This window comes from Molossus molossus, unplaced genomic scaffold (assembly GCF_014108415.1).
Source record: "Molossus molossus isolate mMolMol1 unplaced genomic scaffold, mMolMol1.p scaffold_m16_p_12, whole genome shotgun sequence".
Classification (NCBI taxonomy): Eukaryota; Metazoa; Chordata; class Mammalia; order Chiroptera; family Molossidae; genus Molossus; species Molossus molossus.
In genome coordinates, this window is record NW_023425347.1 from 53,220,488 (window position 1) to 53,281,435 (window position 60,948).

Genomic DNA, 60,948 nt, shown 5'->3' on the forward strand with positions numbered 1-60,948 from the left:
GGGATCTTCAAGCAGCGAGGTGCAAGGTTAGACAGGGTTTCTATTCTGATGCTGAATTCTGAGTGTGACCCTTGGAGACCAGTCTCTGAGTCACAAGCAATGATGGAAGTCGTGTTGTGTCCTGGGACTAGCTGGCCAGCTGGGATCTGCAGAAATAAAAATATGGTATAAAAGAATAAGTAAAAGCAAAAGTTGTTGTTTTGTGTGTTTGTTTTTAAAATACATTAAAATGGATAAACTTTTCTCAAGCGTGTTTTAAGGAAAAGGAGCAAAAAACAGTGTAAGATTATGAAAAGAAACTGTAAATATAGGAAAGTAAAAGAATCATAAGAAACAGTACATGCAAATGTATGCCAACATTTGAAAATTTAGAAAAATGTTGGTGATTTCCTATCAAAAAGAAATGATTGAAATTGGCCCCTAGGAATGGGTAGTTTGAGTAGAGCAATTTCCTAGAAGGCAGTGACATGGACCACATCTAGATGAGTTATCAAGTAATTTTTTTATTATTATTGAAGTCAGTATATTAGGCAGAATTCCAAAATGTCTCCCCAAGATTTCTGCCCCCTAGTTATTCAAACATTAATCGAGACACTGCTGGGGAAAATCTTTGCAGATGGATTTAGGGTTACTAACCAGCTGACCTTAAAATATGGGGATTATTCTGAATTATTGATGTACCCAGTGTGATCACATAATCCCTTAAAAGCAGAAGAATGCAGAAGAGAGATGTGGCAAAAGAGAAAGTAAGAAAGTTGGGGTAGAAGTAGAGGCTGGAGACTTTATTTCAGAAGGGCAAAATTTTTGAACACTTGTTTATATTTCCAAGAGGGGGAAGGGAAAGGTGTGGACATGCTCCTGGGAGGGAGAGCACATGCTAGGTCCTTTGTTTTGAGGATTTTTAAAGGCAGGGGGTCATTAGTGATTGAAGCTGGTCCTGCAATCACCTGCCTGGTTTTGTTGCTTTTCTGGGCTTAGAGCTGAAATACAGCTGAGGCCTATGTTATCTCTAGGGAGGAAAGGTCAGAGGGTCTAAACCACATGACCAAAGATATGTCAGGGAGGAAAGGCCACCCTGAGGGTGAGGTCCAGCACCAGTTTTGCCCATTGCTAGGCACCTGGGCTTTCCACCCTGGTGAACTTCTGTATCTGGCTGCAAATTGCTCGGCCAGTTTGCTCAGCTATCTGTCTCAGTTTTCCCATTCCACTTGCCAAGGAATTCTCCCAGCTTCTTGCTATCCTGCCTCACTTCAATGCTTTGGTGTTCTTTGACCATCTGGTGGGGAGTGAAGTCACTATTCTTAAAACAGCCCATCCCATTTTCATGTCCTGCTAATGGTTTATCAGTCAGTCAGATGGTCAGAATTATCCAGTTAAGTGAATAATTTGAGGAGAATATAATAGGTGGCTACAAGAGATAATGTAATTCCCCAGAGCTAGTAACCACAATATGCCTACAGGGCTGAAGGGAAGGAGGGGTTGAAAGTATAGGAAAGAACACACTTTACCTTCAAGTTTCCTTTGACTGGTCTAATAATCAGATGGACATGAGACAGATTTGCAAGAGAACATAAGTAAATTTAATACATGTGTATGGGAACCCCGCATGCTTAAGAGAGTCAGAGATCCCCACATGCAGGAGAGAGGTTTAGAGAGGTTTAGAAAGGTTCAGAGATAGAAAGGGAGATTAAGGTATATTAGACAACCTGAATCAGGGATGAGGTAAGGTGCCCTGGTGGCTTCAAAGGGTCATTGCAGGATGATAAGAACACACATTTAGTATCTAGAATTTAGCCCTGCTCTATAGATAGGTCAAAGAAAGTTATCTGTGGTAATCTCTTATTATGGGTAAGGCCCCTGACTCTGGTTCTTTCAGGTAGTCAGGGAGGGGCAGAAATTTCTTTTAAGCCTGCAGCTAAAATTGCCTTTAGCTCAAAACAATTGGAATATCACAGAAACACATTTTGGGGTGGCTCATTCTGATTACCCACAGAGGGATGGTGCTGAAGAGAAGAGCGTGTCAGCCCATGGTAACACCCCAGAGAGGAAGCTGGGGTATTAATAATTACCCTGGAACCTAACTTTCCCTTTGTCTTCTTGTGCCTCCAGTGCCTCCCATTGGCTAAAATCAACCAGTTTTAAGACAAGAGAGGTGCCTGGGGCACAATGTATAAGGAGACACTGTCAGAGCCCTGCCATGCAGGGCGAGCCCTGAGAGAGGGAGTGTCTCCTTAAATACTGGGCCTTCAGTGCCTCTCTGGCCTCATTCTAATCCCAACCCTGGGTTAAGAGAGCCCACTGATGGAATTCATGGAGATCAACTTTCCAGGGCACAGAGCTGGGTTGGCGAGTAAACTTGAGGATCAATTGGAAGATATTCAGCACAAACTATTAGGAAGTTTTTCATTATAGTAATTTAAAAATCTGTGGCTTCCACTGAAACTACTTGATCTATTACACTTGATCCAGGAGCATTACTAAGTTAGATTTCTTTTAAGTATACTTTTCAAAAAGTTAAAAAACTTGATTCTCATAGAACTATAGAATGAACACATGTCAGAGTTTTTATTCAACCAATTAATTAATGAGTAAAGAGCAAGATGTTAAAATAGCTCAAAAGAAAATATGAAGACAGATTTATGTAAGTCAAGTCAGCCAAAATAATGTTAAGTGAATATGCTAATAAGTGCAAAGCTGGTTAATATCCAAAAGGGTAATAAATTTGAAACTTGAGGCATTTTCTAACAGAATAAAAATCTATTTATTTGCATTGCTATGGACAAGAGTCATTTGCATTACAGTTGGGTTCTACAAGTTAACCTACTCTAAATAGAAAGTCAATCAAAAGTATACACCCCTGTAGAATTCATTAAAGCATCAAGGATCCGTAGGACAATTCCTAGCACTCTGCTGAAAGGATATACAGGAGTCACCCTTCTTATTTCTACTATTAGATAATTTTTTTTATTGTGTATTGGTTTCAGGTGCACGGCTTAGCAGTTAGATAATTATATATTTTACATAGTATTCCCTCGATATTTCCAGCACCCCAACTAGCGCCATACATAGATATCATTACATTATTGACTATGTTTCCTATGCTTTACTTCCCTGTGACTAGTTTGTAACTACCAATTTGTGCTTCTTAGTCCCTTCACCTCTTTCACCCAGTGCCCCAACCCCCTCTCCCCTCTGGTAACTACTGGTACTCGCTCTGTATCTATGAGTCTGTTTCAATTCTGTTTGTTTGTTTATTTTGTTCTTTAGATTCCACATATAAGTGAAACCATATGGTATTTGTTTTCTCTGACTTATTTCACTAAGCCTAATACCTGTCTAGGTCCATCCATGCTGTCACAAATGGTAAGACTTCATTCCTTTTTATGGCCGAATAATATTCCATTTTATATATATATATATATATATATATCTCACAACTTTTTTTTTTCTTAAAAGAGAAAGTTTGTTTAGAAAGTTACAGAGGTAGTAGAGGTAAGCCAGCTCGGCTTTAGAGGCTCAGGAAACTAGTTACAGAAGCAAAAGAATGGCCCCTGGAGCTTGGAAGGAGGAAAGGCGAAGGTAAGGTGCCTGGAGGAAGAAGAGGGGGGAAGAAGAAGGGGAAAGGAAAGGGGCAGGCATGCTCCACATGGGGAGAGCACTATACCACAGCTTTTTCTATCCACTCATCTATTGATGGGCACTTGGGTTGCTTCTGTAGCTTGGCTGTTATAAATAATGCTGCAATGAACATAGGGTTCATATACTCTTTTGAATTAATGTTTTGGGTTTCTTCTGGTAAATCCCCAGAAGTAGAATCACTGGGTCATAAGGCAGGTCCATTTTTAATCTTCTGAGAAAACTCCATACTGTTTTCCATAGTGGCTGCACCAGTCTGCATTCCCACCAACAGTGCACTAGGGTTTCCGTTACATCCCCAGTAACAGTTGGCATTTGTGGATTTATTGAAAAATCCTAGAAGAAAACAGGCAATAAAATCTTGGACATTTCTCTTAGCAATATTTTTTTCTGATATAGCTCCTCAGGCAAGAGAAACAACAACAATAAAAAATAAACATGGAACTACATCAAACTAAAAAGTTTTTGCACAGCAAAGGAAACCATCATGAAACGAAGAGACAACCTACTAAATGGAGAAACATTTTCACCAATGATACACATCTGATAAAGGGTTAATATTTAAAAGTTATAAAGAACTCATACTACTCAACATCAAAAAACCCAAACAACCCTGGCCGGTTTGGGTCAGCGGTTAGAGCGTCAGCCTGTGGACCAGAGAGTCTCGGGTTTGGTTCCCACTAAGGGCACATACCTTGGTTGCGGTTTGTACCCGGCCCTGGTTGGGGTTGTGTGGGTGGCAGCTACTTGTTGTGTCTCTCTTGTATCGATGTTTCTCTCTCTCTTCCTCCCTCTCTCTCTCGCTCTGTCTGACAATAAATGCAAAAACAAAAAAAAGTCCTCGGGTGAGGATAGAAAAAATCCAATTTAAAAACAGGCAGGTTTTTAAATTTTTTTTTTTAATTTTTATTTATTAATTTGTTTTTGTTACAGATATTTCTAATTTTTCCCCCATTGACACCCTCCTTCCCTTCCCCTCCGCCCCATCCCCAGCTTTGTTGTCTATGTTCATTGGTCATGCATACACACATGTAAGTTCTGTGGTTTATCTCTTCCCTTATAAACCCCCTTCCTCTGAGCCTTGTCAGTCTGTACCCCACCTCTATGTCTCTGGGTTAATTTTGTTCAGCAGTTTGTTTAGTTCATTATATTCCACAAATAAGTGAGATCATGTGATAATTGTCTTTCTCTGCTTGGCTTGTTTCACTTAGTATAATACTCTTCAGGTCCTTCCATACCATCTCAAAGGATAAGAGATCTTTCTTTCTTACAGCTACATAGTATTCCATTGTGTACATGTACCACGGCTTTTCAATCCACTCATCTACTGATGGACACTTGGGTTGTTTCCAGATCTTAGTTATTGTAAATAGTGCTGCTATGAACATAGGGGTACATATATTCTTTCTAATTGGCGTTTCTGGTTTCTTAGGGTATATTCCTAGAAGTGGAATCACTGGGTCAAATAGAAGTTCAATTTTTAACTTTTTGAGGTAACACCATAGTAAATAAACTCAAAATGGATAAAAGACTTAAATGTAACTGGTGATTCCATAAAAATTCTAGAAGAAAATGTAGGCAACAAAATCTCAGACATCATATGCAGCAGATTTTTCACTTATACAACACCTAAGGCAACAGAAACAAAGGAAAAAATGAACACATGGGACTACATCAAACTAAAAAGCTTCTGCACAGCAAAAGAAACAACCATCAAAACGAAAAGGGATCCCACTATATGGGACACCATATCGCCAATGATGCATCAGATGGGTTAATTTTCAAAATATATAGACTGCTCATACAACTCAACAAAAGGAAGACAAAAAACCCAATTAAAAAATAGGTAGAGGACCTAAATAGACACCTCTCCAAAAAGGACATACAAATGGCCAAGAGACATAAGAAGAAATGCTCAACATCGCTGATCGTCAGAGAGATGCAAATTAAAACAACAATGAGGTATCACCTCACACCTGTCAGAATGGCTGCCATCAACAAAGCATCAAACAACAAGTGTTGGTGAGGGTGTGGAGAAAAGGGGACTCAAGTACACTGGTGGTGGGAATGCAGACTGGTGCAGCCACTATGGAAAACAGTATGAGGTTTTTAAATTTTTTTATTGAATTTATTGGGATGGCATTGATTAATAAAATTGTATAGGTTTCAGGTGTACATTTCTATAATATATCATCTATATATTGTATTGTGTGTTCACCACCCTAGGTCAGGTCTTCTTCCATCACCATTTATCTCCCCTTTTCCCTCTTCTACCTCCCCACACCCTCCTTTCCATCTGGTAATCACCAATCCATTGTCTGCGTCTTTTAGTTTTTTTTTTTCCTTTGCTTAATCCTTTCACTTTTTTCACCTAGCCGCCCCCCAAACCTCTCCCCTCTGACAGCTGTCAATCTGTTTTCTGTATGAGTCTGTTTCTATTTTATTTACAGAGGATCTGAATAGACACTTCTCCAAAAAGGACATACAGATTGGCCAATAGACATATGAAAAGATGCTCAATGTCACCAATTGTCAACGAAATGCAAATTAAAATCTCTGTCAGGATGACTATTGGGTAATTTTTTAAAAAACATTTCTCCTTTTCCTGGAAGCCATTCAGGTATTTCAAGACATCAGAAGTGTCTCATTTTTCTCTAGGAGTCAGGTGTCCAGGATTAAACATAGGTGTGGTATAAGCAGGAAGGTATTTTATTTCAGTGCCCAAAGGGAGAATCAAAACCAGTCATTATTAAAGCTGTGGGGATATTATTAAATGTAATCCTATTTACTGCCAATTTCACTCTAAAGAAAACCTTCATTATATATGTTCTCTGCCCAGAAAAGAGGCAGGGCACTGCCTTTATAGCTATAGCAATGGATGACAACAAGAAAGAGACAAAGAGCAAATCAGAGCAGTAGCCACAATGTAGATTCCAAAGTGGCATTTAGTTTGTCAACATGCCTAATTTATTTAATAATAGTGAATTTGATCCAAACCTAAGTGTAGACTTCTATGTAAACCAGAAACTAAATATGGGCTCTCTGCTTCAGATATGAACTACATGTGTTTAATGGCAATAATTGGTAACCAATGTCTCTAATGACAAGTCTATTTCATTCTTTGGCCTTACTGTTTTTCTCCCAACCTCCTTACTATCTTGCTCTTTTTCTTTTTTCTTTCATTGATTTGCTTAGGACCTCAGAGTTAAACAGGATCTTGAAAATTTTCTAGGCCGGAGCTGTTGAGTACAATGCTCTGCAATAATGGAAATATTACATATTTGTAATGCTCAATATAGTAATTGCTAACCACATGTGGCCATTAAACATTTAAAATGTTTCTAGGGTAGGGTTTCTTAGACTCAGCACTATTGACATTTTGGGCTGGATAATTTTTTATTGTTGTCAACATCGCTGAGAAAATCCATCCACCGTGCTGAGTAGGTACATGTACGGTCATTCTATTTAACTTCAGCCTCATCCTCTCAGGTCTCAGCAGTCTTCTTATTTAACTCCTGTTCACTTCCCTTTGCACATTCCATGGTGGCTGTTCCAAACTCTCCCACTGCTCAAATTCATGCCCTCACCTGCCCTCCAGGGAGGAAAGCAAAACCAGCCACAGCTAGAATACGAGATTACTTCCTCATGTAATCCTGGCTTTTACTTAACATTTCTAGTTCCCATGTGGGTGATAATACTGATCATCTCTGAATTTCTCCATGTTGTGAGAAATTCAAAGTGGGGTCACTTGTCTCTTTGGATCTAGTAAAGAAAATTCAGTGTAGTGAAAAGAAAATTAGATGGAGATGTGAGAGTCCAGGGTTCTACAATCAGTTCTATTAATAACAACATATATGGTTGATTTGGCAAAACTTTCAACCTGGCCAGCATCAGATTCCCCATCTGCATATCATAGAAAACTTCTAATGATTTTTTTTTTCTCAAGATTTTAGATAAACGTTCCAGGTGTAGACCTTTAAAGTTCTACCTTCTTCTTTACTGTTCAACTTCTAATAAAAAAAATGTTTGAGTACCAACTGTATGCCTTCATTGTGATAGTTACTGGTAACATAACAGGCTACAACAGACTTGGCTTATGACCTCATTCATTTTGATGAAGAAACTGACTACCTGTCCAATGCTCCATCCTGGGAAAACTCAGCTTTAAGGAAAACAACCAATCTAAGCAATAAGGTTGTATTAGTCTATTCTTAGGCTAACACAAAGGGTACCAGGAGGGTGAAATTGGGCATCCTCCTGGTTTATTTCTCTCATGTAGCTATGTGGACTTCTCGGCTTAGTAGAACCAGGGATTATATGAAAAAGATGTAATGCCCAGCCTCTGTGGCTCAGTGGATTAATTGACATCCCATGGACTGAGAGGTCCTGGTTCAATTCCAGATCAGGGCACATGCTCAGCTTTAGGGCTCCATCCCCAGTGGGGGGAGTGCTGGAGGCAGCCAACTGATGTTTCTCTCTCATCGATGTTTCTCCCTCTCCCTTTCTCTCTAAAAAAAAAAAATCAATAAAAACATGTTTAGAAAAAAAAAAGATTTAATAAGGAGCACAGTACAGTTATAGGCCAACCAAAGTTATAACTGAAGCAAGATGTCACTCCTAGACTTACTCCTTTGGTTGCTGGTTTGTGGGGATTCCAGAGGAGGGTTTAGGATGACCATGGCAGTAGGTTGAGCTCAGAGGACCAAGGGATGTTATTGTCTACCAGCATTTATAGAAATATTCTTATATTGTAACAATAGAGTGGTCTTACTGGTGTGTTGCTACTGAATATCAACCCTAAGTAGAATTGATGAGGCAATATGACACAGCTATGTTTATTTATCAACAACATTTATCAATTTTCCAGAGTCATCAGGAGAAGTCTGCAGAATCCCAACATTTCTTAAAGATGCCTATGTTGAATGTAAACCCTCCATGTTAATTTTAGTTTCCTCTTTTGACTCTACCTCAGTTTCCATCCAGGACCTCCCTGTCCTGAGCCATATAGTTCTGCCCAACTCAGAGTCCAAATAGGCCCATCTCCTCCTTGTACTGACATGTTATCTTAATGTGTGGAGTGCTTTAGGATCCTAGACTACCTCATTTAACCCAATGTATCGTCCTTCCTTGGAAATGACTCTAAAAATACTTATTTTCTTCTAAGTGTGGAGAAGACTATTAGGCTTTTATAATCCAAATTATGAAAAAAACCACCACAGTTTCTCTTTCCCCCTTCCTTCCCCTTTTAACATATGTGTGTTTTATGACAATGTTCTAGGTACCAAGAATTAAAAAAAAAAAGTCCTCCACTCATAGGGATATGGACCTTAAAACTAATGAAACTTAAGCTTCATGCCCCTCACTCATATGTACTTTTTTTAAGGCCCCAAGAGGGGACCTAGAAAATGTTCACCTGGTTTATATATTTTATACATTTTTTTTTTATCATCCTCACCCGAGGACATTTTTCCATTTTTTGTTCAGGTAGAGTTGGAGGGAGAGAGAGGAACAGAGAGAGAGAGAAACATCGACGTGAAAGGGACACATCGAGTGGTCGCCACTCGCACAACCAACCAGGGCCGGGGACAAACTGCAACCGAGGTACGTGCCCTTAGCGGGAACCGAACCCGGGTCTCTCCGGACCGCAGGCCGACGCTCTAACCGCTGAGCCAAACCGGCCAGGGCTATTTTATACATTTTTATAAAATTTGCAGATGTGAGCTATTTTACCTGAAGTTGGTTAAGAATGTTCTCTTTCCACTAAAATTTTCCCACCATCACACTCCCCCTCATATTGGATAACATTTGAGTGGCAGAAGGTATTCTGGAACTCCTTCTAAGGAGAAATTGAGTTTGGGATATATCTGATCTGGGTTTACTATGATGTATATAGATGGTATGCAGTCACATCTATATAAAGTTATTTAGTTGTTTTAATGTGTGAATGGCATTCAAGAACACTCCAACTGTCTGCTGTGCTTCTTTATCATGTGACACCAATTACGAAATAAAATGTGTCCTACAGTGCTCAATTCCAAAAATTTGTGGCTAGATGAAGAGAAGATCTGAAACGTACAGAATCTGAAGCTATATCTGAAACCTTCCTCCAATCATCAGACAAATACAATTATTAGCAGAGAACTGGGTCTCATCAACACTTAGTCCAAACAGAATTTGTCTCTCAACTAACATCACCCTGATAAATTCAGTAAAAAAGTTGTCTCTCATTTGCAAGTAATAATGTAGTGTATATTATTATAAATGCACTGTGCATTTTTCTGTTTTGATGGTAATCATGCAAAATAGGAGTTATCAGAATGTATATGTTTGTAGGGCACATTTGTAGCAGTACTACAGTGAATTTGGGTGTGAGGATGCATGTTGTAAAAATCCCATTTATTAATAATAAAAACAAACTGGTCAAACCATGCTAGAAGACTGAATTATTTCTCTATTACCTTTATCAAAAATATATAATAGCCCTAGCCGGTTTGACTCAGCGGTTAGAGTTTTGGCCCTTGGACCAAAGAGTCACAGATTTGATTCTCGGTTGAGGGCATAGTTTTGATCCCTGGACCCTAAGGTTGTGCAGGAGGTAATAAATCCATGTGTCTCTCTCGCATTGATGTTTCTTTCTCTCTGTCCCTCTCCTTCCCTTCCACTTTATCTAAAAAAAGAAAAATCAGTGGAAAAATATCCTCTGGTGAGGATTAGGGGGGAAAAACATACACACACACATAGTATAAACCCCCTAGCAATAGGAAAGGATACACCTAATTGGGGTTCCCTTATATCAGTCAGGGGCAAAGCAGACGTACAGGACTTAGTTCATTCTAGTTTGATGCCTGTGTTGGTGGCCAGAGCTGTTTCATGTCTGGGACACACACACACACACACACACACACACACACACACACACACACATTGAGCCTCCCTAAATCATTCCTTACAGCCCAACATACAGAAGTATGAGGCACTGCAGAGAAGCTTCATGCTGCCCTGGCCAGTTTGGCTCAGCGGTTAGAGCGTCGGCCTGCGGTCCAGAGAAGCTTCATGCTCCTTTAATCTTTCCTGCTTTTTCCTTCTCAGAATTTCAAAAGCATTGTTCAAATAGAAAACACAGATAACCTTTGTTCCTTGGCTATAATGTAATCAGTGATGCAACATAGCAGGGCATTGGGTGTGATCTAGCCTGGCAGTGAAACAGAAATTGGTTAATGAAAGTGACTACCCAAAAAGGCCTACATTAATTTCAGCATAAGAAGAGAGCAACAAGGGACAAGTGAGAAGTGTGGGGAAAAGAGAAAATATGAGTCATGTTAACAAATAGTGTACAGAATTCATTTTCCTCATGGAGAAACATAATGGCTAAAGCAATGTTTTGATAGAAAGAATTTAATTACAAAGAAAATTTTTCTGCTAGCAATTCCACTTAGCAAGATGTACAATATAAAAATGATATCATTCATTGATTCACTTAACAAAAACATGTAAACTGTCCTAGTGTCCCTGCTTCTCCCAGTTCTCAAGAAGCTCACTGTCTAGTGGAACAGACTGGCATGTAAACATGTAATTTCAGAGCCTCTATAAAGGGGATGCACAAAGGGTATAAAGGAGAAATGTCAATTCTGTGGACAGCAGTGTGAAGGAAGGTACTCAGAGTGGAGGTAATGTTTTGCCTAAATACTGAAGGAAAGTATGGGATTGAGACAAAAAGCATTACAGGTGGAGGGAATGAGACCAAACACACAGAAGTAAAGACACTGGAACCCACATTGTTCTTTAGGGGATGGGTGTAATTTGACTTAGCTGAAGCTTAGGAAGAGAAATATGAGGAGATGTGGGCAGGAGTCACATTACCTAAGCCCTGTGAGCCATGTTAAGAATTTCACCCCATGTGCCAGTTGCTTCTAAGGAACATCAGATGAACCAGGTGTTCCCATAACAAGTCAAAGGTTATAGATCAAAAGATGCATACAATGTAAGGACATTCTGACACGTTACATGTGGATGAACTTGAAAACATGCTAAATGAAATAAGGTAGATACAAAAGGACAGACTTTGTATGATTCCACTTATATGAGGTATCTAGAATAGTCAAATTCATAGAGACTGAAAGTAGAATAGTGGTTCCTAGAGGCTGGGGGCAGTTACTGTTTAGTGGTTATATAATTTCAATTTGAGATGATGAAATGTTTTGGAGATGGGTAATGGTAACAGTTCACCATAATGTCAGTGTAATTAATGCTACTGAACTGTACACTCAAAAAGTCTTAAAGTAATACATTTTATATTATGCACATTTTACAATAAAAACAGTTTGAAATGGTAACTTTGTTATATATATTTTTACAATTGAAAAATATAGAGATGAAAAGATATAGCCAAAATATTCAGAGAAATAATTCATAGTTCTTTTATTTCTTGACATTAAAATTAGATATGTCATTTATTTGCTCAAGCTGATAATAATGATTTGTTTGTTATATAATAGCTACCATTTCCTGAAAACCGGTTCTGTGCTAACCTTCCCTTCATCGAGATGAGGAGATGCAGGCTCAGAGAGCTCAAGTAACGGGCCCAAGAGCACACAGCTAGTGAGGAGGCATTTCTAGGAAATCTGGAATTGAAACCCAGCTCCCAACACCCTGTTCTTTCACCAGTCCACAAGCTGCTTTATTCTCTTGCTACATTTTTGGACATGTCAATATTTTTCCTTAAAAAATTCTTCCTTGATCTCAGAGCGTATTTTTTATATTTTCTGGGTTCAGAAAATGTCAAGCCTGAGGCAATGCAGAATGAAAAGTTGAATGTTTACTTTTGATCCACCTAACTTTTGAATGGCTTTGACCCTCTGCAAGAGAGACCAAAAGAGCCTCCAAAATGAGTCTAGACGCACACAATCCGTGAACTGCGCGGCCAGCCACCTGTTACCGAGTGGCGAGGGCACGCGTTATGTCGAGGCCGTTATCTGCAAAGGAGGCTTCAGCCCCGCGGGCCCAGCCTCCCCGAACCCAGGTGCGTGGCCGCGAGGAGACCCAGCGCGGCTTGCGCGCAGGCGCGGGGTGGCGGCGTCGCTCGGCGGCTGTGCTTTGCAGCCTGGCGTTCCGGTGTCTCCTCCGAGCGGCCCGCGGGCTGCCTCGCCCCCTCGCCCCGCACTCAGGTGGCCGCACGCCCTTCTCCCGGCCCTCTGCATCCCTTGCCCAGGCCTAGCGGCGCACAGCCCCTCCCCTCTGACCCCGCGGTGCACCCTGCCCGAGCAAAGTCCCGGGGGTGTGAACCCCGGCGCTCCAGCCCCTGGGCGGGGACGGCCGGCGGCCGTGCGGGGAGCCGGGGCGGAGAGCGCGCGGCCGGCCCAGTGCGCCGGTGCCGGCCCCGCGAGCGCCCCGCGAGCCGCCGCCGCAAGCCCCCCGCGCCGCTCGCCCGCCGCCGGGCCCGCCCGCCGCTCCCCTCACAGGCCGCCGCAGCCATGGCGGAAGTTCATAGACGTCAGCATGCCCGGGTTAAAGGAGAAGCCCCCGCGAAAGCCTCCACACACAGACATGAGGAGGAGCTGGGGATGGCGTCGGCCGAAACGCTGACCGTGTTCCTGAAGCTGCTGGCCGCAGGCTTTTACGGCGTGAGCTCCTTCCTCATCGTGGTGGTCAACAAGAGCGTGCTCACCAACTACAGGTAGGGCCGAGGCGGCGGGGCCGAGGCCGCGGACAGGAGCGGGCGGCGGAGGGACGCCGGCTCCCTGGACTTTGGCTGCCAAAGTTAAAGCTGAACAAAGTTGGCGGGGAGCTGGGGAGGGCGGGCGGCTGACACGCGGCCGGGGCGGCGGAGCCGGCTGCGCGCGCCGGCCGGGGCGGCGGTCCTGCTGCGGGCGCGGAGCTCCGGGCGGCCCGGCGCGTTCCGAGAGCGCCTGGCTGCCGTGCCCGCCGAGCAGCGCCCCGCAGCCCTGCCCTTCCGAGCGCTGCAGCGAAGTTGCTTCCTGACCTGTTGGTCCCTGTGCATGCCAGGCGGGGAGCAGAGCGGGGGATGCCCTCCCTCCGCAGCCCGGGCTGGGGGCCGGGGCTCCCAGGTTCCCCGAATTCGCTGACAGCCTCCGCCGACCTGCGCATCCTCAAGCCCCTGTAAAAGGAGCCAGATGCTGTCACTGGAACCCCGAGGCAGGAGCATTTCTCCCTTAAAGGCGTGAGACCCTTGAAGAAACCTATGTCTTCATTTCCTTCCAAAAATCCGTTGCAGGCAGCGGACTGAAATGGTAGAATCGGACAAGATGAGGCAAGTGGCCGCTCGAGGCTACAAAACCAGCGGTGTTGCCTGGCCACGCGCAGGGATTTTTCTCACCGATTTTCACGTGGACTGGGGGCTGACATTGGTGTGTTTTCTATCAAAAGGCACTGTAAGGTTGCGATATGCTAATTGAATTCACCGAGCTACGTTGGGGTTTTCTGACCCTGTTTTTTTTCTCTCTCTCTCTCCCTCTCTACCATTTTGTAGATTTCCCTCCTCACTATGTGTTGGACTTGGCCAGGTTAGTTGGAATCTTCAGCATTACGTGGTTTATGTCGTTAGAAGTTCTCAGTGTGTCCTTATATGTAGAACAGTGAATCTGTGTTCTCTGTTTACAGATGGTGGCTACCGTGGCACTTCTCTGGGTGGGAAAGGCGCTCAGAGTGGTCAAGTTTCCTGACCTTGACAGTAATGTACCTCGAAAGGTAAAATTAATTAATACTTTATTTTCCGAAAAGAACTCACCACACACACACACACACACACACTTTTTTAAAATCAGTGACTTGCATATTAAAAAATTGTCGCCCAATCCAGAGTGGGTATAATGAAGGTAAAGAATAAATGTCATAGCTATTATTTAAAAGTTCCACAATCTCTTTAAAATTAAGGGGGGAGGGAGCCCCTAGAAATCATGTGTTGTGTTTTAATTAATGAACACTTTTTGGAAATGCAACTGGTTTGCATTTCTACATCTAATCTAGCCAGTGTATTCTTCATTTATTATTCTTCGGGTGTATTTTCTTATTCTTCTGTCTGCATCTGCTTGACTCCACATGAAGATGAAATGCATTTTCTTTTTCTGCTGACATTAGAGCTGTGGGGTAATACATTATCATATTTTAAAGTAAACGATGTGTTTGTCCCACATGTTTGATCATAGTCATATTCAGCCCTGGCCTCCTCCCCCCATGCTTCCCTCTCTTTCTGCCATACTTGTGCTGTTTATTAAGGAATAATTTTGTTTGGGCACTATATGGGGGCCAAAATTGTGTATGAGAACTAATCTTATGTTCTAAAGGGAAATAATCTAATCATGTAAACACAACTGTTTCTGTTTGAAAGGCCCTGTTTTAGGTATCTTTATTATTGAGTTTTTTATCCCTTTTTAAATTTTCTAGACGTTTCCACTACCTCTACTATATTTTGGGAACCAAATCACGGGACTGTTCAGCACAAAGAAACTGAAGTATGGATAACTTTATTTTCCTAGTGAGGTTATATAATGTATTCTTAACATTGTATTTGAATGCCAAAAATTTAACACATTGTTATTGATTCTGAAATAAATGAAAGGACCAGAAAGCTTCTGTTACTAAATAATGTAGATTACACTAAAGGTTTTAGTTTAAGCTCTTTAAGTTTAAAGAGAAAGAGGATTTTTTTATTGTTTTTGGGTTTTTATCCCTCAGTTTGATGATAAAAGTCTTAAAATGTTATAAAATGTTGTGATAGGACATTTTCATTATTTTTCCAGATCTATAGTAGTGAGGGATATAGTAGCCAGGCCTTTGGGATTTAAATTCTTAATACAGCTTATAAATATTATATTTTTGACAAATTCCACAAGCAAAATCAAAGGTTGGATATGAGAACTTCTGTAGTTTTTTTAAAACATGTTAAAAGAACATTAACTGGAACCCTGATTTAAGTATGATTAGTATTTTACTCATGGCCGTATAACTGTAAAGGCATGTGATAGCTGTCTATGACAATACTGTCTTATTATCCTATAACCTAATTCTTGACTTCTGCACTTAAGGAGTATAGTATGTATTGGGTGTATGTGATGTTAAAATTATATGCACAAGGAAACCATTTAACAGAAACCCATGGCTTCAACACTTCCATGTGAGCTAAACCCCTGGCATACTTACTGGATGATTGTAAAACAGAATGGGGAGATCTCTGAGGATCAGAGACAAGCTGTTTTTCATTTCCTCTTTCTTTAGACCCAAGAACTTGACAGAATGACCATGATGATATCTCTGGAAAGTGTTCCATGAAAGTTAAATTTATCATGGGTGGGGCATCTTTTTCCATCTCATTACCCACTTGGAAAGAAATGCAGACCTTCTGCAAAGGCTGCTTAATAGAGTTTGTTCTTTTCCTTCCTTCCATCCATCCATCCACCCACCCACCCACCCACACTCTATCTTTGATTGCCAACTAAATATAAGGCACTTTGCAGTGAGATTAGCTATATTCATAACTAACTATATTATAAGAGGTTGTATGTTTGAGCACTACAAGCAAAATACTCTGGGAATTTAGAAGAAGACAAAATTACTTCCACAAAAGGACAATTAAGGAATGTCTCATGAAATAAAATTATCATAGGTGTTGTTTGCAGGGATGGAAGTGGAGGAGCGTCCAGTAAAGAAAGGAGAAAGAGGTCTTTTTCTCTTAAAGACTAACTTGGTTACTCCCCAGGGTATATACATAATAAGTAAAATTTAAGAAGTGGCTGTTAATAGTCTTTGATAATAGATGTATGATCTCGACTATTTTAGAGTTAGTTTAGTGTTTCTCTCTGCTAGTAGTTCTGTTAAAGTAACCTTTTCAGGCTTTCAAATAAAGATTATTTTTTAGAGAGAAATAGGGTTTAATTTAATTACAGATTAATCAGCATAGAAGTTTTAAAATACTAATTTGGAGAATCTTTTAAAACAGTTAAAAAAATACATTGCTAAACTTTATTTCACCTAATTATCTTTTATTTATTTTTCAGCTTGCCAATGTTTACAGTTCTGAGAAGGTTCTCCATCCTGTTTACAATGTTTGCTGAAGGAGTTTTACTTAAGTGAGCTAAATTTCTAATATATGTAGTCTTTAACAAACTTAAATAATTTTGAAAAGGTACCCAGCATAATAATTATTTAATAAAAGTATTAAAATTATTTGTCTTGCTTCTACTTAATCTTTTGGAAAGTTTAAGCAACTTTATCCCTTTGCTATAGGAAAGTTTATGGGAGCAGTAGTTGGGAAGGTTATAAATTGGAGTTAGAAACCTATCTGAACATGAGATATGCTTTCAGGAATTCCTATACCTACTGCTGCCACTGGGTGAAGCTGGGTCAGAAACATCAGTATAGTTTTTGGGTTGTTTTTTTTTAATTTTCACTTGAGGATATGTTTTTATTGATTTTTATAGAGGGGAAGGGAGAGAGAAACATCGATGGGAGAAAGAAACATTGATCAGTTGTCTCCCATCGTCGCCCTGATCAGGGATCAAACCTGCAACCCAGGTATGTGCCCTGACTGGTAACCAAACCATTTTGGTGTACAGGACAATGCTCCGACCAATTGAGCCACCCAGCCAGGGCAGTATAGGTTTTAAATAGTGTTCCTGTCTTGGCTACTTTTACTATAAATGTGTGTGACCTTTTTCTACTTAAAGAAATTCCGATTTGCTGAAATTCAAGGTCAATAATAACAAATGGTAAGAAAGAAATAAATGAGTATACTTATTTATATAACAAAATAAGTTTTTGCTCATCAGAGGAGTTCTTTTAAATATCCAGTTCCTTGAAAACATTTAAAATATGACTGTTTATAGCTTTTATCAAAGATAACATATTTTTTTGTGCCTTAACATATCTTTGTGAATAAAGCCATGTGTGTATATTAAAAAAAATTTTTTTTATAGGAAGACTTTTTCTTGGAGTATTAAGATGACTGTATTTGCAATGATTATTGGAGCTTTTGTAGCTGCCAGGTAAGACATGGACCTATATAAACCTAGAGCACATTACAGATTATTAATAATTAATGATCAATTGCCAATAAAGATAATATTTATAGGTTAAATAAGAATTATACCTTTGAAGAGCATCCAAAAGGTTTTTCAAATGTTCAATCTTTTGGGGTTTGTTAAGATCAAGGCCGGCAAAATCAGATTCTTGGGATTCTTAAAACTTAAATTCATGTTATTTAGGATTTATTATATACTGTCTTCTGATTGAGCACATACCACATGCCACACAATATGTTTGACATTTTTACATATTAGTTATGTATTCACAACTCTGAAAGATATGGGTATAGTTTTCTGTTTTATAGTTGAGGAAACTAAAACCTAAATTCAGTAACTTGTTCAAAGTCATAAGCTAGTAAACAGTAGAGCTGGCTGGAATTTGAATCTGTGCCTGGTGCTTTTATAAACCATGTGGCATGTTTTACTCTGCATACTGCTAAAGAAAATAGTGTCTCAGAAAAGGCAAGTGATAATGAATTATTTGCCTTGTGGAAAAATAAATAATAGAATTGCTTTATTTGGCCTCACTTAAGATATATCACAAATGCTGTAACTTAGTCTATTGAATTATTAAAGTTTTTTTCATCACTCTTAAGTTTTAGTTTTCAAATAGAGGGAGAAAGTGTATATTCAAAGACTCAGAAAATTAAAGTGATGGCTAGAAGCCTTCTACAACATTTTACTCAGCCCAGGATATGCATATGTGGGTTTGCTAATGCCACAAATTCTGCCTGACTTATTTTTTTCATTTGGGAGTTCCAGTGAACCTCTTGGATTGGCTCATCTACCTTCATCATATCCCTGTGGTATAGATGGGGGTGGGAGGAGCAATCTAAAAAATTCTATTCCACCCAAAATCTCCAAGTGAAACTTTATTGTTTAAAAGAGCGGGGCTTGGAATAATTGGTTACTAGAATTTTATTATATAGCTAACTGCTTTTCCCTCTAGATATTGCCTCCTTGGAAAAAAATCCTATGTGAGCATCCTGCCTTTCTTTTTGAAGCATTTCCTTGAAGCTGGTGGGATACAGCATTGAGCCAAACGATAGGGGTTCCTCAGGGCTAACATCTGGCCTGCAAAGTTTCTGAGGAGGATTGCAATCTGGACCAGCCTTGCCTAATTAGAAACTTTTACTTGGGAAAGAGATTGGGAGGAAGGGAGTCTGAAGTTAGGGGGTTGTCAGGCTGCTTGAAAGGGTGTGTGTGCATAGGCTAGTTCTGCCTAAATTGCAATTGGCATAGAGTTCCTCAGAAGTCTTGTTCCATGTAGTAGTAGTAGTAGTAGTAATAGTAGTTTAGATACAAACACGTGCTATCTTTGCAAAATCACAGTAGGTGGGACCACTATTTAGCTAGGATGCTAAAATATGAAGGCATACTTTTCTTAGAGTTTCATTTATTCTGTTGAATTTAAGACATTCTTATCTCTACTAAATACTAAAAAACTTCAGTTTCCCTAATGCCACTAATTATACCGCATAGGCACATTAAGCAATTATCTCAGTATTTGAGTTCCTACTGTGTGCTTTCGGACACTGTTGTAGCTTGATCTCAGTTAGAACTAACCATGATCCACACTTCAGAAATTCCACCTAGTGGCCCAGCCACCTGTGCAAAATAGTCGTACCTTTTGTGTGAACCTTTGGAAAATGACATGTTAACAACTCATTCTTTTCATTTTCTTACCTGTGAAATTGAGTTCTGGTGCCTTCTGGCTGCTTCAGATGTAGTAGAGAATTTTGTTGCTTGTTGTTGTCTGACTTTGAATTCAGAGCAGTGTGCTGTTTAACTGACATGATTGTTTATTGCTAGTGATTTTAAGTGTTAGTGCTTCTCATTTCTGAAGACTCTTTTAAGGATAAAATTGCAGTTTGTAACTAAAAGTCAAGAAATACTAGTAGTTGATAAAATGCCTAATGTTCATTTACCTAGAAAAGAATATATATGTTCTTACAAATATTCTGTTCAGACCTACTTAAAATCAAATGCATGTTCTTTAAATGTAAGTTGTTAAATTGTTGCTTATGTTTTGCAGCTCTGACTTGGCATTTGATCTAGAAGGATATGTTTTTATTCTAATAAATGATGTCCTGACAGCAGCAAATGGTGCATACGTAAAACAAAAATTAGATTCAAAGGTAGGTGGCAATCTAAAGTTTCTTTAAGAGATGTTTACTGATCTTGGGAATGAAAATGTCAATTCATTAGAGAAGAAGCAGGGAATAAAGAAAGATACGTAGGAGGGGTAGGAAAGAAACGGGATCTCCAAGGGTAGAGAAAAGTTCATGGTTATATTTTAGAGAACTTGGTGAGGGACCTGGACAAGAAAGAAATATCTGAAAGTGCTTGAGCAGATTTGAGGAGAAGTGTGTTGGAAGAGGCTGCAGAAGAAGAATGGACTTTGTGTATTTGTCCTACAAATAATGGGAAACTTTAGGGAGCGTTAGGATCTCTCTGTCTCAGGGACAACACCGAGTTCCCTGGCCTAGATCTCACACACATGAACGTTATATACCCAGCTCTTTTCTCTCAACTTGTAGCATGCACACAATGGCTTTAAAGGTATTTGCTGTTAGTTTGTCTACTATATACTTTGAATATAGGCACACCAAATTTTATTTTTAGATATATAGTCAGATCGTCAGAAAGCTGAGTATTTGAGCAACACTGCTTTACTATGTTATGGTATAAGATTACATTATTATAAGAAGAAGCTGTATGGAACTGAGCTTTACATATCATCGGTTGTTACTGAAGGAGTTGTCCTTTCTATCACGATGTATCCTATATGGGGACCCACATGAGATACTTACCATAGATGTCACCATAGTTTTTCCTGAATAGCTGGTGATTTTATCTGATTGTAACTGACTGTGGCTTTATCTTATTTTCCTATTTGTGTTTTCTCTTCAGTCAGATGACTTTATCTGCTTAGTTTTAGTCAGATGACCTTATTGCCTAGTTTGTACAGTGTTTCTGAAACTATTTAGGCTCTTTTTTGGCGATTAGATCATAAATACCAATGCCTTTCTTACTCTGTAGAGGTATTAGTATTGAGTTTGTATCGTGTTGGTGAGGGGTTCTGCCTTCTCCAGAAAGAACCATAAAATGCATGGCCATCCTGATAGCTCTCATTTTCAGAGAATGTTTATTTCTAATATCCTTGAAGAACTAGGGACAATGTAGATGTGTTTCCAACAAATTTTCTTTTTTTTTTTATCCTCAACCGAGGACATTTTTGCATTTATCTTCAGATAGAGCAGAGAGAAGAGAGGGAGGAAGAGAAAGAGAGAGAAACATCAATGCGAGAGACACATTGAATGGTTGCCACCCACACAACCCCAATCAGGGCCAGAAACAAACTGCACTTAGTGGGAGCCAATCTCGGGACTCTCTGGTCCGCGGGCCGACGCTCTAACCACTGAGCAAAACGGGCCTGGGCCCAACAAATTTTCTTTAAACATGCCTTTTATGTCTTGTTCTCCATATTCTTTTTTTTTTTTTTTATCCTCACCCGAGGACATTTTTCCATTTTTTGTACAGATAGAGTGGGAGAGAGAGAGAGAGAGAGAGAGAGAGAGAAACATCAACGTGAAAGAGACATCGAGTGGCTGCCACCCACACGACCAACCAGGGCCGGGGACAAACTGCAACCCAGGTACATGCCCTTAGCGGGAACTGAACCCGGGTCTCTCCGGACCGCAGGCCGACGCTCTAACCTCTGAGCCAAACCGGCCAGGGCGTGTTCTCCATATTCTTACCATGACAATTCAATATGATCATTGCATTTTAATGGAAACTACTATTAAAAACTTTTTATCTTTTTGAAATAGCTAAATAAAAGGGACCATTTAGAGATTTAGTTTTATTGTGTATTTTGTTTTTTTTCCTTCAGCCCATTTGTGGAAAACAGATGGGAATAATAATATTTCATTTGTCCGGCAGCCTCAGCTCTCACAGACAGTACTATCTAATAGAGTTTTCTGTGACGATGGACATTTTCTGTATTTCTGCTGTCCATTAATGGTAGCCACTAGCCACCTGTGGCTGTTGAACACTGATAAGTCCCTAGTACAACTGAGGAACTGAATCGGTAGTTAATGTAATTATAGTTAAATTGAAATAGCTGCATATGGCTAGTGGCTACCACATTGTACAGCAGTCTGTAGTATATCCTAGAACCTAGAAAAAAAGCAAAGAGGGTTTCTGAGTATTTCATTCCAAGGAGAGCCCTTTAGTTCCTCAGAAAGGACTTGTGACCTATTTGTAAGAAACCTTTTAAGCATATTGTTCTGCTTTTCATAGTTCATGTGTTAGGAGCAACAAACTAGAAGATGGAATTCTATTTAGAAGCAGAGAAGCTCACCAGCAGTATAAAAGACCAGCTAAAAACAAGAGAAACAAGCAGGAAAACGATAAAAATCTGACGGAAGTACTGAAAAATGATTCAGGGGCTATTAAACAGCCTTAAGGGCAACACCATATAAGAACAAAATATAGCCCTGGCTGGTGTGGCTCAGTTGGTTGGAGCCTAGTGGAAAGGTTGCAGGTTTCATTCCTGGTTAGGGCACATACCCAGAGTTTGGGTTTGATCCCCGTTTGATCCCCATTCAGGCCATGTGCAGGAGGCAACCATCGATGTTTCTCACATTGATGTTTCTCTCTCTCTACCTTCCTCTCTCCAAGGTCTATAAAGAAAAAACACACAATATGATAATGCATGTTTATGATGAAGGCCTAAATTAAATTTTAGTCTACTCTCTTTAAGAAGGCAGGGGAAAAATATTTAAAGCAGTTAAAATGTGAAAAGAAAAACAGAACAGTTTGGCATTTAAGTTTTTGGCATTTGTCTGTTGTCTGGATGGGTGTGCATGTGTGTGTATGTGTGTGTTTCCTGTGGTGTGTAAGCATCCTCTTTAAAGGATGGATAACATTCATGTCTCTGGTTGACTGAATACCTATTGTTGAAGGTGGTTTTGTCGTATGGCTTTTTTTCTTGTTGCCTTAGAAACAATGTGTACCTTTTTACCACTGATGCTTGTGGTGGTAGCCATCAGTTTTTTGGTTTATCTAAGAAGCAGTTTAGCCACATTTAGAAGCTTTTAATAAAACAGGAGTTTTATTACCTGTAATCCCAGGACTGCTTATTATGGTCCTTTGAGTATGAGTCATATGGCATAAAAACTTAGTACTGCATTTGAGACATGAATGCAGCTATTGAATTTAAAACATTAACTTTAAAGAAATCACAAATAATACATATTTATAATAAAAGTAGTAGAAAACATAGATAAGAGGAAAAAATATATAAATCTTCCTTGATTCTACCATCAAGTGAAAAGCACTGTTTTGGTGGATATCATTTAGTATGTGTGTGTGTGTACACACTTAACTATGTGTAAAATTTTTATTTATTTTTATTTTTTATTTTTGTAATCCTCACCCGAGGACATTTTTTCATTTTTTGTTCAGATAGAGCGGGAGGGAGAGAGAGGAAGAGAGAGGAAGAGAGAGAGAAACATCAACATGAAAGGTACACATCGAGTGGCTGCCACCTGCATGACCCAACCAGGGCCGGGGACAAACTGCAACCGAGGTGCATGCCCTTAGTGGGAACCGAACCCGGGTCTCTCTGGACCGCAGGCCGACACTCTAACCGCTGAGCCAAACTGGCCAGGGCTGTGTAAAATTTTTAAAGAGCAATGTTATATAATATTTTCTAAACTACATTTTTCATCTAGTACTGTTTCATGAACATGTTTCAGTATTATTAAACATTTGTAGTGGCTGCATAATGTTTCATTGTATGGTTGGTTGTATCATAGTCTAATCAACCAGTTTTCTATTGGTGGATCTTTGTTTCCAGTTTTTCAAAGCTTCTTTTGAGAAGACAGTTGGACTTTTTACATAATTCAGTGATCTTTCAGTCACAGAAGTTAGGCAAATATTATGTCCCTATCCTCACTTCTTCACCCCTCCCCCTGCCCGACCCCCCAAACTCAGGCCTACTTTTATAGGTGATTCTGCTTCCCGGTGAATGTCCCAGAAGTGTGTGAGTCAGAGGTAGACCCAGAGTTCTCATAAGCTCTCTGTGTTTGAAGATGTGTGTGGTCCTTCACTGCTCCCCGGCAGCAGAGGTTACTAGTCATGCTATGTTTTAGGAATTATAGATATAGTAATTTTAATTTTTAATACATTTCACATATACATTTTCAGAAATACTTCACTGGGAAGTTATGTCTGTGTGTCTAGATCCTTTTGATTCAATTCTGGAAAGGGGGAGACTGGTCAAGATGACGGCGTAGGTAAACGCGGTATCGCCTCCTCCCACAACCACATCAAAGTTACAACTAAAATACTGAACAACTATCATTCAAAACCACCTGAAATCAAGCCTAATGGAAGTCCTACAACTACAGAATTAAAGAAGCAGCCACATCGAGACTGACAGGAGGGGCGGAGGCAGAGGGGCTGGTCCCACACCCACGTGGGGCAGATAAAAATCAGGAGGACACTTTGGCTGGGAAGGTCCTCCCTGAGGACTGAGGGGTCCCCGCCCCACACCAGGTGCCCCGCTCAGGGTCCCAGTGCCAGGAAGAGAAGTCCCCATAACTTCTGGCTGGAAAACCAGTGGGAACTGAGGCTCAGGGAGGCTGAGGCAGCTGGAACCCCAGGCAGCTCCTCTTAAAGGGCCCATGTTCAGAATTATCGAACTCACTCCCTCTAAGCTTGGAGGGGAGGCAGCTCGAGGGGCACCAGAGACATACAGGGAAGAACTGAGCTGTTTGGCATTGGAGCGAGGGCTGGAGAGGACGCTTTCTCCGGGACAAACATGCTGTCAGAGGCCTTGTTCCTTTGGTGAGCCCTTCCCCGGGGCAGCAGACAGCCTTATCTGGGGCTCCAACAACCTGGCTCACACTGGTTGCCCTGCCCTGGTGATTCCCTGAGGTCCCGCCCCACCCAACTTTCAGACCCACCCAAGCTGTTGCCAGTTGCTTAACTATAGAATTGGCCTGCCTTGGATTGTGCTTCAGGTTTTCCTAAATTCTTTCAAATAAGCAGCATCTGGTCTCAGCTAGTCCCATACCTCTCATTAAGTAATACACAGAAACAAACAGGGAAGCAGTCAAAATGAGACAAACAGGTCCCAAATGAGAGAACAGAACAAAACTCCAGGAAAATAAGCGAAATGGAGATAAGCAACCTAACAGATGCTGAGTTCTAAATACTGCTTATAAGGATGCTCAATGAACTTAGTGAGAACCTCAGTGAACTTAGGGCCTCAAGAGCATAAAAAGGACCAGTCAGAAATGATGGATGCACAGTCAGAAATGAAGAAGGCGCTAACTGAAATAAAGAATAGTTTACACAGATTCAGTAGTGGAGGAGGTAAAGCCAAGAATCAGACCATTGATTTGGAATATAAGGAAGCAAAAAACACCCAATCAGAACAGCAAAAAGAAAAAAAGAATAAAAAAAAAATGAGGATAGTGTAAGGAGCCTCTGGGACAACTTCAAGTGTGCCAACATTCATATCTTGGGGGTGCCAGAAGGAGAAGAGAGAGAACAAGAAATCGAAAACCTATTTGAAACAATAATGGCAGAAAACTTTTCTAACTTGGTGAAGAAAACAGACATACAAGTCCAGGAAGCACAGAGAGTCCCAAACAAGATGAACCCCAATGGGCCCACACCAAGACACATCATCATCAAAATGCAAAATGTTCAAGACAAAGAGAGAATCTTAAAAGCAGCAAGAGAAAAGCAGTTAGTTACCTACAAGGGAGTTCCCATAAGACTGTCAGCTGATTTCTCAAAAGAAACTTTGCAGGCCAGAAGGGAGTGGCAAGAAATATTCAGAGTGTTGAAAAGCAAGAACCTACAACCAAGGTTATTCTATCCTGCAAAGCTGTCATTTAGAATTGATGGCCATATAAAGAGTTTCCCAGACAAGAAAAAGTTAAAGGAGTTCATCACCACTAAACCATTATTATATGAAATGATGAAGGGTCTTTTTGAAGAAAAGATAAAATTTATGAACAAACAAAATGGCAATGAATACATATCTATCGACAATTGAATCTACAAATAAAATGAACAGGCAGAATAGAAACATTCTCATAGATACAGAGAACATTTTGTTGGTTGCCAGATGGGAGGGGGTTGGGGGAATGGGTGAAAAAGGTGAGAGGATTAAGAAGTACAAATTGGTTGCTAGACTGACAAACCTCAAAGGGAAGGGGGTTGGGGGTGGGAAGAAATAAACCAAAGAACTTAGATGCATAACCAATGTACACAGACAACAGGGTGGGAAATGGCAGGAGAGGGGCGGGAGTGGGGAGAAGGGGGTGAATGGGGGAAAATGAGGAATATCTGTAATACATTCAACAATAAAGAAAAAAAAATTCTGGAAAGGGAAGGGCTTAAGGGATGTATTTCTATAGAGATGTGTGTGTTCAAAATAACCTCTTCCATGTTTTGAGGCAACAGTTGATATCATTTTTATTTCTCTGAAAATAAATTCCCTCAAGAAATTTATTTTAAATAAATTTAAAAATGTAATTTTTTAAAAGCTTAAGCTATTTCTTGATGTTTGAAAACTTCCAACTTCCCTAATTTGCTGTATACATTGTGGGGGAGGGGTGTGTGTAATATAAGGTTTTCTATATCTATCTGCTAGAACCAAATGAACCACCTAATTATTTACTATCCTAGGAGCTGGGAAAATATGGTCTGCTCTATTACAATGCACTGTTCATGATCCTGCCCACACTAGCCATTGCGTATTTTACAGGAGATGCACAAAAGGTATGACTTTTAATTGTGTTTAATGGCTTATGTTTTTAAATTGTATTGTTATGTATAAAGAAAAGATAAACTGTGGAGTTATTAAGTATTGTGCTTACCAAGGGACCAAAAACTGAAAATTTACTTTTTAGCTTGCTAATGTCATGCTAACCTTTTTTCTTGGCATAAGTATTGGATAGTACTAAAATCGCTCAAAATAGCTCTGGCTGTCAATATAAAAATAGTGCATGCCAACTAGTGTCCTTTTCTTACCAGCCAGAAGGAGAGAGGAAGGAAATTTTTACATTTCTACTAACCTACAAAATAGAAATAGTAGCAAAGTATCCTTGAAAAACAAAAAAAAATCTTGAAATTGTAGAATTCTTCATACTTAAAATTCTAGGCATCTCGAGAAGCTCTCTGTTTTAGTGTAGAATTTGTCATCCTGGCTTAAATCCCAAACTTTTTTTTTTCCCTCAGCAGATATTTTGCACTGTGTAGTGACTTAATCATAAATAGCAAATAATAGAATAGTTTACTTATTTTCTGCAAATGTTTAGCTAAATAAATCCAGAGTAGAGTAATAAAATAAATCCAGACAAGAATTTTTTTCTAAAGCAAGGCCATATTCATAGGCAAAAAATTAATAGCATTTTGTTAGAATTCACAAAATTTTGCAAACTATGTAAATGGAAATCTAGAATTCTGTCAAGGATTTTTGAACCATGGTTCCTTCTAATGATTTCCCTGGCTAGTAGTTTTTCCAAATAAATGTTTTGGTTATTTACCCTAATAACAGGGACAATTCCCACAAATCAGTGGGAGCTGAAATATACAAAAGGTTTTTGAAAGTAGTTAGACTGTTAAAAAATTGCTCTTGAATCAAAGGTAGCAGAAGGCTGACTGCTTCTAAAGCTGTTTGTTTGTTTTATCAAGAACTGTCTTGAAAAAAAAAAAACTGGTATAGTTTATCTTGAACATGTGTAAATGTTTTAATGAACTGTGTGACCTGGCTACCAGCAGGCCTACAAATGACACCAGAGTAGAAAATGGGGCTAATACTTGACTAATAGTGTTGAGTAGGTATTTGTGGCCATGAAAAAAGTGGGAAGAGAAACTAACATTTATTGAGTCCCAATTATGTGCTAGTCACTTTATGTATTTTATGTAATGTAGTCCCTGTAACACCTCAGAAAATTAGAATTTTCTGCGTTTTGCCAATGTGGAAATAAAGGTTCAGAAAGACAAAGTAACTAGCCCAGTGTCACATTGTCTGTGGGTAGTAGTAGGGTCCAGATTTAAAGCCTGGCTTGACTTGGTATTTCCTCTCACAGTGTTCTGCCTTCCTCTCACAGACTCTGACAGAAGCAACCCTCACTCTTTAGCTTTGGGGCAAGAATGTAATGTAAAATAACCAGGCCCCTCTTGGCAACACAGACTATTCTAAATCTTGAGGCCAATTTGTACATGAGAAAGTAGGAAGGATTAATGTGGTTAGGTTATTCTATACCTAACCACAACTTGGCAAAGATGGAATTTTTATTAACTTGAAATTCTGACTAGTAGCTACTTGAAAAAAATTGAACCAGAGAAGTTTCTTCATTCCAGAATGATAATAATTTAACTAGAAGTTATATGCATAACTCATGCATATTTCATACTTCAATAACACACATTGAATTTCAAATGCTTCAGTATAATTAAGAATGTTAACTCATTGTGGAAAAATTACTTGCCACCTGTATTAGGATGTAATTTAGATTTCCCCTTTCTCTCTTTTTTTTTAAGCAGTGAGTGAAATTTGAGTAATCTTTTGTCCCCAATGAAAATGCCAGGCAAAGGTCAAGAAAGGTTTATTTTGGAAGAATAATGGTTTATCTAAATACTTTCAAGTTGGGATGATAAACTAATTATGGAAGCTGAGCTCATTGCTTTGTGATCAAACTCCACTATTTTTGGTCCCACATGTTTGTTCATTCTCACTCTTATTATTAGAGTATTGTGGTTCTTATAACACTTTTATTGGGGTATAGATGGACACACTAAGTTGACAGTCTTACAATCTCGTGATTTTTTTCTTAACACTATCCCTTAATCTGCTCTCCCTCTGACATTCTCAAATAGTTAAATGCTATTGTGTGTCTCACAGTGTTAGGCTCAGGTGATAAGAGAAAAGAAGATGAGTTAGGTGGTATTCTTGCCTTTGAGGACCATACTATCACTTTGTGGAGCAGACCTGTCACCATCAGAGCAATAAACTATTCCAGGTTTTTTGGAAGAAATGTTTTGGATGCGTTGTGGGGTATAAAATGGAAAAGGATCAAGTCTGTCTCCTTGTTGGGGATGGACTGCCTCAAGGAACTTGGCCTATGCACAAAATTAAAATATAAGTGATAGGAATAATCAGTGTTGTTTTGGTAGGTTATGAATTGAATTTGAAACTTAGGAAGTAAGAATTCTAAGTTTGATTCTACTCCTAAATTTCTGCGATAAGTCACTTCAATTTCATTTTAAGTTCAATTAGATTGGTATTTCTGAGTATTTTTCTTGTGCTAAGAAAGCCCTATGCTAAGTTCTTTGGGAATTATATGAGAAATATAACATAGTTCTTGCCCACAAAGAAGACAGTTGTTATACTACAGAGATGTTGTAAGGTCTAGCACCAAAGTGTATGCCCATCAGTCAGTACTATTAAGTATTCAGGTTAGGAAGAAATTTATGTGGGTTGAATATCAAGATTGGTTTTCCAAAGGAGGTAGCGCTTGGTTTTCTTATCTACCAATTGCAACAAATAATGCTAACCTATTCTAGGGATTGTTATTGAGAATATAACTTAGAGAGGTAGTTGAGTGGTTTGCTTTAATTAACCAGCACAGAAACAATGGGTAGAAGCCACAGACAGCCTAATGTGTCCAAGAGTCTCATAGTATTCTACAAGAGGTTGCAGTTTGTTTCTTTTACTGGAAAATTCACTCTCACAGTAGTCAGTGGGCTGTTTGTCTGAAGTCTGGCAAAAAGAGTTCACATTACAGAGTGGGATATATGGCAGGATTTCAGGTAAGAGTTTTCTAGTAAGTCGGGTTCATTTTCAGTGTGTGTGTCTTTTAGACCTGTGCTTTTCCTCCAAAATATGTATACCTTTAATTGTACAAACATTCATGTATGTACATGTATTGTTCAAAGAATGGGTACTTTTTCATGTAACAGTTTTTCTTTAAATAAAGCTGTTCGCATATTAACAATTTGGGCCTACTTCTGGCCTTATAAATACTTTATAGGGTATGATGCCTTGTACATGCCATGATGCTCCACATAAATTATTTTTTCTGATCTTCATTGTATACCTGTGAGGTAGGTTATTTATAGAGGTTAAGGACATGCTTAAGGTTGTACAGTGGCAGAGCTTAGAACTAGAGACTGTCTGTCTGACTCCAAAAAGATCCCTTGTTGCTTGCCTGACTACATCTACGCTCCCTCTCTGACTTATATTTTCCCCCTGTTTGGGATTTTCACACAGGGCTTTCTTACAAAACAAGCTATTATAAACTTGAGAAACACCTAAGGGTAGTTTTAGAAATGGAGTCTCAGCCCTGGCCAATGTGGCTCAGTTGCTTGAGCATCGTCCCAAGCACTGAAAGGTTGCCAGTTTGGGGAATGTGCCCAGGTCTGGGCAAGATCCCTGGAGTAGGGGGAGGGTGCATGCAGGAGGCAGTTCAATGATACTGAGCTTTCACATGGATGTTTCTGTGTCTCCCTCCCACTTTGTCTCTCTCTCTAAAATATATATATATATATGTAGTCTCTGCAGCTTGGCCTTGTTACTTAATTGCTTATAAATAATCATATTTCTTTCATTCACTGAATATTTATTTAGTGCTTATTATGTGTCAGGTGCTATTCCAAGTTTAAAAATAAGACATGTTGCTGCTTTAAAGGAACTTGCATTTCAGTGGGGTGAGATAGATTGAACAGTAAGAGCTACAAAGAGAAATAAGATGAGGAGAGATATTGGAGAAGTCCTGTTTTGGATAAGATGGTTAGGGAAAGCATCTTTGTAAGTTTTATTTGAGTAGACTCAGTAGAACTGAGAGACTGACTTTTGTGGCTCTTTGGAAGGAGTAATCTAGGCAAGGGAAGAGCAAGTTCTGAGTGCTGAGGTGGGAGTGCTTAGCTTGTTCACAAGGAACATTTTTCGAGTAAGTAAATATCAGGGAAAGTCAAGGTAGGCCTTGAAAGATGTGGAGGAAGAGAAACAGAAAAGGTCCATTCAGTGTAACTAATAGCATGAGCACAGGCATGACTGCAAGAACCAGACTCTTCAGTATAGTTAAAAGAAGAAGGAAACCAAAGACTGTGGAGACTTCAGAAGAGACCTTAGAGAGCATCTGGCTCAGGCCTCTATTCCACAGATGAGGAAACGGGGGCCCAAGGAGGGCTCACGACTGGAATCCAGATTTCCTGACTATGACGAATGCGCTCACTCTTCCCACCACATCATACCCTGCTTCCTTCTGTTGGGACCAGTGTTAAATACAGGAATTTGAAACTTATTCTGCAGATAGTGACAAGTCCCTAAAAGTAAGTGGTACAGGTGAGAGAATTTGGGGCCAGAAGGCAGAGAACCAGCAATCTTTAATTCTTTCCCTGACTATGATCTGACTTTGGACAAGACCCTTTGCCCTCCTGCTCAATTTTGTCATGTGCAAATTGAGTAGGTTGGATCAACCAAGTTTATTGATTCTCTATGTAGGGCCCTTTCCAGGGCTGAGAGAGAGTTTCTGAGAAGTATAAGGCTTGCCAGTATGAAGACGAGGCTTCTGTTCTGACAGCTGGCATGAACCCTGATTCCTGGTAACCAGTGCTGATAAACTATTCTTGTCTGTTGGGCTCCTGGTTTTTCTGACCCAGATTTGTTATGTATTGAATGAAAAGATCTCCAAGATAAATTGTTAAATGAAAAGCACAGTGAAAAACAGTGATATGCTATCTTTTGAGTAAAATAAAAAGAGAACAATAAAAATATATATACACATACATCTTATTCACTAAATAAACTGGAAGAATATACATGAAACTAATAAAGTAACCACCAGTGTGTGTGTGTGTGTGTGTGTGTGTGTGAAAGAGAGAGAGAACACGAGGTGGGTGTGGGAGAGCATGAAACTTTACTGTGCCATGTCTTTTGGCTAGTCTAATAATTAAATCTGCATGAGACAGATTAACAAGAGAAAATAACCAAATTTAATTACATATGTACATATAAGCACCCCACATACATGCGAGGTTCAGGGACAGAAAGTTAAAATGAGGTATATATGACATTCTGATCCCAGGATGAGGAAAGGTGCTTTGGGGCTTCAGAGGAAGGTTGTTGAGGGATGATGAGAAGAACAGATGTTTAGTAATTTGTAGTTTGCCCTACCATATAGATAGGTCGAAAAGGTTATCTCTGATAACCTCTTATTATGGGGAAGGCCCTTCATTTAAATTCTAGGTAGTTAAGGGGGACAGGGCAGAAGTTTCTCTTGAGCCTGCAGGGTGTCAGTTGCCTTTAGTGTAAAATAAACTTCATACCACAGAGGCACATCTTTGGGTGACTCATTCTGAACCCCAACAAAGGTAATAGGAATGGGAGGGAGACTTTATTATTTACCTTTTTATATTTCTTTGATTATAGAACCATGGGAATGTATTTTAAGTTATATGTTATGAAAATAACAATAAGAAAAAGATAAAGGTTTTTATTTTTTATAAATAATGACTATCCAGTGATGAGTTCTAAATTTTAAAATAACTGGGGGAGGTGGGACAAATTAACTTATTCTCATTATTCAGAGTTGCAGACTCTCAACCTAGGATGTAAATTGAAGCAGAGTCAGATCCAAATTATTTTTCTCCGAATTCTACTGTTAACCTTAGTAGGCAGAGGAGGGAAAACTTCCTCTGTTAGGACAGGAATCCAGTGGGAGGGCTCTGGAAGGTCAGCTACCAGGGAGGCAGGAGTTATACAGAGCAGTTGATGGGGCTGACACAGCCTTTAGGAAGAATTGAAGGCCAACGAAGAAAAAACTAAATTATAGAAACTGAAAGGGAAGATCCAACTGAACAACTTATCCATCCCAGTAAGCACATAATTCAAGTCACTGGCAAAGCATTCTGAGAAACCAAACCAGTGTGTATGTGCAATTAAAAAAATTTTTTATTCAAGGTTCTCAAAGTCCTGGGTTTACCAGAAACTAAGTAGCCAATACTATTTCAGCATTTAGTTTTTTTAAACATGTTTTCTAACTTTAAAAGATTCTCCTTTAGCCCGGCCAGTGTGGCTCAGTGGTTGAGCATCAACCCATGCACCAAGAGGTCGCTGGTTCCATTCCTGGTCAGAGCACATGCCCAGGTTGTGGGACAAATCCCCAATGGGAAGCATGCAGGAGGGGGCCAATTGATGTTCTCTCTCATGATGTTTCTATCTCTCCTTCTCCCTTCCTCGCTCTCTAAAATCAATAAAGAAAAAATAATTAAAAAAATTTTTTTCTTTAAAAAAAACAACTGTATTATGCAAAAGCCAGCTTACTATTAATAAAAGATACCTAGTTAACTAGATAAAGGTGGAGCAAGCATCCATTGACTAATGCCTTTCCAAAGTGGCAGTTAGGACAGACTGTGTTTGAACTTGTTAGTTGCTGCCTCCAAAAAGAAATGTCTCCAGCACAAAGGCAGTGATTCAGAGTCCCAGGAATTGGAGCTTAGCCTGACAGCACACCCTGCTAGGTGTTCTCATGTAGGATTGGAAGAACAGATCCCTTGCTGTAGAGCTCACAAGGCCAGTACTGTAGGCACTGGTATCGTGTATAATGTCTTCATTATATCACTGGTTAAATTACATGGCTCAGATGAGTTTTATAGGAAAACCTGCTGCACAAATCATCTACCCAGAGGTGTCTCTTAATAAGCATTGCTGACTAAATAAGAAGCATTTTTAGGCTGTTTGTTTGGCCCCTCCCGAGTTGTTCATCTTTTCTTGGTCACTCTGGACCACAAAGACTGATTCTCAAACCCTGAGCTGTTCTTTCCACATGAATACAGGTCCCATCTGCTTTCTGGACCTTTGTGTTCCCATACATAAAATAAGGTTGGATCAGTTTTTGTTTAGTTATGAATGACCAGATCTTTTTCTTTATTGGTATATTGTTTGATTGACAAGGTAATGTTTTTAGCCATTCTCACCTTTGAGGATATTTCTTTTTCAAATTAAAATGACTCATTGGTAAGCTGGAGTATGTAATTTTGCCATGATACATAGGTTTTCCATAGGTGGCAGAGCCTAGTGAGCAGAGGTAATGAAGATGCCTGGGGTCTGAGCTGGGAGTAGGAGGTAGAGCAGAAGTTGTGGCAAATGTTACAGTAAAGCAGAGTATAGGGTAGGTACCTTGAGGCCACTTTCCCAAGATAGGGAGGGAACCATGCAGATCATTTGCAACACTGACATTATCTTCTGTGTTAGCAAGGTTCCTAGCAGTTTACTTTCTAGGGCAAGGTTTCAAAATTTTTTTTTTTTTTTTCTACATAATTTTTCTGGGGAAGAGAATTTTCAAAATAGAATTGTATCATTCATCAACCTTTTTTTTTTACCATGAAGTCCAAAGACTAAGTGGTTTGTTTATTTTTAGACTTTATACTAAATAGGGAGGTATCAAAAAACATAAGAAAATGTCTCCGTTGTGATTTGGAATTTATTTCACATCTCAAGTAAATTGGCAACTCAGCAAATTTCCCTGGGAGTGAGAATGGTTGCATCTCAGACTGAAGTGCACATTGAAATTATTTCAAGCTTTTCATTAGATTAGGGGTGGTGAATGAGAGCTGTTATCTTATGCAGCTTGCAGATACTGCCACATAGTCATAGCACTTTTTGCTAAGCCTAGACATACATAGCCTCAAACTGTTCACCGAGACAGTGGTTCAGACAGCCAGAATCAGTCAATTACAGCTGGTACATGAGGCACATTTGATTGTATCCCTGGACTAGATTTCATTGATTGTGCTATTGATTATGTAGTGTTAGTGCCTACTCTTACTTATATACTCCATTTCTCTCTTAATTTCCTTCACTGAAGCAACGAAACAGCTTTTAAAGAACTTTTTTCTAAGTATTTTTATTTAAATGAAAGTCTCATTCAAACCAAATGCCTAGTTGTAGAAAGTCCATGTAACCCATTTGCTCATTGGTTATGCCACATTCTTTTCATGCCTGTGGTGCGAATTGGCCTGTGGTATTATGTTACATCATCACCACCTAGAACCAGAGACTTTATTCAAAACAGAAGGAAAGACTAAGGTAGCATCTTTGTATATTCATTCTTTAATCACAGCCACCACTCAGCCGATATTGAAGATTGCAGGCCTTGTGCCAGAGAGCCCATCTCGTTCTGTCACACAGAATGAACAAGCAGGTCATTTTCTTCCATCTTCTCTGGAGGCAGAAGTTCTGTTTTGTTTTTTAAGTGTGATTTTTTTCACCCTGATTAACAGTGTACATGTTCACTCTGAATTCTGTCTTAGGGAGAAGAAAAATTCACTTGCATGTCTATCACTGAGAGATAATAATGGTAGAAGTTTAAGTCAATAACAGTTTTTCATTTGTGAATTTTGTATTCATTTAAAGTGCATTTCATTCTCTGATTTGACTCTCATTAGAGGCAAATGGAGCAGACTGTTTTCTATATTTGTGATATAGATAAAGGCTTTGAGCGGTTAAAATGACTTTATGATGGCCTCGCAGAAAATTCATGGTAGAATTAGAATGCCTATTTATTTATTTATTTATTTTTAATTCTCACCCAAGGATATGTTTTTATTGATTTTAGAGAGAGAGGAAGGAAAAGAGAGAGAGAGAAACATTGATTGGTTGTCTCCCCTACATGCCCTGACTGGGGATCAAACCTGCAACCTAGGTATGCGCCCTGACTGGGAATCAAACCCACAACCTTTTGGTATATGGGACAACACTCCAACAAATGGAGTCACCAGGCCAGGGCAGAATGCCCACTTTTTTTTTTAATCCTCACCTGAGGATATTTTTTCATTGATTTTCAGATAGAGTGGAAGGGAGGGAGGGAGAGAGAGACAGAAACATTGATGTGAGAGAGATCTATTGACCGGTTGCCGCCCCCACTATTCCAACCAACACCAGGAATGAATCGCAACCAAGGCATGTGCCCTTGACTGGAATTGAACCTGTGACTCCCTGGTCTGAGGGCCAACACTAACCACTGAGCCAAACCGGCCAGGGCAGAATGCCCATTTTGTGACTCAGTGACACAATAACAATAACTGGAGCCATCTAAGAGAAAAAAAAATCAGATATTGCTTTGCCTTTGGTTTTACCCAGTAGAACACATAGAAAGTTAATAGGTATGGAGCTGTACAGGCACTTATTAGCGGGATAATTTTGGGAAAGTTACTTAACATTTCTGAGCCTGGGACATAATAGGCATTTAATAAACAGTAGCTTTTATTGTTTTGTTTTTAAATGCTATCTTTATATTGGGAGAATGGACTCCATTGTACTGCTAACATCATATTTATTCTACAGCTATAATTTCAAATGGCTGCTGCTCGTTCTGTTGCAGCCAAAGATCTATTTCTGTAGCAAATTAGGGGAATGCAGTAGGCTGCTTGTGCCATAGACAGGCTTCTCCAGAGATAGGCCACTTGAGTATTTAGGGAAGGAAAAAAATCCCATGAGAATTATTTTTCTATTTTTGAATTTTATATAAATGAAATTATGTCGAGATTTATTTTAATTCTATAGGTATAGTTATGTTCCCCAAAGGGACTGTGCAGTATATATTTGGGGAATTTTTCTGAATAAAACGTACTGCTTAGTGTAGAGAACCTTGGGTTTGGAGTATATAGACTCAGGTCCACCATGTATTAGCTGTATTACCTACAGTAAGACACTCATTGTTCTCTGAGGATAATAAAGGTTGGCCTTTTTACCTCACAGGGTTGTCATGGAAATCAGATGACATGAGGTATGCAGAAGTACTTTGTAAACTATAAAGCTCTCCAAATATAAGGCAGTATGTTTTTATTGCCACAGTTTCTTTCTTTCTTATGAGCAAACCTGACTAAATCATCTTTAGCATAGTGCTCCAGGGCCTACCGTGGGACCTGGCATGTGGCTGGAACTTAGATGTCAAATTGTACATTTAGATTAGAGGAGATATTTAGAGCTAAAGGAGGGAAGAAGATCAGCAGTATGGAGAGGTTTATTTGAGGTATTTGCTAAATAACTGATCACTTTCCACTCCCCAGGTCACTGATTAAAAAAAATAAATTAAAGTAATGCCTGTGTGTAATAACTGACATCATTTATTGAGCTGGACTGCTTTCATGTCAGGCATTGTATCCATATTGTTTTTAATTCTGATAACAACTCTGCAAGAGAAGCCTTATTCTTTTTATGTATGCAGGAACTAAGGTTCAGAGACATTCTTTTACTGCCTTCGGGTTTAAAGAGTAGCTTATCCAGGAAAGGAGGATAATTTAGAGTTGAGGGAAGTTATTAGGCCTGAGATTTCCTTTATGTGATTCACCTTGGTGTAATAAGGTCTCTGCTTATCAAGCTGATCTAACACTCATGTTAGAACTGGAAGAAGCCTTAATATGCACCCAGTTAAACCTCCCTCACAGAAGCTAAGTGTGTCATAATGGCAGAATACCCACAAGATACTGGATTCCTGAAGCCTGTGTGCTGCTTTTTTAGGTATAGTGATTTTTCCTTCAGGGCACCAGTAACCCTCCCAAAGATACTTCCATTGCCCACTTGATGGTTTGCTGGGTTATTCCTTTTCAAAGACAAAAAAAAAAAAAAAAAAAAATTCAATGCAAACATTAATGAACTGTATGCCAGTAAAATGACATTTTACCATTATAGAAAACAAAATTATATAGATTTAAATGCAACTCAAACACTCTTTAGTAGCAAATACAAGTAGGTATGTAGGTATATTAAAAAGCAAAGTTCAGCCCGGCCAGTGTGGCTCAGTGGAATGAGCATTGTCCCATGGACTGAGAGGTCCTGGTTTGATTCCTGGTCAGGGCACATGCTTGGGTTGTTGGATAGGTCCCCAGTGGGATGTGTGCAGGAGGCCGCCCATCGATGTTTCTCTCTCACATCAATGTTTCTATCTCTCCCTTCCTCTCTAAAAAAATCAGTAAAAACATATTGGAAAAAAAAAAAGCAAAGTTCAGTTCACCTGCCTGTAGAAAACAATGCTGAGCCATAGCTCATAGATATTTAATGCACCTCAACTACTGTTTGTGCCTAATGCTTCCAAATGCTTGGAGCTGTGCAGAAATGACATACGGCATAGTTCCTTCTTTCATGGAATTGATAGTCTTGCTGGTAGAGGCTGATCTCCTGAGTCCTAGGCTGTGCTTGAATGGTTTTTTTTATCAGAGAGAAGGCTGTGTTTGCAGGTATGAAAGAGTATAGTATGAGCCTGTATGTATGAATTCTTTCATTTATTCTCCATTCTTCCAAAACAGTTATTGAATACCTACCATTTACTGATTGCTTTGTTAAGCACTGTGGATATAGAGATAAACACCATCAAGGCATTCATAGTGTCTGGTTAATCATGTACATACAGATTGTCAAATACAAACACATACATAATCATGTACATGCGTGTAAGAAACAGTGTTCTGGACAGTTTGGCAGGAAAGACACTAATGTAAATTGTAGGTTTTGAGCAAAGCTCCCAGTGGAAGCATCATTTGAGGTAGAGTTATAATTTAAATAAGTAATTGAATGTGTTCTTATTTTCTAGCTAGTAACCGGGACAGGATTTACCTTCCTGCCTTAACCTGCTAGAAAACCAAACATACATAAAAAAATGTTTTTCAGACATTGGACAACAGGCAGTGAAGGATTGGTGAGAGAGAGAAAGGATGAGAAGAGAAAATAAAGATTAAAAAAGACCCAAATGGAACATTTAGGGATGAAAAATACAATAATCTGAATTGAAAAATAAAGCAGAAGGTAATTATTAAATAGCAGATTAGGCACAGCAGAAGAAATTGATTAATGAATTATAGAAAGAGCAATAGAATCTTTCTAAGATAAAGCACATGGAGGAAAAAAAAAGACTGGAAAACAAATTAACAAAGTGTTGACATGTGGGATAATATCAAGAAGCCTAACATATATGTAATAATAGTCCTGAAAAAGGGGTAGAGGTGGCAAAACAATTTTTGAAGAATTAATGGCTGAATTTTTTCTAAGTTTGATGAAAAATTGAAACCTATGTATGCAAGGAACTCAACAAACTTTAAGTAGAATAAAAAAAGGAAACTATAGCATAAAGAGGGACATTTCATAATACTAAAAGGGTTAATATACTGAGTGTGCATAGCAATCCTGAATGTTTATGTACTTGATAAGAGAGCTTAAAAATATATGAAGCAAAAACTGATAGAACAGAAAAGATAAATAGACCAACCCACAATTATGTTGAAGATTTTAACATTTCTCTTTCAGTAATTGATAAGACAATTGTGTCATTAAGGATATAGAAGACTTGAACAATATTATCAAACAACTTGATCTAATTGACATTTATACAACATTTCACTCAATGACAGAATACATATTCTTTTCAAGTACACATGAGATAAACTATATTCTGGGCCATATAACAATTGCTATTTGTTCAAAAGAATAGAACTTATACAAAGCATGTTCTCTGACCACAGTGGAATTAAACTAGACATTAGTAGCAAAGGTACATGGAAAAATCCCCCCAAATTTGCAAGTGAACACACTTCTAAATAACACATGGGTCAAAGAAAAAAAATCACACCAAAAAATTACATAATATTTTGAACTGAATGAAGATCAAAACACAACATAGCAAAATTTGTGGGATGTAGATAAAGTAGTACTTAGAGAGAGATTCATAGCTTAATTAAATTAGTGACTTTAACCTCTCTCTTAAGAAACTAGAAAAAATAGAGCAAATTAAGCCCAAAGTAAATATAAGGAGGAAGGTTAAGATAAGAGTAGAAACCAATGAAATAGAAAAAAGAAAAGCAATAGAGAAAAATCAATGAAACTAAAACCTGGTTTTTGGAAAAGATTAATAAAATTACTAAACCATGGCCAATTGAGGACAAAAAGAGAGAATACACAAATTACCAAGATCAGGAATGAAAGACATCATTACAGTGCCTGCACATATTGAATGAATAATAAGGGACTCAAAAATTGAGATGAAATGAACAAGTTCTTCAAAAAGGCAAACTACCGAAGCTTTTCTTCAGTGGAAGAAGAACTAGATGACGTGAATAGCCCTATTCTATTAAATGACTAAATTTTATTTAATTAAAATAATTAAAAGCCCTAACTAATAGGGCTATTAATCCTATTTTTGTTAAAGAAATAACATATTTATAGTTAAAAACCTATCCAAAAAGAAAACTCCAGGCCCTGATCGTGCCTCAGGAGTATTCTACAAAATGTTTAAGGAAGAAATAATGCCAGTGCTGCATAAATTCTTCCAGTATATAGAAAAAGAGAGGATACTTCCCAAATGATTTTTATAAGGCCAGTAGACCCTCTACTAATAGTTGACAAAAAAAAAAAAAAATTACAAGGAGGAAAACAAACTAATCACACAAAAAAACTATGTAAGGAAGGTAATATATTATGACCAGGTTGTGTTTATCTCAGGAATTAAGGTGAGTTTAATGTTTGAAAATCAGTCAGTGCAGTTCACCATATTAACAAGAGTAAAATAGTAGAACCATGTCACTAGATGGAGAAAACATATTTGACAAAACTTGACACCCATTTATTAGTGTAAATTCTCAGCAAACTAGGAATAGAAGGAAACTTTCTCAAGGACATCTACCAAGAAAATCTATTAATATACTTAATAATGAAAGATTGAATACCTTTTCACTAAGATTGTGAACAAGGTGAGATGTCCACCTTCATATAATGTTCTGTTCAGCATTATACTAGAGGACCTCATTAGTGCAATAAGGTAAGAATAAAGGATTAAAGTCATGCAGATTAGAAAGGAAGAAGTAAAAATGTATCAATAAAAAGTTTGATTATATATGTAGATATCCTAAAAAATCTAGAAAAGAGTAATTAGAATGAGTTAGTTCAGCAAAGTTGTAAGCTACAAGGTCAGTACATAAAAATTAATTGTACTTCCACACACCAGCAATGAACATTTGGAAACTAAGTAAATAATACCATATATAATAGCTTCAAAATTATGAAATACTCAGGGAAAAATTTAACAAAATATGTCAACATCTGTATACTGAAAATAAACCATAAAACAGTACTGAGAGAAATTTTAAAAGACCTAGATAAATGATTTTTATAGTTATGAATGTTTATGAATTGAAAGATTTGATATGGTTAATTTGTCAGTTCTTCCCAGATTGATCTATAAATTCAACATAGTCCCAATCCCGTAGCAGGGTTTGTTTTTTTTGGTAGAAATTGATGATTATTTTAAAATTGATATGGAATTACAAAGGATTCAGAATAGTCAAATCAATTTTGAAAAAGAAAAATGTTGGAGGTTTTATTCTACTTGATTTTAAGACTTATAACGCAACAGTAATCGAGACAGTGTGGTATTGGATTATGGGTAGATATACATTAATGGAACTGATTAAAGCATCAAGAGATAGAAGTAGAGTATGTGATCAATTGTTTTTGTCCAACATACCAAAATAAATCAATGAAAAAATAATAATCACTTCAACAAGTGTTGCTGAAACAATTTGATGTCTCTATACAAAAAAAAAAAAAAAATTAATCTTGACCTTTACCTCAAGAAACACACAAAATTAACTTGAAAAGTTTTACTACTTGCACTGTGACCCACCCTCCCCCCAATTCATATGCTGAAGTCCTACCTCCAGTACCTCAGAATGTGACCTTATTTGGAAGTAGGGTCATTGCAGACATAATTAGTTAAGATGAAATCATACTGGAGTTGGGTGGACCCCTAATCCATTGTCACTGGCATCCTTATAAATAGGGCAGGTTTGGATACAGACAGTCACACAGGGAGAATGCCATGTGAACAGGAAGGCAGACATCAGAGTGATGCCTCTACAATCGCCAGCCAGTCTCCTGAAGCTAAGGGAGAGGGATGGAACGGATTCTCTCAGCTCTCGGAAGGAACCCACCCTGCTGATACCTTGATCTGGGACTTCTGGCATCTAGAATTTTAAGACAATAAGTTTCTGTTAAGTCACTCAGCTTGTGGTACTTGCTTACAGCAGCCTTAGCCAATTAATTCAACAGTATCTAGACCTATATATAGAGTTAAAATGATAAAACCAGAAGAATGCATAAGGAGAAAAATCTTTGTGACTTTGGGTTAGATCCAGGTTTCATAGAAAAGTCATTAAAAGGAAGACTTATAAAAGACAAAATTGATGTTAGACTACAATCAAAATTAATTTTTTTCCAAACAATAATATGAAAAAATCAAAAGGCAGGTTACAGACTGGGAGAAAATATTTGCACAAATATATATATGTGTGCACATACATACACACACACACACATATTTTTTATATATATAACTGAGGCCTTGTATCCAGAATATATTTTTAAAACCTCTTACAACTAAGTAATAAGAAGACGAATAACTTGAATAAAATTTGGAAAAGATTTGAGAGAATCAGTAATGATGGCAAATAGGCATATTAAAAGATGCTCAGCATTATTAGTCATTAGGGAAATGCAAATGAAAATTTCAGTGAGATGCCATTTTTTACTAGAGATGTCTCAAACAGTTCCAAGTGTTGGTGGGAATGTAGAACAATGGAAATTCTCATACAGTGCTTGTGCGGGGAATACAAAATGGTATATCCACTTTGGAAAACAGTCGGCTATTTTCCAAAGTCGATAATACCATTATGAAGTAAAAGATATATTTACTGAAAGAAACAGCCATCCCATTTCTAGGTATTTACCCAAGAGAAATAAAAACATGTCCACAAAGACTTGTATTCAAAAGTTTATTACAGCTTTATTCAAAACAAGTAGTCATGGAAATACCAAATAAATGTCCATTGACTGGATAAATAGATGGTATAGAGCCATGAGATGGAATACTAATCAGGAATAAAAATGAATGAATTAATGATACACACAACAGCATGAATAAATCTCTTAAGCATTATGCTGTGTGAAAGAAGCCAGACATAAAAGAGTATGTACTATAAAATCACATTTATATGAAATTGTTGAACAGCAAAACTTGGGTAACATAAAGTAGATCTGAGGTTGCCAAGGGATGTAATTGGGGGGAGGGGATTGACTGTAAAGGGGCAGGAGGGAACTTCCTAGGGTGGTACATTTTTTTTTCCAGTTTTACTGAAATATAATTGACATTTAAGTTGAAGGTGTGCAACATATTGATTTGATACACTTATATATTGCAAAATGATCACATGGTAGCAGTAGTTAATACTTCCATCACCTCTCATAATTGCCATTTCTTTTTTGTGGTGAGAGCATATAAGATCTCTCAGCAATCAGGTATATTAATACAGTATTATTAACTATAATACCATGCTGTACATTGGATCCTCAGAACTTACAACTGAAAGTTTGTGCCCTTTGACCAACATCTCCGTACCCGCCCCGGTCCCTGGCAATTCTATTCTGTTTCTCTGAATTTGGCTTTTTTGGATTCCACATATAAGTATTTATCTTTCTCTGTCTGACTTATCACATTTTGCATAATGTCCTCAGGTTCCATTCTTGTTATTGCAAATGGCAGGATTTCCTGTGTGTGTGTGTGTGTGTGTGTGTGTGTGTGTGTGTGTGACATCTTCTTTATCCATTTACCCGTAGATGGACACTTAGATTGTTTCCATATTTTGGCTATTGTAAATATACTGCAATGAACATGAGAGTGCAGGTATCTTTTTGAGATCCTGATTTCATTTGTTTATATAAATACCCAGAGGTGGAATTACTGGATCATACAGTAGTTCTAGTTTTAGTTTTTTGAGGAGCCTCCATACTGTTTTCCACCGAGACTGCACTGATGTACATTCCTACCAACAGTGCACAAGGGTTCTCTTTTCTCCACCCCTGCCAGCTCTTGTTATATCTTGTCCTTTTATAATAGCTATTCTAACAGGTGTGAGGTGATGATATCTCATTGTGATTTTGATTTGCATTTCCCTGATGATTAGTGACATTTAGCACTTTCTCATCTATGTCTTCTTTGGGAAAATGTCTGTTTAGTTCCTCTGTCCATTTCTTTTAATTGGGTTTTTTAATTTTAAAAAATTTTTTGCTGTTGAGTTGTATGACTTTCTTACAGATTTTGTATATTAACCTCTTAACAGATAGGTGGTTTGCAAATATTTTTTTCTACTCAGTAGGTTGCCTTCTTATTGTGTTGATTGTTTCATTTACTGTGCAGCAGTTGTTTGGTTTGTTGTATTTCTTCTTGTGTCATATCCAAAAAATTGTTATTGAGACCCGTGTCATGGACCTTTTTTCCCCTATATTTTCTTCTAGGAGTTTTATGGTTTGGGGCTGAAATTTCTTTATCATGATTGTAATGGTGGTTAAATGACTATATACATGTGTCAAGACTCATTGAATTATACACTTAAAATTGGTGAATTTTATTTTTGATGGATTATGCTTCAATAGAGAAAGAACCATAAACAAAATGGATGTCTACTGTCTGTCAAGTGCTGTGTTGGGAATATGATTAGATACATGTGATGGGAGTTCTCTCTCCAGGCAGCTCACAGTCTGTAGAGCTGGGGTAGGAAGACACAGTTCAGAGAAATAAGAGCCCTATAGAGAAGAATATCTGCTCAGGCACAAAGGAAGGCATTCTTGATTAGGGAAAGTCCCACAAAGGAGGCGCTTGACTTTCAGTGTGGGGGGTGAACAGAAGCCAGGTAAGTGTTAAGAGGAAGGGCATTCCAGGCAGAGGCATGTGAGTTGTGAAAATGCATGTCATGTTTTATAAAGGAGCCTGGTATTGCTGGAGCCCCAGAGCTGTGTGGTTTATGTCCAAGTGGCAAGAATAGAAGCTGGACAGGTTGGCAGAGAGGTAAAAGAAGAAATGTTTCTCAAATTTGCTTATCAGATTTATAGTGCAAGAGAAATTATGTACTTGGGAGAGAAACCTTCCCTCTTGGATGAGAGATGAGATGAGCAATGTGCCCATGCATGTCTCTCCGTTCCATTTTGGTTTAAAAACAAAACAACATAAAAAAAACCTTGCTTTTACAATCAACTGTTTTAAAAGACTGATTCTCCCTGGACAGACCTCAGCTGAATCTGTATAACTAAAGCTGTACTTGAACTTTCACATGTTATAAGGAGGAGATTTGTTTTAATGTTTGAGAAAGCCTTTAATACTAGCCATCTGGGAGAACTGCCGAGATTTGCCTAATGTGGCTTGTGCCTTCAAGCAAATACCGGTTTCTTTGTGCCACCAGGAAGTACAAAATCTTCACATTACATTTTGGAAAGGAGAAAACCTTCTGGAACTGCTTATTGGTTCAAGTCCATATATGTGAAATTTTTTAACATCATCCTCTGTGCTTGGAGGGATGCGGGGAAATGTGTGTATTTGTGGTGGAAGCAAGCACATAGGATTTTGATTAACAAATGAGACAACTAATTTTGCTCTAAAATTGAATGCTTTGTCATGTATTACAGGCAATGGATTTTGAAGGCTGGGCTGACACCCTCTTTCTTCTCCAGTTCACCCTCTCTTGTGTGATGGGGTAAGCCTTTGCTGCCTTGTTAGCAGGTAGTTTTCCTAGAGAAGTGTGTTCTAGGGTCCTTTTGCCTCATTCCTCAGTATCCTGTTCTGTCTCTTGAGTGTATCAGCTAGGATAATTAAACCTCCAATTTCAGGTGGTTTCACAGCCCTTGAGAATGTGCCCTTAGGCCAACTAAACTGATCCCAAAGTCATGCTTAGAAGGATGGAGAAAAACTAAGATTTACCCAGTAACGTAGTAGGTGATAAGCACCGTTATATTTTAACATTATTTTTCACCACATGTTTCATGCATTATTTTATTTCTACATTGACCATTTGGGAGATACTGTCCCTTTACCTATGAGAAAGCAGGCTCAGAACTCAGGTGGGTTGTCTGAGTTTGCATAATTAGTAGATGGCAGTGGCAGCCCTTGAATTGGGGACTGTTTGACTCCTCACTACCAGGCCCTCTTCCTCTTAGAAGAGTATGTAGAAAGCTAGAGGGTACCTGCAAATGTGTCTCTTCTCTTCACCTTCATATTTCCCTAACACACTTTTCCTCTGTCAGTCAGTTCAGTTGATATTTGTGACTGGATCTGGCACAAGCTTTATAGCGAGCTTCAAAATAAAGTGGACATGATGGCTAAGTACTGAGTACTTTGTACTCAGAAGGCTCGTTATACATCTGGGAGTTCCAACTGCTGCCACTTAGTTTTTAAGTGAACCTGTATCTCTTAATAGTTCTGATTTGATTTTTATCCATCCTTAAGAATCTCTCTTGCCTTCACCCTGGTCCCAAGGTCATATTGCCCTGAGCCAGGTTCTGTGAGCTCTGAGCTGTCTGTTTGGATTAAGTGAATTAGTAGGAATACGATCTAAACAGAGTACTCATGATTATGAATGATGGGTTCAAGGTTTTGGTGAAGGTAGCTGGGAAAAACACCGGATCAGAAAATGGACATATGTTTCTTTTTAATGAAATTTTAAAAATCAAGTGGTAGTACAAGCAATAGTGAAGTAGGGAAAACTCACAGTCAGTGACATGCTAGAAGGGCCAACACTGGTGACTACTGTAAAGAAAGCAACTGGCTCTTTCTCATTGCAGGTTTATCTTGATGTATGCCACAGTACTCTGCACTCAGTATAATTCTGCTCTTACAACTACAATAGTTGGCTGTATTAAGGTGAGTTAAAAAAAAATACTGTTCTCTTTTGGGTACCTGCTTTATTTGAAAATTGTTTCTCTAAAATAAGTCTGGCTATGGCCTTATGTCCCATAATCTTTATATATATATATAAAAATATAAATATAAAATATAAATATATATAAAAAATCTTTATATATATTATATATAAAAATATATATAATATATATTTTTTTGATAGTTTGACAAATTGTGGTGATGGTCTCTGAAACAATCTTTAACAACTTGGGGAGGATATAATCTCTACTTTCAGGCTATTTAGCTCTGAGGAGTATGAGAAAAGGAGAGCATATTATCTTGGAGTAGGGGAAGAAGAATTTGGCCTGTTTCTGAGAGGGCAGATCATGAGCTCAATAGTGAGAGGCCTGTCTCTTTAACCCCTAATGAGAACTGTTCTGTTCTCACTGAGTTCTGGCTGTTTTGTAGGGAAAGGATGTCTTCCAGTTCATCAAGGGAGTTTTCCTATGTGTGAGCCAAACCTTAAATGGCCCACTTTTAAAAGCTGTGTCTGACATTGCCAGTGATGTCATTTCCTCCTGACCATTTCATCTGAGGGAGGCTCATTTGTCTTTAGCCAGGAGAGCCGAGTTGACTTGAACATTGGGCTGAAGTTAGTGACTTGAAGCCTGAGGCCTCTTTCATCTGACTTTATAATTCTAGTGCTTTAAAATCCGCGAGGCCACAGCATGCCTGAATTTCAAATGAATTAGTGAGGTAGGCTTGCTTTCTAAAAAGGTAAAACAGAGAGGTAAACCCCAGATCTCTTGGGGAAAAGAGTGCAGTTGCCCTTGGGACTCAGTTTACGATGCCTCATTTATCAAAAAGTGAGGCAACTGGTTGCAGAAGCCAAGTTTTTATGGCTCTGCTATGTTTCCCTTTGATCCCCAATGGAGTGGTGTCCATATGACCTTATTTTAGAAACTAGATTTGGGTTAAAACCAGACGGTCCATGTCTTCATATCATGGCATTGGAGTGTTTGGTGTGAATAGAATTCTAAATGAAGCTACAATAATCAGCGGTTTGAAGTCCCTTGAAATCTAGAAATAGTCTACACTCAGAGATCTGGCTGACTGACATGGTTTTAGACCACAAATGAGCTCTCAGTTCTGTTTCAGATTCATAAAGCAAATGCCCTCAGAGCAAAGTGGATGGCTTGCATTTTCAGAATAAGAACAGCAAGAAGGCCAATTGGTACCATATTTTTAGTGAAAAAGAAAGAATGGTATAGGAAAGCCCATATTTAATGTTAATAACTAAGCCTATTTGCTTAGAATTTCTTAGTGTATTTTATTATTATCAGCATGGGGTGCAAATATAGTCATGCTCTCATTAACATAAAACCCAGTACTTTTCTTTTACTATTTCTTTCTCTGTACAGAACCCTATGGACTTAGCACAAAGGGATCGATCAGTTTTGCTTCTAAACTCTAGAGGGAAGGGAAAAATTGGATTGTCTGATTAGTTTACAATTGCTGTTGCTTCTCACTGCCATGTGGTATCGCTGGAAGGATGTCTTACACCTTCTGACAGATGGGCATACACTATTTCAGAGCCTCACGGGAGACAGGAGCTTATTTCATTAGCCTCTCAGTTCACACCCTTTTGTCTCAGTCATTGCTCCACAAGGGGCGTTAAGCTGTCTTCTGTGCTCGACAATCCTAACCCCATAAACCCTTGGGTCAGCATTCCTTTTAAGTGTGGTGGGAAAATTATGTAGTGTAACTAGTTTAAAATGGAAATTTCTAGGTCCACCTCAGATATACTGAATAAGAATCTCTAAAGTAAAGCCTGGAAATTATCATCATTAACAAGGTTTCCAGATGATTCTCAGGTATTACTAAAATTTGAGAATTAGTTTTAAGCTACCAGACTCTTCTGTGCTTCCTGGTTAGTTCTGCTTCGGGAGCATTGTTTTCTTTTCCTGAGAGCAAACCTTTGTTAGGTTGGCCTAATGTAGACTTAACAGTTTTTCTAACTTCTGCTGATTGGTTTTATGCAATAAGGATTGAGTTCTTCTTGCCCTGGACAGTGTTGTTCAGTTGGCTGAGCATTGTCGCAGGTACTGAGAGGTCACTGGTTCGATTCCCAGTCAGGGCACATGCCCGGGTTGTGAGTTCAATCCCCAGTAGGGAGCATGCAGGGGGCACCCAATCGATATTTCTCTCTCCCTTTTCCTTCTGATCTCTCTAAAATCAATTTTTTTTTAAAAAAAGGATTGAGTTCTCTGTCTTTTCCCTTTCTGAAGTTCCTTGGGCAATCTATGCAAATTAATCTACCTTCTCCCTGGATCTCTGGATGTCTGCATTCCAAGAGAGGTCCTGTTACACATTTTTCCCAGTTGCCTGCCATTACATGGTATTTTGTATCTCCTCCTCAATAATTAAAAAGATCTGCTTGAAGGTAACTTGCTCTCTATATCTTTAGACCTAGAAGAGGTTGACATAATTTTGAATGCTCAAAGGGCACTCCATTATAAAAATAATTTTGAAGTTTTGGCTTTTTAAAAACACTATAGCACTTTATTTTCTGCTTTAGGGCCTTAATCTAGGAGAAACCCAGGGACTGAAAATGTTTGTGATGTTTAGTGTTTATGGCAGCTGTAAAGGCAGAGAGGGAGGAAATGACTTATGTATGTGAAAGAACTGAATAACTTTGGAAAACTGTATTTCACCTTTGTGATCTGAGTTTAATTAAAGGGGAGCCAGAGAAACAGAAGATAGTTTACACCTGGGGGGTGATTTTAGGTATGCTACTCTGAGATGACTTCCCAGGTGTTTTTTAAAGATACCAAGGAAGGTTCCTCTAAAAACTGTCTTCAAGTTGGTAAACATCCCACCATCCCTTTTGTCTTTTTCAAAAAAGAGGGAAAGATTCTAATATGTAAGCAGGTTTTCCTTCTTCACTCTCCCCTCACAAGTCAACAGTTATCTCAATGGGAAGAAAAGCATTGTTTTCTAAGATTGCTAAATGTGCCTTAGTGTATTGCTTTTTTTTTTTTTTTTTCAGAATATATTAATAACTTATATTGGAATGGTTTTTGGTGGAGATTATATTTTCACATGGACAAACTTCATTGGCTTAAATATCAGGTAAGTAAAAATATTTAAATATAACCACTTTGACAAGTGAAATTTGGATACCCAAATAGTGTCACAGTAAGGTTGGGCTGTTATGCATAATGGTTTGGGAATCTTTTCTGGAAGTTGAACTCCTTTTACTTAGCTCTTCAAAGAACAGGCTTTTACTTAGTATGCTAGATGGCAGTACACTGTTCTCAAGAAAATGCAGGTCTACAGAATTCTAGCTCTGTTAGAAATGCTTTATGTGTGTCTGACTTGGCCATATTACTGCATTTTTTTAGACTTTATGTATCTTCATCACTGTTGAGGGTGACTTGTATGAAATATCTTTCCAGCTCAAGAATTTTGAATCTCATGGTTTTAAATCTATTTATATGCTTAAAAATTTTCAGTTTTGTATTTAGGCCAGACCTCTGTCCTAAACTTGTGCTTGTATATCTGACAGCCCACTTGATATCTCCAGCTATGTCCAATACTGAACTCCTTTTAGTTTCTCCAAAGTCTCTTCCACCCATCCCTCTGCATCTCAGTCGATGGAGATGCCATCCTTCTAGCCTTTCAATTCAAAACCTTTGGAGTTATCAATCTTATACCCAATATCTGGTATGTGAGCAAATTCTGGTGGCTTCCACTTACAGAATATATTCAGAAAAGGACCACTTCTCACCATCTGCATTGCTCTCATCATCACCTAAGCCATCAATATCTCTGGCCTAAATTACTGCTTAGTTTCTGCACTGTCCCTGGTTTGACTCATTTCCCTCCTATCCCACCTCCCAGTCCTGCCCTACAATTCTTAACGGAGTAGACAGTGTATTCCTTGTAAAAGATAAGTCAGAACATACCACTTTTTTACCCCCTCCCCAGACGCTCCATGTCCCAGAGTCCTGACAAGGCCCTGCAAGATCCACCTCCTCTTTACCTCTCCAACTTCAGCTCCTGCTTCTCCTCTTCTCCTTCAGTCCACTTCATTCACACAGAGTCCTTGCTGTTCCTTTAGAATACTGGGCGTGCTCTCCCTTTAGGGCCTTTATACAGGCTGTTTACTCTGCCTGGAACACTGTACTGCCAAATACTTACTTGCATGGCTAAATCCTTTACGCCTATACATTTTTGCTCAAATGTTACCTTCTCAAGGAGGTCTACCCTGACCACCTTATTTAAAATTGTAACCTGTAGGGGCTGGGGGGAGGTAGAAGAGGGTAAAGGGGGGATAAATGGTGATGGAAGGAGGCTTGACTCGGGGTGGTGAACACACAATAAAATACACAGGTGATGTATTACAGAATTGTATACCCAAAACCTAAATAATTTTATTAGTCAATGTTACCCCAATATAGTCAATAAAAATTAATTAAAAAAATTGCAACATACTCTTCCCCTTTTGATACTTGTAAACCCTTTTATTCTGCTTTTTTATTTACCTTTCCCAGAGCACTTAATCTTTTTTCTCATATACTATATAACTTGCTTATTTATATTTATTGCAATTTTTTTGTCTCTCCTGTTAGAATGTAACTTCCATGAGGGTAAGGATCTCTGCCTATATTTTTATTTTTTTATTGATCTTTTAAAGGGAGAGAGAGATATAAACATCAGTGTGAGAGAAACATCCATCAGCTGCCTCCTGCATGCCCCCTACTGAGGACAGAGTCTGCAACTTGGGCATGTGCCCTGATGGGGAATCGAACCAGGACCTCTCAGTCCGTGGGATGATGCTCAGTCCACTGAGCCACACTGGCCAGGCTTTGCCTATCTATCTATCTATCTATCTATCTATCTATCTATCTATCTATCTATCTATCTATCTTTTTATCCTCACCCTAGGACATTTTTTCCATTTTTTTGTTCAGATAGAGTGGAAGGGAGAAAGAGGAAGAGAGAGAGAGAGAGAGACCGTGAAAGGGACACATCGAGTGGCTGCCACCCGCACAATCCAACCAGGGCCAGGGACAAACTGCAACTGAGATACGTGCCCTTAGCAGGAACCGAACCCGGATCTCTCTGGACCACAGGCCGATGCTCTAACCGCTGAGCCAAACTGGCCAGGGTTCTGCCTATATTTTTCACTCAGGTTTCTCAAGCTCCTAGAATGAATCCTGGTAGCTGCTGAATAAATATTTGTTTGATGAATACTATATGGATTGGTGAAAAAGCATTTCGGGAACTATAAAACTCTCTGGTACTATCATCTTTCAAATTTGCAGCAAATTATATAACCTCTCTGAGCTTTTATTCAAATGTAAATAAATGATAATGCCTATTTTACCTTTCTTATGGATCAGTATGAAAATTTAACACAAATATTAATAGGTTAATAATTCATCGTCACCCTTTCCCTGATATATTCTTGCCACTATTGTGTTTTGCCTTTTAGCGGAAAACTCATTTGTTATTTGTGGGATTAGGAGTTGATGGGATGGTGAGTATATATGTATACCTGAGAATTGCATATTAAAAAAGGAAGATGAGTTGTTGGGTCTCAGACCTTGTTTTGAGTTGCAGTCCTGAAACTTACATTTGTGTGACTTTGAGTTAGTTGTTTATCTTTTCTGAGCTTCAGTTTTTTATGTGTTGGGATGAAAGTACCTATCTTTTTAGAGTTATTAGAGTGAAATAATCTAATGAGTGTAAAGTACCTAATGCACTGGTGACATCTATGCTTAGTAAATATTTCTTTCATTGAAATTTGTGAGAAAGGGCCAGGATATAAGGAGCAAAATGGTGGACCAGTTCTGACTTTGAGTTTCATTCTGAGTTTCATTCATTCATTCATTTCTAAAACTCTGGATTAAAGAATCATGACACTATATAGATGTGAGTCAGAGATGTCTTAATTTTCATGTTTAGATCTCTGCAGTTTAAATTTCTTATAAGGTAATCTTATAAGAAAGGTTAGGTGTCTTTTTTCACATTGGAAGCTATTTAAAATAATTTTTTTAATTCCTTAGTATATTGGAATGCTACAATTTATGTCAGCCTAACATGTATCAAATCCAACATCTTGAAAATTCGAGTGGAGTTTCTGTTTGTGTCAGGCATTATAGTTCTTGTGAAATGGTACCTTTTTTGCCAGCAATGTTAGTTGAGAATGATGTCATTGGTATTCTGTCCCTATGTAGTATTTTTAATAATTTCTAATTGCTTTCACATTTTATTGTAATAAACTTTACATGTCATATCTCTTTAATCCCTGTTCTATTACAAGGCTAGGGAGAATAAGGGATGTGTTTAGTTAGCCAGTCAGCATTCAGATTTTTTGCAGCATTGGGATTAGAATCCAGGTAACCTTCTGTTCAAATACTATTTCCATTACAGTGTACTTTTCAGCTTTTGTAAAGGAAAATATATACTATCTGATTTATTTTTCATTTTTTCTCTTTAAAATGGAAATTATGACTTTATGGTTTACATTTTCTTTCTTCCACTAGTTAGTAAGTAGACTTGTAGGTAGTGCACACTACTTTCTCTTTTTTAATATAAAAACTAAACTAAAAGTGTCTACTTATTAGATTTTACTTTGATTGGAAATGGTGTCATTCCATCTTGACTGACTGAAATTTGAAGAAAATCACTAATTAAACTGAAATATTAAAGAATTCCATGATTAAACCCAGATACATCTAACTCTCCTTCATCCTGCCTAGTTACTTTGCTATTGTAAGAAAAGTTTAAATAGCCCTCTCTTTGGTATGATTCAGGTGCAGGAGGCAGGAGGTTTGCTTCTCGGTTCCATCCAGTTTGGTTCTGTGATTTGAACAGTTGAAGAGGCTTTTTTTTGGGTAGGGCTCTGTTGAGAGTCTGGCTGTCTCCAAATCCTTAAGTGCCTTTTTCCAGTGGCCAATAACTAGGGTGCTCATCCAAGCCTAAGAAACTAACAGGGTGGGGAATGAGTGGTGAAGGGTGGTGACAGAGCATGCTTCTGTACTTCTATCAGTGGCCTGGCTCTGGCTGTGGCTTTGACCTGAGTTATGTAGCCGTTCCGGGTAACGACATCATTTTCCTCATAACTGCCCAGGCTGGGATTCTTAGAAGCTCTGGCACTCATCTTTAGCTGTAATTCTTTTTTTTTTTTTTTTTTTTCTTCCATTAAAAAAATATTACAGATATAAGTACAGTAAAATTCACCCCCTTTTAATGTACAGTTTTATGAGTTTTGACAAATACATACAGAAAGTATGTTAGGTGATATCAGTAGAAGTCAACTACTGTTATGGTTCATAGATTTTTTTGTTTCTTTTTATTTATTGCTTTTAGAAAGAGAGGAAGGGAGAGGGAGAGAGAGATAGAAACATTGATGAGAGAGAACATCGATTGACTGCCTCCTGCATGCCCCCCCACTGGGGATCAGGCCCACAACCTGGGCATGTGCCCTGACCAGGAATTGAACGAGCGACCTCTAGGTACATGGGCCGACGCTCAGCCAGTGAGCCACACCGACCAGGCTGGTTCACAGTTTTTTAAGTGGATTGATACTTTACAAATGGAAGGCAGAGTCTTAGGCAGAGCTACCTGGCTAAACATATGAACAGCATGTCAGCTACAAGGAGAGATGCAGACAGCTGGACTTGAGGACTCCTGTGCCCTGGCCATGAAGTTGCTATACTGAAGGCATTTTTAGCATGTATTTGTGGAATGGCTGTCTTCTTGTGGCTGGTAAATATGTGCATGGCTATGCGTCTAGGTGAGGCAAGTTGTGTTTGCAGGGCTTTGGAAGATCAGAGTGGCTCAGAGCAGAGGAGTGGCACTGTTCAGCCATTATCGTTCTGGCATTATTCTCACTAGACCCCTGTCTGCAGGGCACTGTAGCTTTGTTTTTTCTTCTGTTTCTCTCCTGGCTGTGTCTGCCACAGCATAGCTCCAGGAACGAATAGTCGGTAGTACTATATGATCTGAATATTAGGCAGATGGAGAATTACTTGAGATTTTTAAAAAAGAATATTTAGGATAGTCGAATTTATAAATGCCACTTCCAAAGTATCAGAAGTTATAAAATTTCATGTGAATGTTTATGGAGCCAGTAGATCAACGAGAAGTTCTTTTTTTTTTAAATAGTAGAAGCTCCTGGTTCACAGACATTTGGTAGTGATATATAAAAATTCAGATATAGGTCTACCCAACCCCCAAATCTAAGCTTTTCTCTTTCTTTTTTCCACCCTCCTCTTCTCCTCCTCCCAGTTTCCCTGCATTCCCAAAGCTGCTAGGAAGCAGTTTTACAGTTGATCTTTGAATAACACAGGTTTGAACTATGTGGGTCCACTGGCATGCGGATTTTTCAGTAACTATGTACAGTACTATAAATGTACTTTCTCTGCCTTCTTAATATTTTTTCTCTAGCTTATTTCATTGTAAGAGTATTGTCTGTAATCCTGATAACATACAAATAATGTGTTTATGTTATCAGCAAAGCTTGCAGTCAACAGTAGGCTATTAGTAAAGGTTTTGGGGAGTCACAAGTTCTTTGTGGATTTTTGACTGTGCAGGCTGGTGCCCCAACCACCACGTTGTTCAAGGGCCAGCTATATAGTATTCCTTTCCAAAACATTAACTCACCACTGCTTGGCACACAGCATTCTTGTTGGTGAATATTCAGGAAGGGCTCTTTCTGAAACTTAAGTACTTGATGATCAAGTCAGGAATAAAGAAGAGTAGGAAAATCTTGTATTGCCTCTTGTTAGAATTGTGAGAATCTGAACAGTCTGTGCTCGTTATTCTCCAGAGTTCAGTAGTCTCTGTGTTTGATTTTGCTCTGGTTATGTGGCAATAATGTCTCCTCTTGCATCAGGTTAAATATGATTATACCACCATACCTTTTGTGAACATTGTATTTCACCTCTGGTCCATGAGTATCAGAGCTGACAGAAGGGAAGAAATATTTCCTGATTGCTTAACTCTGTACCAGGATTAGGGCCTGGTTCTTGTGCATGCTATCTCATTTAATCCTCAAACAAGCCTAGATAGGTAGTGTTATTCTTATTTTAGTAACACAAAAATAGAATCTCTGAGAAATTAACAAGTTTTCCCAGGGGCACAGAGCTGATATATTCAAGATTTGAACCAAGGCCTAACTCCTGAGTCCATGTTTTTTCATTACATTAACTACACCAATAGCATAGAGTCCAGGATCACTATAAGGAGTAAGCCTGGGATAAGTTCCAGGATAGTCCTTGTCTTCTAGCCTACATTGCTCCATTATTTCTGTCCAGATGAAATTGGCTTAATAGGAACATCAAAGAGTATCTTGACAGGAAAAATAAAGAGAGCATTGTTATGTTTTAGGTTGTCATGGGTGTGGGACTAGGCATCTCATCTCTCACCCTGCTATAGCCAATCTGGGGCTGGAGTTGGGACACCAAAGCCCAGAGGAAAATATATGGAACTAATTTCAAATAAGCAGCAAGTGTTTGAGCCAAGTGGTCGAGCAGGAGGTAGGGGCCAGACCCAGAGTAGGGGCCAGGCCAAGCTGCCAGCTGGTGGCAGGCTCAGTGGGAGAGCAAGGCAGGCCATCCAGAGGACCAGCCCTCTGAGCTCCTCCACCTCACTTCCAGCTGAGTGATTGGGACAGGAAGCTGTGTATTGCTGGTGTGTTTGAGGTCCCCACAGAAAATAGACAAGAGTAATCCTGTCCCAAAAGAGTGAACCCTCCTGGTAGGTGTGGTGGACAAGTAAAGGCTACCAGCAACCCACTCAGAGGCTGAGAGCTCAGATAATGGGTTTTCTGCTATGAACTTGATTCTAGTCAGAGAAAAAACAGCTCTGTGAATCTCCCAGGGTCTGCATGTTTAGTTATTAATTGGGGTGATTCCCATTTTTATTAAAAATAACATGTCTCGAATGATTATTGTCAGAAATGTAGAAAATACAAATAAAAAAGAAATCACCTATAATCTCACCATCTAGATGTAACCATTGTTAATATTCTTGTGTTCCTTCCATACTTTATTCTGGTGCATATCAGTATAATATTCTCATTCATTTAAATAAAATGGGATTAGCCCTGGCCGGTTTGGCTCAGCGGTTGGAGCATCAGTCAGCCTGTGGACCAGAGAGTCCCGGGTTCGGTTCCCGCAGCGGGCACATACCAAAATAAATAAATAAATAAATAAAAAGGCTATTAATCCTCAAAAAAAAAGGGGGGATTAGATAAGTAAAGTTTTGTGAGATTTTTAAAATTTAAGATGGCATTGCAAATTTTTAATTTATATCATTTTAATGGTGGATACATGGTTTCCTATTGCATGAATTTATATAATTCCTCACTGTGGGACATTTACTTTTAATTTTCTGCTATTATAAATGTTGTGGTTAACACTTTGTTGGTAAGTCTAAGAGTACACAATTCATCCGTGAAGTAGATTATAGGTCAAAGGATAAGCAGAATTCTAAGGTTTCTGATTTCAACAAATTGTCTTCTAGAAAGCTTGTATAAAATTGGTACTCCTGTTGACAAGTATGTGCAATCCTTCATTTTCCCGAAGCATCAACAGCAGTGGGTAATGCCACGACAGGACTGCCCCTGGCCCGGTAGATGAAAATGCCGCATCTGTTTTAATTTTATGTGCCAGTCTCCCTTATGTTTGCCATTCCTTCCATCCTCCCTGATGGTGGGTTTCTGTTTTGCAGTATTGCTGGGAGCCTGGTGTATTCCTACATCACTTTCTCTGAAGAGCAGCTGAGCAAACAGTCAGAGGCCAGTAACAAGCTGGACACGAAGGGGAAAGGAGCAGTCTGACCGGAGGATTGCTGCAACGACGGAGGCTCCAGATTGCGATCAGCTCGCAACACTAGCAACTCTTACACAGATACTGAGGAGTCTTGATGATGGAGAAAATACCATTCCTTTGCACTTATACAATCAGAGGATTAATTGCTGCCTTTTAACATTTTATGAGAGAAACTTATAATTGACTCTGTTTTAAATATGCTGTTTGAGTTAATTTATATCAGACTGGAAAATGCACCGGGCCTTTTAATTTATTTTTCTCTGTGCTGACAGTGAAACATCAGTGTTTTGAAACTATTTTGTTCCGTACTTCAATATCCAGGTGTCCCTGAGGGCTGCATATACAAAGTGCTCCAACGGGAGCCTCATCCATTCAAACTGTCGCAGCCTCTGGAGGCAGGTTCAGCTTTCCTTCCTTCTGCTGGAAATGCAGTGGGGTATCTGCCATTTCTCTTCTTTGAATTATATTTAATGATTGCATTTTCTTCATAAGGATATCATCACTGCATTTGGCAAAGGTGACAACTTTGGCACTAAAATATGTGTTGCTCCCTGGGAAGTCCTGGGATGAGCAGAGTGCATTCCTCGAGAACTGTCTGTTCCCTCTCGGTGGTGTGGGATAGGGGGGAGAAGTGATGAGGTGGGCCTTGTACTCATTTGTCTGTCTGTCTGTCTGATTCATGCATTCAACTAAAATGTAGCGAGTGTGTAAAATGTGCCAACCATTGTACTAAGTGCTGGGGGTATAGAGATGTTTTTCGGAGGTAGTTAAATTATCTCACTGCTACTGTAATGACTGAGTGTAAGACAGAACTGTCGATCCATTCGAAAGATGTGACTTTGAACAAGTCACAGAACTTTTTTCAGTTCTCAGAAACTGCAAATCCGTACGTGGGGTTAGCAGCACCTGCCCTACCCACCCCACAGCATTATGAAACCAGCGGCTGTGTGTGAGGTCACATGCATGTGGAGAGCTGCGCTTTGTGAACCATGCAGCCCAGCCCCTCTGAGTGAGAATGGCAGGCAGGCCAGGCGACCACCATCGACTTCCCCATGCTTCCCTTTTCTGGGTTTAGTTGGTCCTCTTTTTACCCCTCTTTATATCCATATGGCTGGGCCTTACATTTCTGAATGTATTGGCTTGAGGGGGAAGGCTGGTTAGGTGCTTCTGTATCGTCCAGGTTTTGTCTTTCTCCAGCAGTGTCATGTTAGGGCCGTCACCCTTTTTTCTCAGATGGCATGAGCATACCTCTCTGCTCTAGTCACTCCCACCTGCATTCTGTGTCCTTTGGCTCACTTAACGAGGATGCCAGCTTCTCTCAAGACCAATGCCGCATTCTGGTAGAGCAGCTGTGAATAGATATTGTCCGGGTTACCTCTCTGGGCAGGGCAGGGTGTTAAACACAGTCCTGTGTCTTGGTTCAGACGCATCCACTGACTTTGGGGGTGAGAATTTGCTCAGGCCGGTTGTGCAGTGAGTATACAAGAAGCTGGGTACCTCTGCACTGGTGCACACACTACCTTCTGGTTCATTGGATGTATAATCCACTGGATTCCTTTGACTTAAACAGTGAGTATTTTGGTGCCTCAACAGGGTACTGGAAGGTTTTGATCTGTTTATGTTTTTGAAGAATTATTGAGGTCATTTTCATATTTATACTTTTTCCTTATTTTGCTTTGTCTTTATTAAAGCCTGGCCAGTGGTGCTGGGTCCCCACAATTAGCTTCACGACCAACTTCCAAGGTATAAGCTCCATGTAAGAGGTCCTAGTGCTCACTTTTTCTAATATCAGCTGACCTGAGGAAATTCTGGTTGGGAAATGGGACATTATCTTGTGTGGGATGGTTCTTACAATGAGAAAACAAGATTCAAAGAAAGTAGGTGATTTGCTAATAAGTTGAAATTTATGTTGTTTTCATTGAATCATGCTGCCATTAATTAATTGCCCTTCTCAGAGGGAGTAAGGAGATGGGGATGCTAGCTGAGTTAGCTTGAGCTCTTTGGAGGAGGCAAGCAGGTAATTGAATCTGGAGTCAGAGGAATGGACTCTGCAAATCAGGGAGCTATATCTGATGGACACCAAGAGCTCTTATCTAACTGCCAGGCTGGCTGCAGCTGATAGGCACTTCTGCCCGAGACTGTTGCCTGCTGCTGCCTGCATTTGCATGGGTACAGTGGGAAGACATTGTGAGACCTAATTTTAGCAGTTCTGTTCCTTAGCCAATGAAGGAAGGAACTTGGACATTATAATTTGTATTGTAGAATTTCTCATCATGGAAGGCCTTTGGATGTGTTTAGAGGTATTGAACTAGAACCCCACCAGGAGTTGAATTGCCTCTTGGTGTCGGGTTCCCTTGAAGATATGTCATCTCTCCAGGTTTATCAGAGAAAATCATGCATAATTCCAGCTCCACTAAACATACGTGCTCTCAAGGCCCGTAGCCTGTGCCGAACTTTGACCAGACGGCACACAGCAACGTACAGCTTCTGCCCTGTACATGTTCAGATTCCTGGCTGCCCCTTCGACGGCCGCAATCGACTGCCATCCACACTTCAGGGTAAGAGGAAGCAGCCTGGGGAAGTTGGAGATTGCGTAAACTGGCCAACCATTTTTGGAGTTTGCTTCAATTATGTGCAGGCTTGGTTACAGCGGTCAGTACACTAGAGATTGACCTAGTACCGTAGCATCACCCAGAATGTCTGGATTTTGCCCCAAGGTTAGTATCTTACAAGGTCAAAAATTGTGTAATCTATTAACTGCCTCCTGGGAGGAAAATGGGTAGTATAAAGTTACTTTGCCCTGTGAGACAGATGAGCTGTGGTGAGAATTCTGAAAGCCAGAGTCTTTGACTACTGGCATCTCTCTCCTCTTCAGCTAGTTTGCTTTTAGTCAGTGCCAGACTGATGCGAGGAACCCTGGTTGGTGAGGCTACATGTTGTGAACATGTCAGGTGATTTTTCATTACCTCATATGGCTGTTGACTTTGTGAGTCAGTCATTTGTAGGATCCAACTTGCATGTAGGTTCAAAGTTTTCTGCAGTCCTGTTGTACCAGAAATCCATGGAAAGTCCAGGTCAGTAAAGCTGCTATATGATCTTCATGGGAAGAATGGTGGAGTTTCACATTTGACTGGTTTGGAATAGCACCTTGGAATTTGCTTGCCTTTACCTTTGTTATGGCCTCATTCAGTGAGCAAAGATTTACTGAGCATCTAATTCATGCTGGGCATTATGCTTAGTGTTTTGTTTTGGGTGACAACAACATGCTCAGAGACTGAGTTTGTTTTGCCAGTGTTTTCTTTAAAAGATGTGCCCTCTGGGAATTATAATAATTTCCTAAGCCAGTAACAAACGAACATACTCCAAAGCAGTAATCCATTAATTACACGATTGTTCCAGGCAAGGGAAGGTGAATGAAATAAAGTCCAACTTTAGTTGAGGTGTACCTTTTCTACGAGGTTGGTTCTTGGGAGAGATAGCTTAACCAACAGAGTTGCCTTCCAGCTGCCAGCACAAAAAAAGTGCTCGTTGCTGGAGCAGAGTGCTGGGGAGGGTGGCCCTCGTGCTGGCGGGCAAGATGGCCTGCTCTGAGGGAGCTGCAAGGTCTTGGTGGAGCTGTTTAGATCAGCAAAGGGTCACCTTGCCCAGATAGAACCCATAAACTTTTTTCACAAACATTTAGAC

At 39.1% G+C, this 60,948-nt stretch overlaps 1 protein-coding gene across 1 annotated transcript; it reads left to right on the forward strand.

The window, feature by feature from the left end:
* The first annotated feature begins 12,716 nt into the window (after positions 1–12,716).
* Positions 12,717–60,550, forward strand: SLC35D1 (solute carrier family 35 member D1). The gene is made up of 12 exons (XM_036256652.1): positions 12,717–13,309; positions 14,123–14,156; positions 14,254–14,340; positions 15,037–15,104; positions 16,647–16,718; positions 17,565–17,633; positions 19,708–19,810; positions 26,388–26,480; positions 45,208–45,275; positions 46,360–46,438; positions 49,467–49,549; positions 57,164–60,550. The coding sequence occupies exons 1-12, from the start codon at positions 13,107–13,109 to the stop codon at positions 57,270–57,272; spliced, it is 1,068 nt and encodes a 355-aa protein (XP_036112545.1). The 5' UTR covers positions 12,717–13,106; the 3' UTR covers positions 57,273–60,550.
* The last annotated feature ends 398 nt before the right edge of the window (positions 60,551–60,948 follow it).

Coding starts and splice junctions, on each gene's coding strand:
- SLC35D1 (XM_036256652.1), top strand. CDS start 13,107: ATGGCGGAAGTTCATAGACGTCAGCATGCCCGGGTTAAAGGAGAAGCC. Junction 13,310..14,122: donor AGCGTGCTCACCAACTACAG/GTAGGGCCGAGG, acceptor ACCATTTTGTAG/ATTTCCCTCCTCACTATGTG. Junction 14,341..15,036: donor ACAGTAATGTACCTCGAAAG/GTAAAATTAATT, acceptor TAAATTTTCTAG/ACGTTTCCACTACCTCTACT.